The sequence below is a fragment of the Pseudochaenichthys georgianus genome, unplaced genomic scaffold (genome assembly GCF_902827115.2).
Source record: "Pseudochaenichthys georgianus unplaced genomic scaffold, fPseGeo1.2 scaffold_267_arrow_ctg1, whole genome shotgun sequence".
Lineage (NCBI taxonomy): Eukaryota > Metazoa > Chordata > Actinopteri > Perciformes > Channichthyidae > Pseudochaenichthys > Pseudochaenichthys georgianus.
In genome coordinates, this window is record NW_027262956.1 from 117,535 (window position 1) to 187,150 (window position 69,616).

Sequence of the window (69,616 nt, forward strand, 5' to 3'; positions counted from 1 at the left end):
CTTGTGACAAAGCAACGCCCCAAGGTATATAATTCTTATTGTTATAAATTTGGTTGTTTTAACATTAATTTAGGCAGTCTTTCTCAGGAGTCCAACTTACCAGACAGACACACACTCCTATTGTTCACTATGCAATCTATTGAAGATTTTGAATAAACAGGTACTTATTTTACCTTTCTATATTGGGCCCGAGTGTATGTCTGCCAGCATTGTTGAAGCTCCTTTGAAAACTGCAACTGCTCTCCCGGTGGCACGAGATCACGTCAGGGTCACCAATTGTTATGCTGTGTTCGTTATTCTCGCGTCCAGGTAAGAAGCTTAAAAAGGAGACTAAATGGAGTCTCTGAGAAGGTTCAAAATTGGTACTTTAATTAATAAAAAGCGCGGTAATGTTACAAACAGGATATTGTTCAGTTAGGAGAGAAAGTCTGCAGCTTCCTCTCCCCGGTGCTGGCCGTGCAGAAGAGAGCTTACAAGCATTCGTCCTTCCCGCTTGCTGGCTGTTCGCTCCTCCTCTCCAGGGGCTGTGGTGACGTAGGGGACTTCCCCCCTCGTTCTCTTGTGTCTGATATCGCGTTAAACAGAGGATTTCGACATTTTACATTCATTGCTTACTTCCACATGCCTTTTCTCCTCCTTATCTCTTTCATAACTTTATATGTAATACATGTTAACGGCGTCAATAGCCACTTTAATGATACTAATGGACGGTAGTCCCGGATGGCGTCATGAAGGATTTTCAGAATAAAAGCTTGGTATTGAGAACTTCCGGGTTTTTCCAGAATAAAATAGCATTTAAACTGACGGTATGTTTAAGGTACATTATGCCATAAAACATTGATTTTAATTTCTAACAGGACGTACGTTTTTAATAACATAATAAATATGTGATATATGTAATGCTAACTAGCTAGCTGGATATGCTACACTATTCTGTTAGTAGACTAGTGCAGTGTGTCTTGCTCCTACAGTTTGTTTTGCTGTTTATTAACCTAAGGGGGCACGATCAATTATTTACTTTAAGTACTTTAACTGCATTTCACTGATACACTTTACTAAAGTAAGGTTTTGAATGCAGGACTTTTACTTTACTTTTTGAAGAATATGTTCATAGTAAAGTTTTAGTACTTTTCCAGCTGTAAATAGTTATTTGAAATCAAAATAATATATACTGTTTATAACGGGTGACATTGTGATTAAATCCAGAAGAGGGCAGTAGTGCTACATTAAGGATTTAGGCTGCAACCCTCACCCAAGAGGCCTTAAAGCGTATATCTTCAATAAATATATAAAATATAAAAAATGACTGTCTAAACGATCTAATTAATAAACAAACGTTTTAATATAAATTCTTTACATTTAGATACAAATATTTTTTATTAGCAGATCGTCATCGCCTCAATCACACACACACACACACACACACACACACACACACACACACACACACACACACACACACACACACACACACACACACACACACACACACACACACACACACACACACACACACACACACACACACACACACACACACACACACACACACACACACACACACACACACACACACTGGGATTGGAACCAAGCAATAGCATTAATTGTATGTTCTACTAATACAATTCTTACTAAAAAGTATATATTCTGATATAACTCAGAATGTAGCCCTCTATAACAGATGTAATAACTTGTATTTAGTTATTTAATTACAGCACTACATGGAGCTAGTTACTCTACATGTTTCATATTGATTCAAATAAAGGACCAAACGTGTGCTCTTATATTAAATATTCATAAACATGCACATGTCTAATCTAGAATGAAACTTCAGGAGACGTAATGAAATGTCTATCCTATAGCATATTTTAAAAACATTTATTTACATGTTTTTGAAACATATCTTCAGGAGAAACAAAATCCCCTACTTTGCATATTTATTACTTTTTCACCAACAACTTCCCCATAATCAGAAAACCATCTGTTTTTGTTTTTAAGAAAACTAAATATCTGCTGAGAGGATTTCTAATTAGGGTCAACACCTGATTTGCATCTCTCTGATAGCTTTGAAAGATTTGAGGTATTCGACCTAACACGTATTTATAATGTAACGATACATTCCTCTAAACCCCAAGAGGCCGCATCGAGCTTTGCTCAGAGGTCAGACGATAATAGAAGGAGCTGCTGTCTTTCAGTAGACCACAACATATACTTGTTTTTATTGATTCACTTGATATATGGTTACAAATGATTACAAAGGATAACAATGATTACATGATGAAGAAACAGAATCTGAACCAAACTGCTGAAACTCAAGTCTCAAAATAAAACCATGAATGCTTAATATCTAAAAAGGTAAAAATGCAAAGTAACTGAATGCAAATCTTAAAAACAGGAGACGTTTCTTTCAACTCTGTCGTCACTGACACCTGTTTCATAAACAGCACATTCCAGGTGATCGCCATCATACATGGTTACAGAAACACCACGAACATCAGCAAGTTATGCACAAATGATTCAATGATGAAGAAAAAGATGAACTCGACTGACAATAATCAAGCCTCAAAATAAAGCAACTCATGATGAACATCTAAAACGTTATAAATGCAACTCGTAGAAAACTAGAAATGGAGTTTTTCCTTGTTTCTACTTTCCAGCAGAAAGCTGCGTCTCTTTTATATGCAGTACATGTGATGAGTGAGATCTGAAGAAACTGAGCTGCAGGTCAAACATCCTCATATGTGGAGAATACACAATAACATCAGAACAAGTGATTACACATCGTCTTTTACTCCAAACATAGTTTACACATCAGTAAAAAGCCTCAGGAGCTGCAAAGTCTTTCTGCAGAACTGTCAGCTAAAGATTCAAAGGCATATTTTCTTATTCCAAAGTATTCGCCTCAGTCAATTTACTTTACAGGAAAAGAACAAGTCATCAAATCATGCATTGGTTTATTTGCCGTGCTTTAGAGGAGAGAGCGCTGCTGTAGCTGACATTGACCAGCAGGGGGGGCTCTTTCCTCAATTTGAAACCAGAGCAACAATGGAGGGTCTGTGTTCGTCTGGAGCTCCACAAACTCTCTCCATTATATTCATGCTGGTAACGACGAGTATCCTCATCCAACATCTCTTCCAAACAATCCTTCAGTTAGTTTTCTTCCTCTTCTGCTCGGGAACCGGCTGGAGGAGCATGCACGGTCGCTACATGTTGGGCTGCATACGGAACTACACGGACATTGTGAGGAGGGACTTTGGGTCACAAAGGACAAAGGGAACCCACAAGGTGGAACATATGAATTGGCCACAACGTGAACAGTGAAGTAAGGATTGGTTATTGAACGGTAAACCACAAAGGGCGCAGTTTCCAGGAATTACAAAGATAAAAAGGTCAATCATATTATCAACATCACACTTGGTATAATGAAATACCTTTCATCAAACTGTAGAGCTTGTTTTCTACTCAGCTGTGTTCCCTCTGAGGAGATCCCAAGCTGCTTTACCGTAACTCAGCGCTGATTTGATTTTTGGATTTTCCTCCATTTTACTTTTCATCATTTTCAGTTTCATGGCCTTCTCTGTGTCTCCCTTCTCCTTCATCTTCTCGATCAGGAAGTCCAGGTGGACATGAGTGGAGAGTGAAACATCATTCAGGGCGATCTCCTCCAGTCTCACAACATGTTGGAAAGACTCTTCCAGCAACTGATCTTTGTCTTTCTGGAGCTCTTTCATTTTCTTCTGGAGAGTTTCCAAGAGACTCGCTGACTTCTCACTGTCTTGTTTACCCTTCTCATACATGTCTTTCATCTCTTGTTTGGTCTTCATAACTTTCCTTGTCTTGCTCTCATATCTCCAGTGTGTTTTCTGATGATTTGTATGCCTGCACTTATTCTCACATGCAAGGCATTGTTCTTCTTTCACATGTTGGGATACATGACACTTCCCAGTACACACCGTGCAGTAGAGCTCATTTCCTCTGTTTTGCATGACCTCACAGTGTTTTGGATACCAGGCCAGTGTGCATGGATGGTGACAGTTCTCCTTACAGAATTCACAGCAGACAGCTCCTCCATAGTTTAACCCTAACGCCCACCATCTACTCTCATTAACAGGTACTTTAATCTTGAAGGTTTCAACCACTTCTACCTTGAAGTCCTTGTTATTCTTCATGTCTTGTTCATGTTTCTTCAGAAGTCCCTGAGTCTGTTGGATCGCTCTCTGTTTCTTTTCAATGAACTCAATCCTCTCCTGCAGGTTTTCAATGCAGGCTTCCAGGCCGGTGCGTGTATTCAACACTTCAACAGTTTCTTTCAGATTCTGTGGATTGATTTTTTTCAGGAAATCTGCGAATTCACTGATTTCATCTTCTGTTGCTTCCCATGCATTCTTTAGAGCACGTTCATTTCCATGTCTTCCTTTTACTCTCTCTGTTTTCTGGATGTTATTAAACATGAAATGAACAGGCTGACCATTCTTGTCTTTTGCCCAACTGATTTTCGCCTCTTTCAGAGCTTGCAGAACATTGTCAGGCGTCAAAAAATCTGAGTGTGTGATAAGGGCAACGATGTTCTTCTCTATGTCTTTTCCAAACAGAGACATCACTGAATCAAAGACGTACGTCAGTCGGTCACTCAGTCGACATTCACTCGCTTTCAGCACCAGACACACTGCATCGATCTCATGAACTCCATCCCTTGAGCGGAACAAGTCCAACAATCTTTCTCTGACGAGGACATCTTTCTCAGTCCCTCTGGTGTCTCCAAACCCGGGAGTATCGATGATGGTCAGAGAGAAGGGCAGAGTTCTGTCTTCAACACCAAAGACCTCGTACACGATCACGTCTGACGTCTGACTTTCTGTTTGACTCTTCTTCTCTTCCCGTACGATCTGAACACAGACATTGTCCACATACTTCACTCCCATGGCGTGGTTAACCAGTGCGTTGATCAGAGACGATTTTCCTGTGCCTGTTTTACCAACAACCAAGATGGTTTTGTTCATCTTTGTTGGATCTTTTTTACCAACGGTTAGTCTGCTCATATTTCCAATTTCCTTTTTTTCTGGAATCAGCCGGTAGATAGAAGGAGATCCTGGAATGATCTCATGTTTGTATTTTGATGAGATGTACCTGTAGAAAAGTAAAGACATTAGCTCAAAAGCTAGTGCATATAAAATTCACCCTGTTGCTGCTTTGTACAACTGAATTTCCCCTCGGGGATTAATAAAGGTTCATCTTATCTTAAATAAAAAAACATCTTACAGTAAATAAGTTTAGTGTGTGTTGTTATGACCGGCTCGTAGGCCACAACGGAAAGATGACAAGACGTACACGAGTTTCCAAAAGCCACGGCACATTTATTGCGATTGTTCAGTATAATGTACAATATGGATGGACGAGGGGAGAGGATCGCCGTGTTACTCCTCCTGCGGCCGGCATGGAGAGAGTCAGGGCCCCGTGACTCCGGGCAGCTGGGCTTAACAGCACCTCGGCTCCGGCCAGGTGTCCGCGATCGCGCTGATTGGCCTCTTCAGCTCCACCCTACCGTAAGACCTGTAACACACCTTGCACACAGGCTCTGGGGCCGTCACAGCCCCCCCCCCATAAAATCAGCGTCCCCATCGGAACCCTGGTAGCTACACACAAACGGAAACACCCCACAAAGAACATGGCGCCCACAACAACGAAGAAAAACAAACCAGTCACTGACTAGTTCAGTTAACTATAACGCGTTACATTTGTCTTCCCTTTTTTTTTTTTTCCCCGCCATGCTCCGGAACCTGGAAGACACTCCGACCTGGTAAACCGGTTTGCCAGCAAAATACGAGACACTCTCCTGAAGTGAATACCCCTGAGCACGACCTCTCACCTCACCACCACGAAGAACACTCTCCCTTAGACCCTCCAGAGACGCATCAGGACGCTGTTCCTCCATCAGCTCAGCGTGAGAAACCGACCAGGGAATCTCGAGACACGTCACCCCATGCTGCGGTGACGCCTCATCGATTTCAGCTGTGCTCATGACCTCTGTCTGCCCACGTTTCATTCCCCGTGTCACAGCGCATGCCAACCGCTACTTCACCCTGGAACAGATCTCAACACAGCATCATTCTATGGAGACGCACCCGAAGAACATTTAATCCGATTCCAAGTGTCGGAATGAACAACCCCATGTATGTGTACTCTGAAAATGGTAAGGCAGATGCCAACATGGATGTTTAATAAGAACGAGGGACTACTGTGAACTCATCTAGAGACTCTGCTCAGTGCTCTGATGCTGCTGCTTTGCTTTATGAACGTGGACAACAGAGAAACATATTCTTCAGGACCAAAGTTGGAATTGATATAAAAAAGGAAAGTGAAACTTCTGCTCGTCCCCCTCTCCCTCCGGTCCACATTAATACCAATGATCCCAATACGTATGATTGTATGAACTAAATATCTTAAAATCAATACAAATGTATTTATTATAAACGTTAGTCCTTAACATCTATCACTGTGTATATCACCATTCAAACATCTTTTAGAAGCTGAACAAACCCCACACAGCTCAGTAAAGACTGTGAAATGTTGACTTTATTTGATAATTTCAGTGAAAACTAACGTTCATATTTCTCTTTTTGCTTATAATACTGATGAACATTCAGAACAAAGCACTTTGGCAACTTACCACCTACGTTTTAAAATGCTTAATAAGCACCGTAACTTTCATGATATCATTTCTCCGTCATAATAAGCTGTGTGCTTGAGTCTTCCTGTCTGTCGGCTCTGCTGCTCCGCGATGATGGTCTAACTTCGGCAGTTACATTACCGTAGTTACTGTGTTCGTTAACAGTAACTGTGCGGAGTCATTGTGGCACAGACTGGAACGCTGGTGAACAGCTGTTAGAACAGTTCAGGTGTTCAGAGCAGAGCTCCCTGTCGGAGCGGCAGAGCATGATGTGCACTGAAAAGTTTTTCTGTAGCAATATTATTTAAGGAATCGTTGAGCTAGCCTTCGTTTTCTAATAGTTTTTTTAATAGGCTATAAACAGAGGTGTTAGAAGTACTCAGATCTTGTACTTGAGTAAAAGTGGAAGTACTCAGATCTTGTACTTGAGTAAAAGTAGAAGTACTCAGATATTGTACTTGAGTAAAAGTAGAAGTACTCAGATCTTGTACTTCAGTAAAGTAGAAGTACTCAGATCATGTACTTGAGTAAAGTAGAAGTACTCAGATCATGTACTTGAGTAAAAGTAGAAGTACTCAGATCTTGTACTTGAGTAAAAGTAGAAGTACTCAGAGCTTGTACTTGAGTAAAAGTAGAAGTACTCAGAGCTTGTACTTGAGTACAAGTAGAAGTACTCAGAGCTTGTACTTGAGTAAAAGTAGAAGTACTCAGAGCTTGTACTTGAGTACAAGTAGAAGTACTCAGATATTGTACTTGAGTAAAAGTATTAGTACTCAGATCTTGTACTTGAGTAAAAGTAGAAGTACTCAGATCATGTACTTGAGTAAAAGTAGAAGTACTCAGATCATGTACTTGAGTAAAGTAGAAGTACCAGAGTGTAGGAATACTCTGTCACAGTAAAAGTCCTGCATTCAAAATGTTCCTCAAGTGAAAGTAGAAAGTATTCTCATCAAAATATAGTGAAAGACAGTGAAAGTATTCGTTGTGCAGATTGGTCCATTCCAGAATAATAGATATGATATGTTTTATAATGATTGATCATGAAAGTGTCCTCAAAGCTGGTAAAGGTGCAGCGAGTCTGAAGTACTTTGTAGACTGCAGGGTAGCTGGTGAAGGTGCAGCTAGTCTGAAGTACTTTGTAGACTGCAGGGTAGCTGGTGAAGGTGCAGCTAGTCTGAAGTACTTTGTAGACTGCAGGGTAGCTGGTGGAGGTGCAGCTAGTCTGAAGTACTTTGTAGACTGCAGGGTAGCTGGTGGATTTACTCCAGGTGGAACTAGAGTCTGATTCAACACTTGGTTATATTTACCATCATTCATCCAGATCTGGAAAGTAACTAAAGGGATTAAATACATGTTGTGGAGTAGAAGTACACCATGTACCTCTGAACTGTAGAGGAGTAGAAGTACGAAGTAGCATAACACAGAAATACAAGTAAAGTATCTCAACATTTTACATAAGTACAGTACTTTAATAACTTAGTTACTTCCCCATCTGAAATCAGATATGACTTCAAATCATGTGATCATTTCTTAGTATTTGATCCTTCAACTTGGCCTCAGGAAATTCAAGGACTTCAACGTTTTGGAGAAAGCAAATTGGAGGCTTAAACAGGGACAGAAAGGTGCATCTGCAGCATCATCTACCATGCAAGAAGTGTAAATAGAGGACGGTGAAGGAGACACTGAAGAGGACAGTGAGGAAGACTGTTGCATATCCACAGTATTTGACTCTATAGTTGTATAGTTCAATGTTCAATTGCTTTTGAATTGTACTTTCTTTATTGGATTGGCAGTCAGTTGTTGATTACATGCAGACGTTGATAAAGCTACAGGCTACTTCAATATATCACACTAATTCATAAAGCAAGTTAGACATTTTGATGTTCCGGACCTTTGCATGGGGACATTTTCTCTAACTGGACCTCATTGAATTTGAGTGGAATACCGCTGGTGTATGACATCAACGAGATGACTGGATGTGATACAACTTCCTGCATTTTTAGTGTTGGCAACAAGTCAGCATTCCAGAAACTCGCAAATGGTGAATCGACCATCCAGACCTGTGCAAATGTGTTTCTGCTCCAAAATCAAGCAAAAAATGCATAGAGGACTTGGGAGCAGAACGATGGCAATTAGGTTTGGTGGCAAGAATATAAATTGACTTGCCCTTTTGCTCTACAATCTTTTTGTAAAGAAAAATGGTTCTGCCAATTCATTTGTTACCCCAGAACATCTCCCTTCTACACAGTCATTGACTAAATATCATTGCCTGTCTGTTACCAGATCCTAGAGTGGATCGAAATTGGAGGTGCTCTGACCAATAAAACTGAAATGTCCAATTGTATTGTTAAATTACCGTCACCTTTGACATCAATATGCCCATTGCTTTATAAGTGTATGTATAATCACATAACTATAATATAAATATGCTAATTTGATTCTTAGATCACCAAAACAAGTGATTAGTCACCAACATTGCTTAAATGGGATGAACAATAATTAAGGGAGTAATAAGGAAGTGGCGAAGAAAAATATTGGATAACAAAAATATGTAATCTTATTATTGTAATTTGGACAATACCAATGGTAGGCCCCCAAAACATACCTTTAGACAACAACATTATTTAATTATGAAGGAGTAAGGGGATTTTAAGGGATTTTCAGACATCTTGGATGCCATCTTGAAAATTAGACCTTTGTAGTGGTCAGATTTTGGTAGACTGGTAGTATGTTATTAAGGACACCTGATACTACAATAAACCATTGAAATACCTTTTTGGGGTCAAACCATATTTGCAGCTGACTATAAAGTAATAATGTAGTAATGCAGACATATACTCATTTAGCAAGTAATAGTGTAGTAGTGTAAAAGGCTGACGTAATAAAGTCAATAATAAATAATATATATCATTGGTATTACTCACGTTTCCATGGTGACTGGTTTACAACAGCTTGAGGATGGAGCACACGTTGAATGTTCTTGATAAAAGAAATCAAGTTAAATTAAACGTCCACAGATTTCAAAACACACTATTGACACCAAGTGAAAGTTTAGAATTCTTTACCAAAAAACCTCGGTTTTCACAGTTAAATCTGCAGCAATTACAGCTGAACTCTGTGTGGGTGGAAAATAGACTCTCAAAAATAGTATCTTAACCTTTAAATATTTGTTTGTTCTATTCATCATTACATTCTGTAATGTTATTATTTTCTTCATATCTAGTGCATATTTACTGTGTATTTGTTGTCTGTCTGTCTGTCTGTCTGTGTGTGTGTGTGTGTGTGTCTGTCTGTCTGTCTGTCTGTCTGTCTGTCTGTCTGTCTGTCTGTCTGTCTGTCTGTGTGTCTGTCTGTCTGTCTGTGTGTCTGTCTGCGTGTCTGCCTGTCTGTCTGCCTGTCTGTCTGTCTGTGTGTCTGTCTGTCTGTCTGTCTGTCTGTCTGTCTGTCTGCCTGTCTGCCTGCCTGTCTGTCTGTCTGTCTGTCTGTCTGTGTGTCTGTCTGTCTGTCTGTGTGTCTGTCTGTCTGTCTGTCTGTCTGTCTGTCTGTCTGTCTGCCTGTCTGTCTGTCTGTCTGTCTGTCTGTCTGCCTGCCTGTCTGTCTGTCTGTCTGTCTGTCTGTGTGTCTGTCTGTCTGTCTGTCTGTGTGTCTGTCTGTCTGTCTGTGTGTCTGTCTGTCTGTCTGTCTGTCTGTCTGTCTGTCTGTCTGTCTGTCTGTCTGTCTGTCTGTGTGTCTGTCTGTGTGTCTGTCTGTCTGAAATACAAAACACAACAGCAATGCAACTGAACTACTGAAACTATGAAAGCTGAATAATAACACAGCTATCTTGTACTATTTACAGAATTTTGAATTCAAGTAATTATCAGAATTCTAGTCTTAATTTCGACCACATTCCTATTACAAAACGCTTTATGTCTGGTCCCTAACCCCAGGCCAATTTGTCCGGGTGATATTGTAGCGCAAATGTGTGAAATAAGAATGAAAACAAATAAACATGTTGTCAGCTGGTTGAACTGTCTTCAGGTGCATGGTGGTCCTGACATACGAACACTAGGAACTATACGATGTGCAGTAATGCTAGTATTGATGTTTTAACCCTAATCTAAATATTCTTAATCTTAGTTCTCATCACTTTAGGGCCTCCAAACTCCCAGGTCCTTTTGTAAATATTTCAACAACACTGATATCCTGACAACATCTGCCTTTGGCCCTTTGCCTTTTCAAGTTGAAAACATTTTTGTTTAAATAATTTCTGTGTAGGTCAGAATCTGAATATATTTCAAAGCAAGTGTTCTTACCTGTGTTGTTGGTCTCTGAAGATGAGGAGGCGGTGAGCGGGAGCGTATTTAAATACCAGCAGGGGGAGGTGCCATCTTTGGTCACATGATTTCCCAGAAACAGTCTCAGAGACAAACTGCTGAGTCACTCCATGAACTGCTTTGCATTGAATACATATTGTTGATTATTATTATTATTAATTGATTATTAATAATGGGATTATAGCAGAAACTCTGAATCCACCTAAGGGGATCAGGACTAAAGTAAAAATGTTTGCATTAGGGTAAATCATACTCGTATTCTATCAGGAGGCAGCGCTCTCAGCATTAGTGCACAGGGTATATTTATATTGGTAGTTTGTAGAACAGGCCCACCATGCAGCTGATAACACCTCATCCAGTTGGAAAGAGTCACTTCTCTTTTTTATTTCTATCTTGTTTCATATTTGTGTAAGTTCAGTATGAGTCTCAGCAGGGTAGGTCACATCATGAATAGATAGAATTCAATTGGAGGATGAAACCCTCTTTAATGGCCTCGCACACATGCACACAGTGACATTTGGTCTCTGCTTCCAAGCCGCACTAGGAGCAGTGGGCACGAAACAAACAACAAAACACATTCACATTGTGAACTGGTGTAACCTTCATCTGCTGCACCCTGCACGTCTAACTGGCTGAACGACATCCATCCATCCATCTTCTCCCGCGTATCCGTGGTCGGGTCGCGGGGGTAGCAGTTCCAGCAGAGAGCCCCAAACTTTCTTTTCAGGCGTTCTACATGAGATAGAAAACAGGATGAGCGACATGTTTCTTTCAAGAGATGTTCCACACCCTTACAGGAAGTCGTTTGGTATGCGTGTCCGAGGTGTTTACCCGCAGTTTCCGCATTTCAACCAAATGAAGCGTAACTGTAAAAACAGCTGGTGACGTGAGAACATTCACCAACAACATGAACCTGGACCTAAAAACAAAAACAAAATGTTTTATCTGCCTGCCTATCCATACATTATAACAGTATGCAGTATTTAATCCACTTGTAATGACCTTTTATGTCTTAAAGGTCCCCTATCATCCTCTTCTTCATCAATATATCACAGGTCTCAGATATATCCAGAGCCTGTCTCTGATTGGCTGAAACAGATCATTGCAGCATTACCCATAATCCCCTCTGTTTCAGCCCTGTTTCCAAAGTGCTGATTCTCTGTCTGTTACTTTAGATGAAAACAAGGAGCCCCTCCCCACGCCCCTCTGAGAGAGGTTTGGTTACAGAGAACTCAATGGAGCTCTAGAGGACATTCAGGTGATAGGGGGGGGGGGGGTACCTTGTTGCTGATTGGCTAACGGTTACACAAGACAACACATCGTGATGACATCATCAAGTGGCCAAAATCTGATCAGCTCATTTTCAGACAGGTTTTTATAGAAATGGATCAAAAGGAGAGAGAATCTTTGTTCCTGAGACTTTCAGAGTCTCTTTCCACAGAGGGGACACATGTTGATGTAGAAGAGACATGTAGAAGAGGGGACACATGTTGATGTAGAAGAGACATGAAGAAGAGGGGACACATGTTGATGTAGAAGAGACATGAAGAAGAGGGGACACATGTTGATGTAGAAGAGACATGGAGAAGAGGGGACACATGTTGATGTAGAAAACATGTGTCCCCTGACATGAAGAAGAGGGGACACATGTTGATGCAGAAGAGATATGAAAAAGAGGGGACACATGTTGATGTAGAAGAGACATGAAGAAGAGGGGACACATGTTGATGTAGAAGAGACATGAAGAAGAGGGGACACGTGTTGATGTAGAAGAGACATGGAGAAGAGGGGACACGTGTTGATGTAGAAGAGACATGAAGAAGAGGGGACACATGTTGATGTAGAAGAGACATGAAGAAGAGGGGACACATGTTGATGTAGAAGAGACATGGAGAAGAGGGGACACATGTTGATGTAGAAAACATATGTCCCCTGACATGAAGAAGAGGGGACACATGTTGATGCAGAAGAGATATGAAAAAGAGGGGACACATGTTGATGTAGAAGAGACATGAAGAAGAGGGGACACATGTTGATGTAGAAGAGACATGAAGAAGAGGGGACACGTGTTGATGTAGAAGAGACATGGAGAAGAGGGGACACGTGTTGATGTAGAAGAGACATGGAGAAGAGGGGACACGTGTTGATGTAGAAGAGACATGAAGAAGAGGGGACACATGGTGATGAAGAAGAGACATGGAGAAGAGGGGACACATGTTGATGTAGAAAAGACATGGAGAAGAGGGGACACGTGTTGATGTAGAAGAGACATGGAGAAGAGGGGACACATGTTGATGTAGAAGAGGCATGAAGAAGAGGGGACACATGGTGATGAAGAAGAGACATGGAGAAGAGGGGACACATGCTGATGTAGAAGAGACATGAAGAAGAGGGGACACGTGTTGATGTAGAAGAGACATGGAGAGGAGGGGACACATGTTGATGTAGAAGACACATGAAGAAGAGGGGACACATGGTGATGAAGAAGAGACATGGAGAAGAGGGGACACATGTTGATGTAGAAGAGACATGAAGAAGAGGGGACACGTGTTGATGTAGAAGAGACATGGAGAAGAGGGGACACGTGTTGATGAAGAAGAGACATGGAGAAGAGGGGACACATGTTGATGTAGAAGAGACATGAAGAAGAGGGGACACGTGTTGATGTAGAAGAGACATGGAGAAGAGGGGACACATGTTGATTTAGAAGACACATGAAGAAGAGGGGACACATGTTGATGTAGAAGAGACATGAAGAAGAGGGGACACATGTTGATGTAGAAGAGACATGAAGAATATGGGACACATGTTGATGTAGAGGAGACATGAGGAAGAGGGGACACGTGTTGATGTAGAAGAGACATGAAGAAGAGGGGACACATGTTGATGTAGAAGAGACATGAAGAAGAGGGGACACATGTTGATGTAGAAGAGACATGAAGAAGAGGGGACACATGTTGATGTAGAAGAGACATGGAGAAGAGGGGGACACGTGTTGATGTAGAAGAGACATGAAGAAGAGGGGACACATGTTGATGTAGAAGAGACATGAAGAAGAGGGGACACATGTTGATCTAGAAGAGACATGAAGAAGAGGGGACACATGCTGATGTAGAAGAGACATGAAGAAGAGGGGACACGTGTTGATGTAGAAGAGACATGGAGAAGAGGGGACACATGTTGATGTAGAAGAGACATGAAGAAGAGACATGAATAAGAGGGGACACATGTTCATGTAGAAGAGACATGAAGAAGAGGGGACACATGTTGATGTATAAGAGACATGAAGAAGAGGGGACACATGTTGATGTAGAAGAGACATGAAGAAGAGGGGACACATGTTGATGTAGAAGAGACATGAAGAAGAGGGGACACATGTTGATGTAGAGGAGACATGAAGAAGAGGGGGCACATGTTGATGTAGAAGAGACATTTAGAGGAGGGGACACATGTTGATGTAGACTAGACATGAGGAAGAGGGGACACATGTTGATGTAGAAGAGGGGACACATGTTGATGTAGAAGAGACATGAAGAAGAGGGGACACATGTTGATGTAGAAGAGACATTTAGAAGAGGGGACACATGTTGATGTAGAAGAGACATGAAGAAGAGGGGACACATGTTGATGTAGAAGAGACATGAAGAAGAGGGACACATGTGATGTAGAAGAGACATGAAGAAGAGGGGACACATGTTGATGTAGAAGAGACATGAAGAAGAGGGGACACATGTTGATGTAGAAGAGACATGGAGAAGAGGGGACACGTGTTGATGTAGAAGAGACATGGAGAAGAGGGGACACGTGTTGATGTAGAAGAGACATTGAGAAGAGGGGACACATGTTGATGTAGAAGACACATGAAGAAGAGGGGACACATGGTGATGAAGAAGATACATGGAGAAGAGGGGACACATGTTGATGTAGAAGAGACATGAAGAAGAGGGGACACGTGTTGATGTAGAAGAGACATGGAGAAGAGGGGACACGTGTTGATGTAGAAGAGACATGAAGAAGAGGGGACACATAGTGATGAAGAAGAGACATGGAGAAGAGGGGACACGTGTTGATGTAGAAGAGACATGAAGAAGAGGGGACACGTGTTGATGTAGAAGAGACATGGAGAAGAGGGGACACATGTTGATTTAGAAGACACATGAAGAAGAGGGGACACATGTTGATGTAGAAGAGACATGAAGAAGAGGGGACACATGTTGATGTAGAAGAGACATGAAGAAGATGGGACACATGTTGATGTAGAGGAGACATGAGGAAGAGGGGACACATGTTGATGTAGAAGAGACATGAAGAAGAGGGGACACATGTTGATGTAGAAGAGACATGAAGAAGAGGGGACACGTGTTGATGTAGAAGAGACACGAAGAAGAGGGGACACGTGTTGATGTAGAAGAGACATGAAGAAGAGGGGACACATGTTGATGTAGAAGAGACACGAAGAAGAGGGGACACATGTTGATGTAGAAGAGACACGAAGAAGAGGGGACACATGTTGAAGTAGAAGAGACACGAAGAAGAGGGGACACATGTTGATGTAGAAGAGACACGGAGAAGAGGGGACACATGTTGATGTAGAAGAGACATGAAGAAGAGGGGACACATGTTGATGTAGAAGAGACATGAAGAAGAGGGGACACATGTTGATGTAGAAGAGACATGAAGAAGAGGGGACACGTGTTGATGTAGAAGAGACATGAAGAAGAGGGGACACGTGTTGATGTAGAAGAGACATGAAGAAGAGGGGACACGTGTTGATGTAGAAGAGACATGAAGAAGAGGGGACACGTGTTGATGTAGAAGAGACATGGAGAAGAGGGGACACGTGTTGATGTAGAAGAGACATGAAGAAGAGGGGACACGTGTTGATGTAGAAGAGACATGAAGAAGAGGGGACACGTGTTGATGTAGAAGAGACATGAAGAAGAGGGGACACATGGTGATGAAGAAGAGACATGGAGAAGAGGGGACACGTGTTGATGTAGAAGATACATGGAGAAGAGGGGACACGTGTTGATGTAGAAGATACATGGAGAAGAGGGGACACGTGTTGATGTAGAAGAGACATGAAGAAGAGACATGAATAAGAGGGGACACATGTTCATGTAGAAGAGACATGAAGAAGAGGGGACACATGTTGATGTAGAATAGACATTTACAAGAGGGGACACATGTTGATGTAGAAGAGACATGAAGAAGAGGGGACACATGTTGATGTAGAAGAGACATGAAGAAGAGGGGACACATGTTGATGTAGAAGAGGGGACACATGTTGATGTAGAAGAGACATGAAGAAGAGGGGACACATGTTGATGTAGAAGAGACATGAAGAAGAGGGGACACATGTTGATGTAGACGAGACATGAGGAAGAGGGGACACATGTTGATGTAGAAGAGACATGAAGAAGAGGGGACACATGTTGATGTAGAAGAGACATTTAGAAGAGGGGACACATGTTGATGTAGAAGAGACATGAAGAAGAGGGGACACATGTTGATGTAGAAGAGGGGACACATGTTGATGTAGAAGAGACATGAAGAAGAGGGGACACATGTTGATGTAGAAGAGACATGAAGAAGAGGGGACACATGTTGATGTAGAGGAGACATGAAGAAGAGGGGACACATGTTGATGTAGAAGAGACATGAGGAAGAGGATTTTGCACAATAGGAGACCTTTAAGTATGTAGTTGCATCTGACTGCCAAACACCTAACCTCTGTTAAGTGCTTTGATCAATCTGTTTGTCATCAATTTAATTATCTATCTAAATAGTTATCACCGTAATATACTGTATTGCATTTCATCTTACTCAACAATATTGAATTGTACATTCTCTTCTTGTACATATCATATTAGTTTACATGTGTATGGACTTCTTGAACAATTGGTTATTTGTATTTCTGTATTTTATTATATATATTGCATTGTTGGAGGCCCCAGGTCAGAATCATTTGGTTGCCATTTCTACACTGTAGCTTTTGTGCATATGACAATAAAACCTTTGGATCTTGAATCTTGTTTCATTGTTGAAGGAGCCTCGGACTTAAGGAAGTGTCATCCAAATGGACGAGGTGCATTCAGCTGCAGGTGGGCCTGTTCTACAAACTACCACTGTAAATATAGCCTGTGCCAATAGGGGCGCTAGGGGCGCCGCCTCACCTCTGTCCAAATTCTAGATTGTAATAACAAATACTTGAATTTGATCAATGTTATACATGTATTCTTTAATGAACAAAGTTAATATTATATAGTTGGTGCCAGTAAAATATATGATCTACAACAAAATATCAATGAAATGGTGTCACGATGTCTAAAGTCACGTGTTTTCAGCCTGGGGCACAGGATACTTTGCCCATTGACCCTCGTTATAAGTTGTACATGTGCAGTCCTTACCTCTTCAATGCAAGAAATATGAGCAGCTCTATGAACATTTAATGCAGCCGTTGACGCCGCCAACCAATTAGAATGCCAATCAGAAAATGAGTTGAGTGAGAGAGAATTGGACGGAGACGGAAGCTGTGTCCTAATTCATCTAATGTGTATGTGAACAAAACTAGATAGCGAATATGAAGAAGGAACATTCAGTATCACTTAAAGAAACACCCTTTGAGAGCAGGACACAGGAGGGAAAGCTGAAAGTAAAAGAGCTTGGGAAAAATGTATGTAAAAAAATAGATGTCATCTGTAATATGACATCTATTTTTGTACTTTGTGTATAACTTTGCTTACATTTTTTGAATTGCCCCCTCTGGAGAAAGATGCACCCGCTGGATCACAGCACTCATATGTTATAAATGGATTTTCTAGTTTTTTTTAGAGAGTTGCTTTTGACCTTTTTAGATATTCATCACTGATTGCTTTTATTTGAAAATAAATAGTACTGGCAGTTTAGTTCAGTTGTTCTTCATCCTTTAATAACATTATCCTTTTGAATCATTTGTAAATGTAAATCATTTTACATTGATTACAATTAATTGTATTACTTGTAGGAGCCAATTAACTGCGGGTATAAAGGTTGGAACCTATGTTTGTTGGTGAGAGGTTCCGCCGTAAGGCCCATACAGTTGTTGACCACACACGGAGAACACACACACACGGGATTACAAGCAAAGCAAAGGTATTGTGTAAACGGTAATATCGTGTGGTGACTATGGAAAGAAGCAGGTAAAATGGAAACCAGTGAAATGGAAATAAATGGACTGTTTCAAACTGGAAACTTTGTTTCTGACCTTTTTTCGGCAGCAAACTTGTGTGCGTCAATTACACCCACCAAGCGGATCCTCAGAGGCTTAAAGCGTTGGCATTACTGTTCAGCCCGGGAGCCCCCGGCAACATCTTGCAAGAAACAGCGTCTGATGGGCGTCGCCTGGGGTAGGTTTCTTCTTTAGCCCCGGACAAATTCTCCCTCAATATTATAATACTATAGCGATCCTGCATAGGATGTTCAGGGTGTCACTCAGGCATCCCCCGTCTCTCTGCCAATCATGGAGCTGCACAGTGATGCTGGTTGAGGTGCGGGCCTGTGGTTGGGGGAGCGGACGGGGGAGGGCGGGGAGTTGTAACGTAGACACTGATATATATATATGTGAGGGGTAGGAGTTAAGTCAGTGTGGGAAGTGTGAGGTAGAACCCCCACAATGTACCTGTACCTGTGATCATCTGTAAAGAACATCTGTTATTAAAGCCTAATAGCGAGAAGCCTGTTTCCGACTCACCTTGTGAACGTTACAATACATTAACCGTACTTTACCTAGAGGACGGCAGGATTGTAATTTCCCGTGTTCGGTGAATGCAACAGAGGCAAGACACCACCAGACCAATCAGAGAGTTGCATGGAAATAAACTTGTTTTATTGGCTGACCTCTCCTCTGTGACAGTGTTTACACTTTAAACTGTCAGCCGCGGACGCCGTCAAAAGACAGCAATTCTCAAGTGGTGGCTCACACAACAACCCCAGAGCCACCACCGGAGCCAGGTGAACAAGGTATGTAAATGTCAGTAAACTTCCAAGCTATGCGAACATGTAAGCAAAGCATAAATTACAGCTACGTTGACGTTACTTTGAATCGCGGGGTAAGCTAAACCGTTAGCAAGTAGCTATAGCTAGCCAGATATATTAAACAAACACTTTGTCATACAATCTAAATGTAATGTTTTTTAGCGTTACCTGGTGATTTCAAAGAAAGCTCTCTGGGAAATGTTGACTTACTGTTCGACATGAAGCTAGAAGCTACCTTACAGTACACATAGGGTTGCCAACTTCCAGAAATGGAGAAACGTCAAAATGTTAAAAAATAAATATTTGAAAAATGGAATTAAGTAATGCAAAGTATACATGATGTGAACATGCACGGTACATCCCCAGATAGCAAAATATGATTGAATCAATGTTGAAATATGGTTAGGCAGAAATATTGAATCCATGTTGAAACCCGGACATTGAAATTAAACAGAAAGCGCAAATTGTTTTAATGTTGAATAAACGCTGGACTTTCAACCAGAACTGACATATAATCAATGTTGATTCAACCATCATCTAAATAGGATTATAAAACGGACAAGTCAAATCAAGCAATCTGATTGGTTCTTAGCCGTGATATACTGAGCGTATACCACGGGTAGAATTGTAAGTTACTTTTCACAACAAGTCAGTATCCCTCCGCGTGTGAGAAAAACAGTATACAGTTGGGCTGTTGCTTTTCAAACTGGAACAAGAAAGTAGCGGAGAAGTAACGGGGCAGAAACCCTCCTTTTTACGCAGCGGTCCATAGACATCAAACGGCAACACATATTCAGTGTGCAGTTCCTTTGGCATCAGGGCAGGGATATCTAGATACTTTCCAAGGTTTGACATAATGAGTGGTGCTACTTTTAAAGCAAGCAACGATGTTTTCAAATCTGTAATCAAAGAGGTCCGCAAAAACACTATCGACCAATCAGATTGCTTGATTTGACTTGTCAGTTTTATAAATATATTTACATTTCTTCCGTTACAAAACAAACTTACAAAGCATAAGATGGAAACATTTAAGATTAACTTCGACCTCCGGGGGGGGGTCTCACTATGGAGGAGTGGATTGAGGAGTGCCATATCTCCAGAAGAAAAAAGCATCTGAACGACGACATGCAGAGCTACGTGAAGCGCAGGTAGACCAACTGGAGAAGTACCACCATTCAAAAGCTTTCTGATGCGGGTCTTGAAAGCAGAGACATGATGACCGTTAGTGGCCACAGGTGCGAAAGCTCTCTCTAGAGCTACTGGAAGCCGAGTCTCGGGGACCAGAGAAAGTGGAGCAATATTCTTTCTCACCACGCCGAGCAACAGCCGAGAACAACCTCAACCTATAAGTGACCTCGTAAGCCATTCTACCGATGCTGGACAGGTTTTCAGTGGCTGCACAATAAACGGCAACAAACACATGAATGTAAATAAATAGCCAAATAATGGATCAACGCTCTCTGTCTAATATGTTCGCTAGCTGTTAGTGTTGTTGCAAAGCAACCACCTTGCATTATGTTTCGTGCAGAACGCAACGGAGGGACTATTTTATTTTGAACCTCATTATTTACTAATAAAAACTATTTAAATTAGAGTGTGTATTTTTCTTTCATATTGCCACACTTGGTAACCGTTTTATAAAAGCAATAGCTCACTTCAGGCCGTGATATATGCTCATTATATCACAGCTAAGGCGGTTGTCGACCCTCCGCTTCGCCCCCCTTAGCTGTGATATAATGAGCATATACCACGGCCTGTCGTGAGCTATTGCTTAAATCTACATGCACATTTTTGGTTGATTTGACATTGAATCAATGTTAGGAATCAACATTGATTCAACCATCATCCAAATGGGAATCTACATGTAAATTGTAGTTGATTTAAGCAATCATACACGAGAGGCCGTTCTCCAGTACAGGCGTACGGACCTCGGCGCAAGCGCCTCGATCCTGCCGCAGTACTGTCGTACCAATAATGACGTTCAAGAACGGCCTCAAGTGTACGATTGCGATTCTATTACACAAACTATCATTGTAATCAACAATATCGTAAAATAATTTCATAATGTGGGCTAATTTACTCACAAACCTACGCTTTCTGCTTGAGTTAATCTCCGTCAGAAAGTAGTTCCTAGAAAGTAGTTCCCATGGTAACAATAGCCGATCAATCGAACACTCCTGCTTCCCCGCTTACGGTTATTGATATAATTATAGTAAATAATATATTATTAACCAATTTATTGAAAACAATTTATTGAAAACAATTCTTGAATTAGGCTATTTAAATATCTGAGTAATCACTGAGTGGGATTAGCGGAATAAATCAAATCAGGCTGTCCATGGTGCTGAAACATTTTGGGTTCAGAATGAAGGCGGATGTTCATGCTGCCATTAAAAGTGCAATTCTTGAAACAGCTCTCCATGAACTCCATGCCAGACTTTTTTGCAGGTGGTGCCGTGATGTTCACGGGTAGGACTACGTTATAGGAAGAGCTTTCCTCCAGTGGCCGTTTCATGGCGTGTCCCGGACCGGCACAAAGCGCGTTGCTCCACATCTTTCTGTTGTCTAGAGATGGAGCCCAGTAGCTGCGAAGCGATGACTCGTTTTTATGTCCGCTAACGGACATGATTTCTCTGGCCGATTTCCAACGAGAGACGTATAACAGTGTAACGGCTGTGTGTCGCTAAACGTCGCTATGGAAACCCAACACACTCTCACTCCCTAAGCGTCCAATAGCGACGTTTGGTCAGTGTCCGTGGCGTCCAATTGTGACGCTCCTAGGCTCCTTCAGCGTCATAAAGGGACGCAAATAGCTTTAAACTGATTTCAATGTATTCCCATCTGCGTCGGGATTTGACGCTCATGGAAGCACGGCATTCGTTTATGCCGGCTGCCCTTAAAGGCAATGTGAGCGTCCATTCCCATTGGATAACGGAGAATTGTACACCCAGAAGTAAGTATTCCTCTTACTGTCAATTGATTTTACAGTGATATCTGCACTACTCATCGACTAAAAAACACCAGATTATCCTTGTTAATTACACAACATTGATTGGTTTAAATTGTGTGCAATGATTTTGTATTTTTCCCCTTCGATTCGGAGAAACAAATATTTTTTCTCAGTAAAGGATGGCAGAAGACACTACACTACCCAGAATCCCCAGCTATCGTTTGGACTACACCATGTGCTCTGTTTGACAAACCCCGTTTTTTTCACCATTCATTCCGATGGCTGGTGTCTATGTCACATGATCTTCAAATTTCTCCCTGCAGAAAAAGAAAACATGGCCGAAATTCGTTTTATTCTCGGTAGAAAATGCCTATTTTAAAGTTAGTTTGGCCATTAAAATGCGTTTTGATGTCATTTGATGCGAGAAATATGAGTTGTTATTTCAGATTATGTGTGCAGTGGATGCACATGATCTTTAGTGTGCTAGTTATTACGAAGATTACTTCAGGAAATCGCGACGTTTTCATTGTTACCAAGGTGGTTGCTAGGGACGCTGCTATCGATATTATTTCTGTTATGTTGTGTAACTGTTTAATGGTGTTATCTTTATTGCTACCCCCTTCCCCGTCAATGTATAGTGTTGGTCCACAGCCTAAACATATTAGTTTAACAAAATCCGCATCTAAAGATAGCCTACGTTATTTTCCCCCTGTACAATTCCAGTCTCACATCTCACAGCACATCGTCATTAACAAATACCGCAAACAGACCGAAAACATTTAAAAAAAATAATAATAATACTTTATTCTGAGTGTGCTTGCTTTTCTCTTTGAAAGTCATCACATAACGGCATTGTAATACACGGTTTGGCTGCATTACATATTACATATCTGCTGTGGTTCTGTATTTATAGAGCCCTGATGAGAAGACAAACATGAGGAACTGAAAACGTGACGTGGATCATAAATATATCAGCCATTAAACAACATCTTACATTTCTTTTCACACAATACGTCTCCTTGCAGTATCAACACTAATTCGGCTCACTTTTATATTTGATCCAATTGGTAGATAGGCTGTATTTACACCATAAAGGTGCACAGCTGATATAAAGGGACACCTGGTGGTTAAAGCATGTTATTGAATTTAATTATTTTTATTATTAGATATTAATAGGATCCCTATAAAGTATATTCATTACTCGTTATTCTCTACTAATTGTTAATTAAAGACTGTATATAATGACTATTTTGCACATCCCTTTCAAGATTTCATGATTTTCTAAGGTTTATTGACATATCATATAGGCCTACACAACTATGGTGTAGTTCTGCACTGAATGAAAAACTTGGGTTGCAGGTTCCTCAATAGTGCATTACAAGACATCTATCTATATTTGTGCATACCTCCAGCAATGTTGAAGCACTTATTTTAACTGATATTATACATAATGTATTATACTCTTATAAGATCTATGTAGATATTTCATCTCCGGCCTTGTCAGGTATTGAACAATCAATAAATAAAGAACACAGAATTGTTGAATATAAAACACAGAATTTGTATGATTATACTAAATGATTTTCAAATAAACACAACTGCATATTTAACTGTTACACATGCTGATGTAACGCAAATGTTCCAACTTGGGATCAATAAAGTATATCTTATCTTAAGCTGATCGATGGCTACTGCCATATTTGCAAAATGTGCCTCTGAACCTTGACAAGTGCATGTTTCAGGCTTATCAATTAATGTAATGTAATGTTATCACAGGGGTCACAAACATAAGACCAGCTGTTAAATAAAGCTCTTCTGACCTTAGCTGGCATGTGGGTATATATATTAATGCTGCCCATAATGGGCACAAGCAATTTTCACCCATTTATTAATTATATGTTTTAAATGTGAGTGTTTCCTGTCCCCTAAACCTCCAGGGATGTACACAGTTGAATACTGGCAACTTCTTATTATGGGAAATACGAAAACGTCAGTAGAGACGTGCCATAGAGAACATGTTGCGAAACACAATAGCCAGCATGTGTAGTTCTGGGGACGGGGTGGGGGAGGGGGGACGCGGTGGACCCGTTCAAATCCAGTTTTGGACAGTCTGCCGTGGTTCCATCCCATTTCAAGTGCTGTTCGAGAATCGGCTTAACCCTCGGAGCACACTCTCCAATCACAGAGCTTGAGGACTATCACGGGGTTTGTCAAACAGAGCACATGGTGTAGTCCAAACGATAGCTGGGGATTCTGGGTAGTGTAGTGTCTTCTGCCATCATTTACTCCTGGGAATGGACGCTCACATTACCTTTAAGGGGAGCCGACATAAACGAATGCCGTGCTTCCATGAGCGTCAAATCCCGACGCAGATGGGAATACATTGCAATCAGTTGAAAGCTATTTGCGTCCCTTTATGACGCTGAAGGAGCCTAGGAGCGTCACAATTGGACGCCACGGACACTGACCAAACGTCGCTATTGGACGCTTAGGGAGTGAGAGTATGTTGGGAAACCACACGATGTAGGCTCATGGAAGTAGTTTCGGTAGGCTAGTGTGTAGGCTAGTGAGTAGGCCACTGGATACTTTGTGATTAGGCACGTTCTATTTGATCGTTGTTTGATCGTGGAATCAAACACGCCTATTGACCAATCAGAGAGCTTGCTCAAACCTATGTGTTATAGAATATTGATTCAACCATCATCCAAATGGGAATTGTGGAAATTGATGTGAGATATTGTACCGAAGAAGTGTGTTACATTTGAAATGGCAGAAAGTCTTGTTGCAATTTCCAGATATTAAAAGAGGTCCCTTTGAGTTTCTCTGGTAATTATAAATAGTAGCAGTTAAGTGAATACTGTTCAAACAATACCTGTGTTTGTGTTTTATAGTGATTTCTCTGTTTTATCCTTTCATAAATGTGAGGACTAAAATGGCGATAGACAAAGGGCTGTTAAGAGTAAACTGGGTTTTATTGCTATGTGGGGGAGAGTATATTCTGTTTAAGATCTCTGGCAGGACATGTTTCAGGGAAGTCTACATATCTTTAATAGTATATGTGTGGGTTTATACATTCCTGTGTGTTAATAGTTGAAGGAACAAAAAGTACATTTTTCCTCTACCATATAGAGAGGTTTTTTATAGATTCCTGAAACAATGTTCCCTTTTTCTTAAAAGTAGATTAGCGCAATAGTCTTTTTGTTTGACTTTTTACCTGTTTATCAAAAGAGTGTTTTAAGCTATTTGTGAAGAAGAAAGATGCAGAATTAATGGTGATTTCTGTTTTGAGTGAAAAGATTATTGTTTTTCTGGGTTAAACCATCGATAGGCTTTGCAAATTGGGAGGGACATTTCCCCTGATTTTAATGAGGTGCATCCTGCAGGCCTTCCCAACACCTGTGGCTTTCAAAGCTGCCCGCGCTGATTCCCTGTGAGATAGCGTTTTGGTATCTCCCAAATGAAACTCCACCCCTTTGTTGGTTTTGGGACGTGCAACTTGTTGCTTCGTCCTCTCTTCACGCGCGGCCCGGACCGGGAGGTCGGGGCAGCCTGTGAACAAGGCCAGGAGTAGGCATACTCCTGACATTACTCCTTCAAAATGGCGACCCCGACAACGTCATGACGTGGAGACGTAAGGACGTGCCGACGTGGTGACGTCATGAGTGTTTTGTTTTGAGGAACATGGGCAGCCAGCGGAAGAAGGGAGATGCCTGGAATAATATTTGACAACTATGGATCCAACTGAAAGGTAAAACGGACGCCTGTTTCTATCGAAGGTCTGTAATTGGCTCAAGCTAAATTTTAGAGTTGTCAAAGATATTTCCAGGTGTCATTTACGGTAAAGAGTGCAATGTAGATATTTAAATAACATAGGTAGGTAACGAAGGACTACTTATATTGCATCGGTAGGTAACAAAGGACTACGGTTAAAATGATGCAATGCATATATTAGAATAGGTAGGTAACGATGGACTACTGATATTGATAAAGCAACGGTTAGGAACCTCGGGGATATGCTACACGTGAAGCGACGAGAAATGTAAGACGAAGGTGCAAGGCCCCGTTGGTTTTAGAGAAATCAAGTCGGCAATTTCAGTCGGGGAAGTCCAGTGGGTTTCATAAGAAATGATATCCACCCAGGACGAATCTGAATAATGCTTCTTCAGCTTCATAGGAAGCTGGAGTGTATTATATGTTATAAATCCAAGGGAGAGATACGCACATTTCAAAAAGCCATTTTGAAACGAACGGAATCTCGTTCTCTTGTTCTGTGGGGTTATTAATCTAAAAAAGCTCGATAGACTGTACGGGGAATAATTTTCTGTGAAAAATTACTAATAAGATAAGGGAGAAAAGTCAGATAAAGACATGCGAAGTCAGGCTGGAGGCAGGCTGGAGGCGTGGGTTCGAGAAAGCCCCCACTTCACAGCTTTCCTCTGAAAAAGGAGGGAATAACATTGAAGATTAATAGATCAATGTGTCGTAGATATTTAAATAAATAAGAAACATTGCATTGTGAATTTCGTGGTATTTGTCATTTACTGTGAAGTTTACTTATATTTCAGAGGCATTTATTGCATACAGTAACGTGGAGGGAAAGTAATAATAGCTTTTGCTGAGTATATGAAGCAGGTTAAAGTTTGATTCAAATTGAACATAATAGTGGATTATTCCACCTAGTGTTTTTGTAATATCATTAGTAGACATTAATTGTGTTTGTAAGTTTATGAAGAAAGAGTACAAAGTAAACGAGAGGTTGTTATAAGTTTGTCAGTCAGAATGAATCTGTTAAATGGTTACGCATGACAGAGGTGTTGAACAAACACACAGGTGATTGATGAGGGGAAACTTGAGCCGGCAGCTGCAGGGCACAGGGAGGAAAAGAGAAAGACAAGTAGATGTTTTGAAGAGTTCAGAGAGAGTAAAACTTGTTTCTAAATAATGTCATATTGTTTTGTGAGTAAACATGAAATAAAAATATGTTTACTAGATATAACAACAACATGCTTATCTAGGTTGACAGAAAACTGCTATTAACCAGTTTCAGCAGCTACTGTCATATCTGTGTTCTAAAGAGAACATATGTTGCATTTACAATTCATATTAAGGAAGTTCACAATTGATACCATTAAATACCGTTTTGGATTAATAGGGCGTGTTTGTCAAACACTCGTGCTCAGATGGAATAAAGTGTTGAGATGTTCTCAAGAGTGGGAGTTTTCACAACGCTTTTTAGTTTGTTTTGAGACAATTAAGTGATAAGGACAGAAAACTGTTCCGTGATGATTTCTTTAGGTTTGAGCTTTAGTAATAGAGATTACATTTTGTAAGGAAACCTTTCCGGCAATAATAAGTGTTCAAACATATATATTCATTAAATATGATCAGATTACTTGTTTTTCAATTATAGCGCTAAATACAGTTAGTTTTGTATTTTGTTACAGATCTAACCTGCTTGTAACACAACTTAGATAAACAATTTCAAAAAGAATAGAATAAGCAAGTGGTTAAAGGGGGTTTCCTGTCTGGCTCATTTGATTTAGAACTGAAGTAAGGAAGAATAGTGTTTTATGAGTCATTCCTCATGGTTTCTAAAGATTAATCATCAGTTTGTATGGACTTTGATGTAGAGATAGGATCATGGTGGAGAAGGAAGACCTTTTTTGGTTTCAAATTAAAGAAGATTTTAAAGATGAAGTAAGCAGGACTTCAACTAGACAAAAGAGATTTTACAATGTGGTTTTACTACTTTTAATGGAGTAAAGAATCTGGGTAGACTACTACCATTGATTTGTTTTAACATTCACATGTTTCAGCATTCCTGACCATATAGACACTCAGCCGTTTTATTTTGTAACCCTTTGGGAGAGAGATTTAAATTGAGTTTATCTCCAGTTGCTGATTTATTGTGATTACAGCGGCACTGGAAAGTTGTGCGCCACCTTTGGGTTGTACTCTGAATCAGTGTGTTGGTGAAGAGTTGCTCACTACAGAAACAGAAGAACTGTGCAAAGAACGCATCTGAGGAGGGTTTGACATTTTGCGTGTACCTCGTTGCCAAGGCAACAGTGGTGGGAAGAGGAACAGCAGTTTTTGGGGATTCCTGCTGTGCAGAGGACAACGTGTGTCTGCTGACTGTAGCACATTGATCCAGAGGTGCCTTCCCCCTCAGGACATCCCAGTGCAAGAGTTTCATTGATCCAATTGGCTACAGCTGCAGAGGACAACGCATTACTGACTGTTCACATTGTGACAAGATCTTGAGACAGGCTGGTCTCAGACGGTTCAGACTCTGAGGAAAATATGCGATGATTTGACAGCATAACTGTGCAAGAGTTTTCCAGAGGGTGGTGTACAACAATAACATTAGTGTTTGAGAGGGGAGGCTGATTGTTTAAACGATGGTCTGGAATACTGAAAAGATTAAAGTTTAATATTTTTGGTTAGCAAACATTATTAGGTCACACATAATAATCTAGACATATAAACTAACTATGAGTAAAGGGATTAATGGAGTTCATATCCTGGGGAGGGTTAGTTATGTTGCGAATACTTCGCAGGGTATTTGCTAATGTATTTTGAAGAACAAAAAAAACAAGGACACAAGTCCAATTTTGTTTTGTTTTTAGATTGAATTGTCCGTTACCAAAACTGTTCACCTTGTGTCTAGATTTGGACTTTGATGGTAAGGGAGTATTTAGGCTTATTTTTATACATCTGACATTTTAAAATATGTTGGCTAGTCACCAGATAGACATTGGTTAAGAACTTTTCTGAAGATTGAATATTTGTTCCATTTCTACATATTCCTATTTAAAAAGTAATTTTAGAGTAAAGAGGGCTGATGCTGAAATGGGAAATAATGTGGGGCCTTCAATCACCCATTGTAATGGTGCATACTATTGACGACCAATAGGGAGGAGGGGTCACTCGACCCACCCTGCAGTGGGTTTTTAAAAATCTTACTTGCAGCTTCACAGGAAGCGCACAACACCAGATTATGAGTTTAGAGGACTAGCGTCACCACCTCCTAATGGACATTCATTTAGTTAGTAATTAACTGACATTTAGAGATGTTAAAAAGTAAAAACATACCTACCATGAGGGATAATTCCTCAGTTCAGCTACAAACCATTGATGAAATTACTTCTGTTTTTAGGTCCTTGATAGAGGAAGGAGTGAATGTTACATGTTCGGACACCCAGGGTTCCACGCACGGTTAAAGACGTTAACATTGTTTTTTAGGTATACCGGAATTGAAGATACATGGGTATAGTGAGAGATGAAGAGCTACACAGGTCGTAGTAGAGGTTTGACTCAAGATAATAATTGTGTGCACAAGTTTCTGAATTACATCTATTAGACGTGTTGATATTGATTAGGTGTTAATGAACTGCAGTAGTAGTACAATAAGGAAGTGACATTTTTTGGCTAACACTTTTCAGGGAATTTGGGAAACCGCTGTTCCAATAAAAAGTTAGAGATATCTTGAACATTATAGTTGTAATTGTGAATTAATAAATGATGGCGCTCCATATATACAGATTTTTATAGACTGAGGATGCTGGCCTGTGCTGGAAGATCGGAGTCTCTGCAGAGCACGACACATGGCCAAAAAGACTGAGACCAACTGACCTTTGACCCTGACCGACAGGGTAACTTGGGAAGGCACTGTCAATGACTGACTCTGAGGTGTACCTGACCAAACCTGACTTTACAACCTGTGAGTGTGAGTGAGTGTATGTCTGCATCTGATCAGTGCAACTGCATGATTTAAAACAATGACTAATCAAGCATGTTTTTGGACTAACACATTATTTTTGTGTGATAATAATGTGTGAAATGAGAGGTTTCCTAACATTGCACAAAAGGGGAAACCGTTTCTAATCTACTTGATATTTCACTCCCACAGGAGGTGGCGGTTTGCAGAATGTGAAACTCAAACTATGACATTTGAAGATTCTGTTTCTTTTAGGACTGAAAGATGGAGAGACACACTTCATTTCACTGAAGTGTTTACTGTGGAAATGATGGATGTACATTTGGGAAAAATGTTTGGTATTGTCTTATAATCCATTATGACCTGAAGGTTTTCTTACCATACAGGATTTTATTTACACATGAGTTAATGTGTAAAAAAGGGGGAGTGTAAACTTCACAATGTACATTTTTCATTTAGGGACTGAAAGGAAGCGGCTGCTCCAACTCCATTGTTCAATCTGACCATTGAATGACAGTTTTAGAATTGACCTGCTCCATATTTGGGGATAACATACTGTTTGATGAATGTTGACATGTCTCTAATATTGATTGAGTTATAGCAGGTAACACAGATAAAGAATCAGTGGCCAAGGGGCTGCTGTGAGAGATGTAAGTCCAGAATGGAATACTGAAGAAGCTGACCTGTGAGTAATGTTTCAACAGACAACATCATGTAACTAGCCTGGTAAAGAAGTAAAAGCCATAGACTTTATTGTTTAGGTCATTATGGGGATATACATTTCATCTAAATTCATAATAGAAAGACATTTGATGACAGTTTGTTGGAATTCTGTATTCATTTTTTCAGCGGGATAATATCTAAGCACTGACGGGTAGAAGCAGTATCACCAGGAAGCCATTCACTTTGTTAGTATTGTGATTTTGGTTGTTTTTGAATCCATAACATTAGTCTTTACCCGAAACATTAGCAGTTCAAATCATATTTAGATTTTTAATGGGATCTCAGGGATTTCATTTAAAAATAAACACAGATGCTTGTCAGAAATTCAGAGCTATTGAAATATGTTATTTAGTTTACCTAAAGATGTTGGGGTTCTTATTTAGTTGGCACAGTCCAAGTATTAAGATTCTGAAGCTGCACAATTAATTTAGAAAACCTGTGCACAGACGTCTGTTGTTTTAAGACACCCCACCAACAGGCTCCAAGTGGCCACGCACTGGTGGGTCAAACAGCCGAGGGCCCCAGAGCCCGGAGCGTAGGCTTGAGGGATTTGTATCAGATTTCTCCACACAGGTTGTTGACACCAAAAGGGGGACCCGAGACGCAGGAGGCGGACTGTCAACCCCAGGCTCTCCGGCCCCGACCGAGTGACCCAGAGGACATCCCATGCCGTCCGCCTACAAGGAAAGGGGGACAACTGGTACCACTGGAGCCAGTGTGCGGTGGGGAAACCACCTGCTAGGACCAGGGGACGACATCAAGACGGATCTGAGTCTCGTCATGGAGGTCGACACGGATGCTGTCATCAGCGGACTGGAGGAGAAGGACCTCGAGGACATCCATGCAGCAGACGACTTGGAAGCAGCTGGCAGTGGGCTGGGGGACTTGTCGAGGCAGCAGAGGAGTCTACTTCTCTCTGATCAGTTCCACCCGTGAAGGGAAAGCCGCATCTCCCCCTCCCTATCAGCTGTCGTGTGGGCTATTCCTTTGGGGGGGGGGCGGGCAGGCGGGCTGATGATTCACCACCAGGAGACTGCTTCTTAGCACTCAGCTGCCCCCTCATGGTTCCTTCACTGCCATGGGAAGTGATGTTCTGTTCCTTCACAATTTCAAATACTTTGGATCTCAGTTTCTGATGATATTGGAGAGGAATGACAATAGTTATGTTTCAAGTGCCTTGTGTAAGTTGCACTCTTTTAGAAGAGTGCAAAAGGGGGATTGCAGCATCTGATATTTAAGAAGTGTGTTACATTTGAAATGGCAGAAAGTCTTGTTGCGATTTCTAGATATTAAAAGAGGTCCTTTGAGTTTCTCTGGTAATTATAAATAGTAGCAGTTAAGTGAATACTGTTCAAACAATACCTGTGTTTGTGTTTTATATTGATTTCTCTGTTTTATCCTTTCATAAATGTGAGGACTAAAATGGCTATAAACAAGAACTGTTTAGAGTAAACAGGGTTTATTACTCTGTGGGGGAGGTGGAGCAAGACCCCACTGTGGTATCTGGAATTTGGGGGGATGTGTGTATGTGTGGAGGCTGCAGAAATAGGAGACAGTGAATGTCAGAGGTGTTTGTTTGAGATGACCGGAGAAGATGACCAGTTAAACTCTACCCCTTCCTGTTTCTGTTGGGATGAAAGGCTATTCAGCCTTTTGCTCTCTCTCTCTCTTCTCGCGCCGCTCGGACCGGAAGGTCGTGCCGGCCTTTGAACAAGGGCCAGGAGTAGGCCTACTCCTGACATTATGCATATGATATGATATGGTTTTGTATGGTAATGTATTGATTGTATTGCATTGTTATATTACCATTAAATAGATTATTGTTAAACGGTTAATTGTATACCTCTCTGAAGAACCAGCACCTTACCGTGGTAGAGAGGTTTGTGTGCCCTGATGAACCTGGGGGCTGTGTTGTCTGGAACCTTGTGTTCCTGGTAGGGTCTCCCATGGCAAATTGGTCTCAGGCAAGGGGCCAGACTAAGATTGGTTCAAAAGACCTCATGAAAGGAAAAACAAGAAGTGAGGATACCCGGCCCGGAGGAAGCCCGGGGTCCCCTTCTGGAGCCAGGCCCAGAAGGAGGACTCGTCGGCGAGCGTCTGGTGGCCGGGCTTGCCACGGAGCCCGGCCGGGCCCAGCCCGAAAAGGCAACGTGGGCAACACCTCCGCTTCTCTGTCCCGCGGGCCCACCACCTACGGGAAACATCGATGGGGTCGGGTGCGCTGCCAGACGGGTGGCAGTGAAAGCGGAGGGTCTCGACGGACCAGACCCGGGCGGCAGAAGCTGGCTTTGGGGACGTGGAACGTCACCTCTCTGGGGGGGAAGGAGCCGGAGCTTGTGCGGGAGGTGGAGCGGTACCAGTTGGATCTGGTTGGGCTCACCTCTACGCACAGCGTCGGCTCTGGAACCTTACTTCTGGATAGGGGTTGGACTCTATTCTTCTCCGGAGTTGCTCAAGGTGTGAGGCGCCGGGCGGGTGTGGGGATACTCACAAGTCCCCGGTTAGGTGCTTCGTTGTTGGAGTTTACCCCAGTGGACGAGAGGGTCGCCTCCCTACGCCTGCGGGTTATGGGGGGGAAAACTCTGACTGTTGTGTGTGCTTATGCACCCAACAGCAGTTCAGAGTATTCGGCCTTCTTGGAGACCCTGGAAAGAGTCCTGTATGGGGCTCCTGAAGGGGACTCCTTAGTCTTGCTGGGAGACTTCAACGCACATGTGGGCAATGATGGAGACACTTGGAGGGGCGTGATTGGGAGGAACGGCCCCCCTGATCTGAACCGGAGTGGTGGTTTGTTACTGGACTTCTGTGCTAGTCATGGATTGGCCATAACAAACACCATGTTCGAACATAAGGATGCTCATAAGTGTACGTGGTACCAGAGCACCCTAGGCAGAAGGTCCATGATCGATTTCGTTATCGTATCATCGGACCTGAGGCCGTATGTTTTGGACACTCGGGTAAAGAGAGGGGCGGAGTTGTCAACTGATCACCATCTGGTGGTGAGTTGGGTCGAGTGGCGGGGGAAGCCTCTGGATAGACCTGGTAAGCCCAAACGTGTAGTTCGGGTGAACTGGGAACGTCTGGAGGAGGCCCAAGTTCAGGAGGCCTTCAACTCACACCTCCGGCGGAGCTTTTCGGGGCATTCCTGTGGAGGTTGGGGACATTGAACCAGAGTGGTCGGTGTTCAAAGCCTCTATTGCCGAAGCCACGGTGGGGAGCTGTGGTCTCAAGGTCTTAGGTGCCTCAAGGGGCGGTAACCCTCGAACCTCCTGGTGGACACCGGTGGTCAGGGAAGCCGTCCGACTGAAGAAGGAGGCCTTCAGGGATTTGTTATCCCGGGGGACTCCCGAAGCAGTTGCAAGGTACCGACAGGCCCGAAGGGCAGCAGCCTCATCCGTGGCCGAGGCAAAGCAGCGGGTGTGGGAGAAGTTCGGAGAAGACATGGAGAAGGACTTTCGGGCGGCACCAAAGTTGTTCTGGAAAACTGTCCGACACCTCAGGAGGGGGAAGCAGGGAACCATCCAAGCTGTGTACAGTAAGGATGGGACGTTGTTGACCTCAACTGATGGAGTGTTGGGACGTTGGAAGGAACACTTTGAGGAACTCCTGAACCCGACAACTCCGCCCTCTATGTTAGAGGCAGAGCTGGAGTATGACGGGGGATCAACGCCAATCTCCCGGGGGGAGGTCACTGAGGTCGTCAAACAACTCCACAGTGGCAAAGCCCCGGGGGTGGATGAGATCCGCCCGGAAATGCTGAAGGCTCTGAGTGTTGAGGGACTGTCATGGTTGACACGTCTCATCAACGTTGCGTGGAAGTCGGAAACGGTACCGAAGGAGTGGCAGACCGGGGTGGTGGTCCCCCTTTTCAAAAAGGGGGATCAGAGGGTGTGTGCCAATTACAGAGGCATCACACTACTCAGCCTCCCCGGGAAAGTTTACTCCAAGGTACTCGAAAGGAGGGTCAGGCCGATTGTCGAACCTCAGATTGAGGAGGAACAATGCGGATTCCGTCCTGGTCGTGGAACGACGGATCAGCTTTTTACTCTCGCAAGGATCCTGGAGGGGGCCTGGGAGTACGCTTATCCGGTCTACATGTGTTTTGTAGACTTGGAGAAGGCGTATGACCGGGTTCCCAGGGAGTTACTGTGGGAGGTGCTGCGGGAGTATGAGGTGAGGGGGTCTCTACTCAGGGCCATCCAATCTCTGTACTCCCAAAGCGAGAGCTGTGTCCGGGTCCTCGGCAGTAAGTCGGACCCATTTCCGGTGAGGGTTGGCCTCCGCCAGGGCTGCGCTTTGTCACCAATCCTGTTTGTAATATACATGGATCGGATTTCGAGGCGTAGTCGTGGGGGGGGGGGTCTGCAGTTCGGTGGACTAAGGATTGCACCACTGCTTTTTGCAGATGATGTGGTTCTGATGGCTTCATCGGACTGCGACCTTCAGCACTCACTGGATCGGTTCGCAACCGAGTGTGAAGCGGCTGGGATGAGGATCAGGACCTCCAAATCTGAGGCCATGGTTCTCAGCAGGAAACCGATGGACTGTCCACTCCAAGTAGGGAATGAGTCCTTACCCCAAGTGAAGGAGTTCAAGTATCTCGGGGTCTTGTTCTCGAGTGAGGGATCAATGGAGCGTGAGATGGGCCGGAGAATCGGAGCAGCGGGAGCGGTATTGCAGTCGCTTTACCGCACCGTTGTGACGAAAAGGGAGCTGAGCCGGAAGGCAAAGCTCTCTGTCTACCGGGCCATTTTCGTTCCTACCCTCACCTATGGTCATGAAGGATGGGTCATGACCGAAAGAACGAGATCGCGGATACAAGCGGCCGAGATGGGTTTCCTCCGCCGGGTGGCTGGTGTCTCCCTTAGAGATAAGGTGAGAAGTTCGGTCATCAGGGAGGGACTCGGAGTTGAGCCGCTCCTCCTTCGCGTCGAAAGAAGCCAGTTGAGGTGGTTCGGGCACCTAGTTAGGATGCCACCTGGGCGCCTCCCTAGGGAGGTGTTCCAGGCACGTCCAGCTGGGAAGAGACCAAGGGGTAGACCTAGGACCAGGTGGAGGGACTATATCTCTTCGCTGGCCTGGGAGCGCCTTGGGATCCCCCAGTCAGAGCTGGTTGATGTCGCCAGGGAAAAGAAAGTTTGGGGCTCTCTGCTGGAACTGCTACCCCCGCGACCCGACCACGGATAAGCGGGAGAAGATGGATGGATGGATGGATGGTTAATTGTATGCTCTGGAGTCCTTCCTGTATGATAACCAGCTTGTTAGCGACGCGCAGAGATTTGGAATGCGGACTAGTAATCCCTACAAATTTCTATCAATATCTCATAAGCTTACAGCACCGTCCAAGCTAGTTTAAAACTGAGTGTTGTTAAATCCATTTCCAGTCTGTCTCCATCTTCATTTCCCACATCAGTTAGAATATGTATTTTTTGGTTTAGCCACGACCTTATGTCTGAAACACGACTGCACTTCCCCACAGCCATATTAGGGTCTGTAATTCAGAGATGATAAGAGTCATGGAGCCAGTGGTGATTCTAGAGCTGTGGGGGCCGGAGGCAAACATTCACTGGGGGCCCCTCGAACCAGATTTTCACCCCCACGCACAGCCGACAGCACCCAGCAGAGCAATGGGACGAAGCTTAAGATAAGAAGCTGCATTTCACAGCGCGCTATGCATGGGGCAGCCATTGAGGGGGTTCCCCGACATGTCGTTGCAGTAAATGAAAGGGTGTTTCATGTTGTCGTTGCTGTGGACCTTCTTCATCTACCTTCTTTGGGGGCCCCCTTCTGCTTCGGGGCCCCAAGCATGCAGTTGCCTGCCTTGCCTGTTCGCTAGCGGCGCCCCTGCATGGAGCTAACCTTCTTGATGTTTTAATTTGTGCTTGTAAAAATTATAATAGCATTATAATCAATAAATAAAACATTAAAATAGTATAAAAAATGTTTTCTTACAAAATAAGAAACATTATAAAAATTAAATAATCCACCAAAATAATTACATATTAAGTTAAAAAATAATAAAATAGAAATTCATAGAAATTATAATGAACAAACTAAGAGTACACTTTTTTTTAAATTAGAATAAAACATTTTTTAATAAAAACAAACTTTAAAAACAATTATATAACGACATTTAAAATAAAAAACAATATTAATACAAAATAAATCAAATAAAAAAAGGCATACAAATAAATTATAATCATGACAAAAATGTAATTAAATAAAAGAACGACATTTAAAAATGTAATTAATAAATCATTAAAAAAAATACATAAAGAAACATGAAAATTAAATTAAAAAAGAAATAAAATAATTTAATAAAAGGCTATTCATGTTCTTAGGTCCTTTTTTTGGTATAATAACGTTATTATTACTATTACTAATGAATTTTTCAGTTATCATGTTTTGTGTGTGAGCAGGAGTCAAACACGTGATCTGTGTGAGAGCCAATCAAAAGCCAACAGGTCATGAATTCCGATTTATTTATTTTTTACCGGAAGAGAAGAAAATGGCTGCGGCTGCGAGGAACGGGAAGAGCGGACTTCTGGAAAAAGTGAGGATTTAAGAGTTATTGTTTTTATTCCTCTGGGTTTCATTCTGTCCCGGAGCTCAGGCTGCTGCTGCGGGGGGATCCGCTCAGCCTGAGCCGGGGGAGAGGCGATATCTGCGGCTAGAGATACGCTAACGTTTTAGCATGCTAAAGCTAAGCTAACGTTAGCATGCTAAAGTAAACATATGTTTTTATTAAGATTTCCTTTATTCATCCCACAGAGAGGTTATCTAGCAGTTTAGATAGAGAGGAAACATACACATAACATACTATTAGATAAAGAAAAGCATGCACATAGTATTTAAAATGAAACCATATCAAATACAAATGTACAGAAGAACACATTCAGATAATTCACAATCAGAATCTGTTTTTTTAAGTACACTTGCAAGACATTTGCTTTGATATAAATGATACAAACAGAGACACAGAAAGAAGAAACAACGTAGCAAAAAAATAACACACAAATAGGTATATTATAAAAGCTATTTTGAGATCATACCAAATGAAGACAATAAATACTCAAAATATAATTACGTGAGAAACTGAGTACAGTAAAAATATATATGAAAAATATTACATTCAAAGTTTAGAGAAATGTGCGACATGTTGTTTCCAAGATGAGACAGAACAAGACGGTTCAGAATAAAGACAGACCAGCAGCAGGAAAGGAAAGTGTGTGAAGAGTTTCCGTCTGACTGTTTAAACAGGTTGAAGAATATGAGAGAGAAATATAAAAAAGTCATACATTTAAAAGGCACCTATCATCCTCTTCTTCATGTCTCTTCTACATCAACATGTGTCCCCTCTTCTCCATGTCTCTTCTACATCAACATGTGTCCCCTCTTCTTCATGTCTCTTCTACATCAACATGTGTCCCCTCTTCTCCATGTCTCTTCTACATCAACATGTGTCCCCTCTTCTTCATGTCTCTTCTACATCAACATGTCCCCTCTTCTTCATGTCTCTTCTACATCAACATGTGTCCCCTCTTCTCCATGTCTTCTACATCAACATGTGTCCCCTCTTCTTCATGTCTCTTCTACATCAACATGTGTCCCCTCTTCTCCGTGTCTCTTCTACATCAACATGTGTCCCCTCTTCTTCATGTCACTTCTACATCAACACGTGTCCCCTCTTCTTCATGTCTCTTCCACATCAACATGTGTCCCCTCTTCTTCATGTCTCTTCTACATCAACATGTGTCCCCTCTTCTTCATGTCACTTCTACATCAACACGTGTCCCCTCTTCTTCATGTCTCTTCTACATCAACATGTGTCCCCTCTTCTTCATGTCACTTCTACATCAACATGTGTCCCCTCTTCTTCATGTCTCTTCTACATCAACATGTGTCCCCTCTTCTTCATATCTCTTCTACATCAACATGTGTCCCCTCTTCTTCATGTCTCTTCTACATCAACATGTGTCCCCTCTTCTCCATGTCTCTTCTACATCAACATGTGTCCCCTCTTCTCCATGTCACTTCTACATCAACATGTGTCCCCTCTTCTCCATGTCTCTTCTACATCAACATGTGTCCCCTCTTCTTCATGTCTCTTCTACATCAACATGTGTCCCCTCTTCTTCATGTCTCTTCTACATCAACATGTGTCCCCTCTTCTTCATGTCTCTTCTACATCAACATGTGTCCCCTCTCCTTCATGTCTCTTCTACATCAACATGTGTCCCCTCTTCTTCATGTCTCTTCTTCATCAACATGTGTCCCCTCTTCTCCATGTCTCTTCTACATCAACATGTGTCCCCTCTTCTCCATGTCACTTCTACATCAACATGTGTCCCCTCTTCTTCATGTCTCTTCTACATCAACATGTGTCCCCTCTTCTTCATGTCTCTTCTACATCAACATGTGTCCCCTCTTCTTCATGTCTCTTCTACATCAACATGTGTCCCCTCTCCTTCATGTCTCTTCTACATCAACATGTGTCCCCTCTCCTTCATGTCTCTTCTACATCAACATGTGTCCCCTCTTCTTCATGTCTCTTCTTCATCAACATGTGTCCCCTCTTCCTCATGTCTCTTCTACATCAACATGTGTCCCCTCTTCTTCAAGTCTCTTCTACATCAACATGTGTCCCCTCTTCTTCATGTCTCTTCTACATCAGCATGTGTCCCCTCTTGAAACAGAGGGGATTATGGGTAATGCTGCAATGATCTGTTTGGTGTTTCAGCCAATCAGAGACAGGCTCTGAATATATCTGACACCTGATATATATATTGAAGAAGAGGATGATAAGGGACCTTTAAAATAGATATTAAAAATGAAAAATGTCGGGTGAATAACAAAATCCATAAATATAGGAAAACATGTCCAGATTATTTATGAAAAATAGCAAAGAATTAAATGAAAATATGTCTAAAAATATATGAAACATTTAATAATTTTGGGGTAAAAAGGGAAAGTAAACTTGTGTTGGAGTCCACAGCCATTCAGCGTATTTATCTCTGACATATTTGCTTAAGAAGTGCTTTTTGAAGAACACTTTTTATAGTTGTGTCGTTGATCTCGTTCCATGCTGCAGACGCACCGCAGCTGCTACCGCTGTACCCTTTATAGGATCCCTATTCCCACCGAGTCGCTGCTTAAATGTGTGTTTACTTATTAACGCACTGATGTCTTCATGGAATACAAATATGATTAATTTTCACTTTTAAACCTCTTCAGTGGAGGATCGATGAGAAGCCGGTGAAGATCGACAAGTGGGACGGAGCGGCCATGAAAAACTCTCTGGACGACGCCGCCAAGAAGGTGAGCTCTTATTGTGAAAGGGTGTCAGAGTGAGTGTGTTGTGTTCAGGTGCTGTGTGTGAAGCAGCAACTCTAGTGCGTCAGGTGTTATTCATCAGGCTTCAGTCCACTTGCAGAGAGATTGAGTTTCATTAAAGCCATCATTTCGCCTCTCTGGATATAAATGTTTTTATTAGTGGTGCCCGATAATTATCGTCCCGATATTAGGAATTATGACGTCATCCCGATAAACCCGATACAATTATTAATAGCCCCGATAATATACAATTTATTTTTTGGGTAAAAGAAAGAAGTGCTGCAGTGTGGGTGGATTGGGATGAGGGGCGCTTGTTTTTCACTCGGCTCCTCCCGCACAGCCAGTACTGTGGTGTTAGTGGTTTAGGAAGAGGGGAGTTCTTCACAAAGCCAGCGCTCCCTAACTCACGCCTGGCTGAGACGTGAATGTCGTGCGGCCGTGAAGCCAGGACAGCAAACAAACATGTCGTCGGTAGTATGGGACTATTTCAAAGTTTCAGAGTGAGATAGTTCGCTTGCTATTTGTATTAACAGATGCAGAAGTTCCACGAGGAGGGAGAAGGCAACGAGCTATAATACTTCCAACCTGATCAGTCGCCTGAAACATCGCGGTGTGTTCAAAGCGTACGAAGACGCCTGCGCTGCTAAACTAGCTGCGAATCCAAAGCCAGCTGCAAAGGCACCGGGGCTTTCACCTATCGACGAGGCTTTTGAAAAAGGAGAAGTTTGCCAGAGACGACCCCAGGGCTAGTTTTGTTCATAGTAGTAATGCTCATGTCCTTTGCTCACTACTAGTCTGTTTTTTACCACCAGGTGTGCAAAAACTACAGGTACATTTAATATATGTATATTATATTACTTATCGGGTATCGGTCTTGAGAAGCAGGAAGTTATCGGTATCGGTTTCAAAAAACCAATATCGTGCATCCCTATTATGACTCATCCTGATTTGCTTTATGGATTAAGAGCTGAAGGATGCTCAGTTAAAAATGGGAGGCATACATTTGATATATTACTCGGTAATTTACACGATTAGCTGTTGTGTTCTGAGGCCTGTCCTACGAAGCCGGTTCAACCTAACCTGGATATGTTGGAGTTAGCCGGTTGGCCTAATCCAGAACATACGCGCTCTCGCTAAGCGGTCCTACAACGCGGGTTATCAAGTGGATCGCTCAGCCAGCCGTGTCCTATCTAGTTAGGCGTTCACATGAGAGGGGTGGTATCTGGAGCATTCGACCAATCACAGACATGGAGAAGCGCACTGACAGCGCAGCGTCATACTCCCTGAATGAAAAGTCAACTATAATATTAGACATATGAAGAAGTTAAAGTTTAAACATGACTTAAACACTTGATCAGGATCAAAGCTGCAAGGTGAACACAGCTGGAGCAGAACAAGTGTTGGAATGCGTCCATCAACAGGTTCATGATATCACGACTCAGAGTTTCCTCAACTTAACGTGTTGCTAAAATAACCCTTCTCATCCAGTCTGTGACGCTGTGAGTGCTGCACGGCCAGACACGCTCAGGGACTCGGATCAGGAGACATATGAAACATTATGAAGTGATATGCCGCGGACTGTACTTAATGTACTCTGATCCGGGTACTGATGCTGACTGGACTTAGTGTACTCTGATCCGGGTCCTGATGCTGACTGGACTTAGTGTACTCTGATCCGGGTTCTGATGCTGACTGGACTTAGTGTACTCTGATCCGGGTACTGATGCTGACAGGACTTAGTGTACTCTGATCCGGGTTCTGATGCTGACTGGACTTAGTGTGCTCTGATCCGGGTACTGATGCTGACTGGACTCAGTGTACTCTGATCCGGGTCCTGATGCTGACTGGACTCAGTGTACTCTGATCCGGGTTCTGATGCTGACTGGACTTAGTGTACTCTGATCCGGGTACTGATGCTGACTGGACTTAGTGTGCTCTGATCCGGGTACTGATGCTGACTGGACTCAGTGTACTCTGATCCGGGTCCTGATGCTGACTGGACTCAGTGTACTCTGATCCGGGTTCTGATGCTGACTGGACTTAGTGTACTCTGATCCGGGTACTGATGCTGACTGGACTCAGTGTACTCTGATCCGGGTACTGATGCTGACTGGACTCAGTGTACTCTGATCCGGGTACTGATGCTGACTGGACTCAGTGTACTCTGATCCGGGTTCTGATGCTGACTGGACTTAGTGTACTCTGATCCGGGTACTGATGCTGACTGGACTCAGTGTACTCTGATCCGGGTACTGATGCTGACTGGACTCAGTGTACTCTGATCCGGGTACTGATGCTGACTGGACTCAGTGTACTCTGATCCGGGTCCTGATGCTGACTGGACTCAGTGTACTCTGATCCGGGTCCTGATGCTGACTGGACTCAGTGTACTCTGATCCGGGTACTGATGCTGACTGGACTCAGTGTACTCTGATCCGGGTTCTGATGCTGACTGGACTCAGTGTACTCTGATCCGGGTCCTGATGCTGACTGGACTCAGTGTACTCTGATCCGGGTACTGATGCTGACTGGACTTAGTGTACTCTGATCCGGGTACTGATGCTGACTGGACTCAGTGTACTCTGATCCGGGTACTGATGCTGACTGGACTCAGTGTACTCTGATCCGGGTACTGATGCTGACTGGACTCAGTGTACTCTGATCCGGGTCCTGATGCTGACTGGACTCAGTGTACTCTGATCCGGGTCCTGATGCTGACTGGACTCAGTGTACTCTGATCCGGGTCCTGATGCTGACTGGACTCAGTGTACTCTGATCCGGGTCCTGATGCTGACTGGACTCAGTGTACTCTGATCCGGGTACTGATGCTGACTGGACTCAGTGTACTCTGATCCGGGTACTGATGCTGACTGGACTCAGTGTACTCTGATCCGGGTACTGATGCTGACTGGACTCAGTGTACTCTGATCCGGGTCCTGATGCTGACTGGACTCAGTGTACTCTGATCCGGGTCCTGATGCTGACTGGACTCAGTGTACTCTGATCCGGGTCCTGATGCTGACTGGACTCAGTGTACTCTGATCCGGGTCCTGATGCTGACTGGACTCAGTGTACTCTGATCCGGGTACTGATGCTGACTGGACTCAGTGTACTCTGATCCGGGTACTGATGCTGACTGTACTTAGTGTACTCTGATCCGGGTACTGATGCTGACTGAACTTAGTGTACTCTGATCCGGGTACTGATGCTGACTGGATTTAGTGTACTCTGATCCGGGTACTGATGCTGACTGGACTCAGTGTACTCTGATCCGGGTACTGATGCTGACTGGACTCAATGTACTCTGATCCGGGTACTGATGCTGACTGGACTCAGTGTACTCTGATCCGGGTTCTGATGCTGACTGGACTCAGTGTACTCTGATCCGGGTTCTGATGCTGACTGGACTCAGTGTACTCTGATCCGGGTTCTGATGCTGACTGGACTTAGTGTACTCTGATCCGGGTACTGATGCTGACTGGACTTAGTGTACTCTGATCCGGGTTCTGATGCTGACTGGACTTAGTGTACTCTGATCCGGGTACTGATGCTGACTGGACTCAGTGTACTCTGATCCGGGTTCTGATGCTGACTGGACTCAGTGTACTCTGATCCGGGTTCTGATGCTGACTGGACTTAGTGTACTCTGATCCGGGTACTGATGCTGACTGGACTTAGTGTACTCTGATCCGGGTTCTGATGCTGACTGGACTTAGTGTACTCTGATCCGGGTACTGATGCTGACTGGACTTAATGTACTCTGATCCGGGTACTGATGCTGACTGGACTTAGTGTACTCTGATCCGGGTACTGATGCTGACTGGACTTAGTGTACTCTGATCCGGGTACTGATGCTGACTGTACTTAATGTACTCTGATCCGGGTACTGATGCTGACTGTACTTAATGTACTCTGATCCGGGTACTGATGCTGACTGGACTTGGTGTACTCTGATCCGGGTACTGATGCTGACTGTACTTAATGTACTCTGATCCGGGTACTGATGCTGACTGTACTTAATGTACTCTGATCCGGGTACTGATGCTGACTGTACTTAATGTACTCTGATCCGGGTACTGATGCTGACTGTACTTAATGTACTCTGATCCGGGTACTGATGCTGACTGGACTTAGTGTACTCTGATCCGGGTACTGATGCTGACTGTACTTAATGTACTCTGATCCGGGTACTGATGCTGACTGTACTTAATGTACTCTGATCCGGGTACTGATGCTGACTGTACTTAATGTACTCTGATCCGGGTACTGATGCTGACTGTACTTAATGTACTCTGATCCGGGTACTGATGCTGACTGGACTTAGTGTACTCTGATCCGGGTACTGATGCTGACTGTACTTAATGTACTCTGATCCGGGTACTGATGCTGACTGTACTTAATGTACTCTGATCCGGGTACTGATGCTGACTGTACTTAATGTACTCTGATCCGGGTACTGATGCTGACTGGACTTAGTGTACTCTGATCCGGGTACTGATGCTGACTGTACTTAATGTACTCTGATCCGGGTACTGATGCTGACTGGACTTAGTGTACTCTGATCCGGGTACTGATGCTGACTGTACTTAATGTACTCTGATCCGGGTACTGATGCTGACTGGACTTAGTGTACTCTGATCCGGGTACTGATGCTGACTGGACTTAGTGTACTCTGATCCGGTTACTGATGCTGACTGGACTTAATGTACTCTGATCCGGGTACTGATGCTGACTGGACTTAGTGTACTCTGATCCGGGTACTGATGCTGACTGGACTTAGTGTACTCTGATCCGGTTACTGATGCTGACTGGACTTAGTGTACTCTGATCCGGGTACTGATGCTGACTGGACTTAGTGTACTCTGATCCGGGTACTGATGCTGACTGGACTCAGTGTACTCTGATCCGGGTACTGATGCTGACTGGACTTAGTGTACTCTGATCCGGGTACTGATGCTGACTGGACTTAGTGTACTCTGATCCGGTTACTGATGCTGACTGTACTTAGTGTACTCTGATCCGGGTACTGATGCTGACTGGACTTAGTGTACTCTGATCCGGGTACTGATGCTGACTGGACTTAGTGTACTCTGATCCGGTTACTGATGCTGACTGGACTTAGTGTACTCTGATCCGGTTACTGATGCTGACTGGACTTAGTGTACTCTGATCCGGGTACTGATGCTGACTGGACTTAGTGTACTCTGATCCGGTTACTGATGCTGACTGGACTTAGTGTACTCTGATCCGGGTACTGATGCTGACTGGACTTAGTGTACTCTGATCCGGGTACTGATGCTGACTGGACTTAGTGTACTCTGATCCGGTTACTGATGCTGACTGGACTTAGTGTACTCTGATCCGGTTACTGATGCTGACTGGACTTAGTGTACTCTGATCCGGGTACTGATGCTGACTGGACTTAGTGTACTCTGATCCGGTTACTGATGCTGACTGGACTTAGTGTACTCTGATCCGGGTACTGATGCTGACTGGACTTAGTGTACTCTGATCCGGGTACTGATGCTGACTGGACTTAGTGTGCTCTGATCCGGGTACTGATGCTGACTGGACTCAGTGTACTCTGACCCGGGTACTGATGCTGACTGGACTCAGTGTACTCTGATCCGGGTACTGATGCTGACTGGACTCAGTGTACTCTGACCCGGGTACTGATGCTGACTGGACTCAGTGTACTCTGATCCGGGTACTGATGCTGACTGGACTCAGTGTACTCTGATCCGGGTACTGATGCTGACTGGACTTAGTGTACTCTGATCCGGGTACTGATGCTGACTGGACTTAGTGTACTCTGATCCGGTTACTGATGCTGACTGTACTTAGTGTACTCTGATCCGGGTACTGATGCTGACTGGACTCAGTGTACTCTGATCCGGGTACTGATGCTGACTGGACTCAGTGTACTCTGATCCGGGTACTGATGCTGACTGTACTTAGTGTACTCTGATCCGGGTACTGATGCTGACTGGACTTAGTGTACTCTGATCCGGGTACTGATGCTGACTGGACTTAGTGTACTCTGATCCGGTTACTGATGCTGACTGGACTTAGTGTACTCTGATCCGGTTACTGATGCTGACTGGACTTAGTGTACTCTGATCCGGGTACTGATGCTGACTGGACTTAGTGTACTCTGATCCGGGTACTGATGCTGACTGGACTTAGTGTACTCTGATCCGGTTACTGATGCTGACTGGACTTAGTGTACTCTGATCCGGTTACTGATGCTGACTGGACTTAGTGTACTCTGATCCGGTTACTGATGCTGACTGGACTTAGTGTACTCTGATCCGGTTACTGATGCTGACTGGACTTAGTGTACTCTGATCCGGTTACTGATGCTGACTGGACTTAGTGTACTCTGATCCGGGTACTGATGCTGACTGGACTTAGTGTACTCTGATCCGGTTACTGATGCTGACTGGACTTAGTGTACTCTGATCCGGTTACTGATGCTGACTGGACTTAGTGTACTCTGATCCGGTTACTGATGCTGACTGGACTTAGTGTACTCTGATCCGGTTACTGATGCTGACTGGACTTAGTGTACTCTGATCCGGTTACTGATGCTGACTGGACTTAGTGTACTCTGATCCGGTTACTGATGCTGACTGGACTTAGTGTACTCTGATCCGGGTACTGATGCTGACTGGACTTAGTGTACTCTGATCCGGGTACTGATGCTGAGGCAGATATTTAAGAGCTTTCTTAACGCTAATGTTCTAACAGTCAGACTGCTCTGGAGATGGAGGTGATATTCTATTCATGTTCACGTTCACACAGTCGCTGATTTCTGCCGGCCGTCTTTCCTGCAGCGGCAGCTTTTCTGTGTTTCCTTTCTCCTGTGATATGACTTGATCGCTTTAAACTCCGCACACTGAGCTCTGATTGGTCAGCAGGCAGTGCTTTCACTGAGTTGAGCTCTTAGCCTGCAACCCAACCTGCTCCGGGGCAGGTTAGCCGCTAAGCATCAGTTACCATGGAGATCTAGCCACTAAAAAGAGAACCAGCGTCGTAGGACCGGAACCCCCGAGTTTGTCCTGAAGTTAGCCGCTCAGAGAACATCCGGCTTCGTAGGACAGGCCTCTGGTCTTGCTGTGTGTTGTGTTCAGGTGCTGCTGTGTGTTGTGTTCAGGTGCTGCTGTGTGTTAAAGCTGCTGTGTGTTGTGTTCAGGTGCTGCTGTGTGTTAAAGCTGCTGTGTGTTGTGTTCAGGTGCTGCTGTGTGTTAAAGCTGCTGTGTGTTGTGTTCAGGTGCTGCTGTGTGTTAAAGCTGCTGTGTGTTGTGTTCAGGTGCTGCTGTGTGTTAAAGCTGCTGTGTGTTGTGTTCAGGTGCTGCTGTGTGTTAAAGCTGCTGTGTGTTGTGTTCAGGTGCTGCTGTGTGTTAAAGCTGCTGTGTGTTGTGTTCAGGTGCTGCTGGAGAAGTTCTGTTACCTGGAGCACTTTGGTCTGGTGGACGGCCGGCTGCTCGTCTGCACCATCTCGTGTCTCTTCGCTGTCCTGGCGTTAGTGTGGGATTTCCTGCATCCTTTCCCCGAGTCCAGACCCGTCCTCGCCTGCTGCGTCATCTCATATCCTCTCAGGAGCTAAAATATATCATATTGTTGTTATTTCATTATTATGTTATTTATTCAATTAAATATATACTCTGTTTCAGTCAAAGTCCTGCATTCAAAATGTTCCTCAAGTGAAAGAAGAAAAGTATTCTCATCAAAATATAGTGAAAGTAGCGCCAGTAAAAGTAGAAGTACTCAGATCTTGTACTTGAGTAAAAGTAGAAGTACTCAGATCTTGTACTTGAGTAAAAGTAGAAGTACTCAGATCTTGTACTTGAGTAAAAGTAGAAGTACTCAGATCTTGTACTTGAGTAAAAGTAGAATTACTCAGATCTTGTACTGAGTAAAAGTAGAAGTACTCAGGTCTTGTACTTGAGTAAAAGTAGAAGTACTCAGATCTTGTACTTGAGTAAAAGTAGAAGTACTCAGATCTTGTACTTGAGTAAAAGTAGAAGTACTCAGATCTTGTACTTGAGTAAAGTAGAAGTACCAGAGTGTAGGAATACTCTGTTACAGTAAAAGTCCTGCATTCAAATGTTCCTCAAGTGAAAGAAGAAAAGTATTCTCATCAAAATATAGTGAAAGTAGCGCCAGTAAAAGTAGAAGTACTCAGATCTTGTACTTGAGTAAAAGTAGAAGTACTCAGATCTTGTACTTGAGTAAAAGTAGAAGTACTCAGATCTTGTACTTGAGTAAAAGTAGAAGTACTCAGATCTTGTACTTGAGTAAAAGTAGAAGTACTCAGATCTTGTACTTGAGTAAAAGTAGAAGTACTCAGATCTTGTACTTGAGTAAAAGTAGAATTACTCAGATCTTGTACTTGAGTAAAAGTAGAATTACTCAGATCTTGTACTTGAGTAAAAGTAGAATTACTCAGATCTTGTACTGAGTAAAAGTAGAAGTACTCAGGTCTTGTACTTGAGTAAAAGTAGAAGTACTCAGATCTTGTACTTGAGTAAAAGTAGAAGTACTCAGATCTTGTACTTGAGTAAAAGTAGAAGTACTCAGATCTTGTACTTGAGTAAAAGTAGAAGTACTCAGATCTTGTACTTGAGTAAAAGTAGAAGTACTCAGATCTTGTACTTGAGTAAAAGTAGAAGTACTCAGATCTTGTACTTGAGTAAAGTAGAAGTACCAGAGTGTAGGAATACTCTGTTACAGTAAAAGTCCTGCATTCAAAATGTTCCTCAAGTGAAAGAAGAAAAGTATTCTCATCAAAATATAGTGAAAGTAGCGCCAGTAAAAGTAGAAGTACTCAGATCTTGTACTTGAGTAAAAGTAGAAGTACTCAGATCTTGTACTTGAGTAAAAGTAGGAATTACTCAGATCTTGTACTTGAGTAAAAGTAGAAGTACTCAGATCTTGTACTTGAGTAAAAGTAGAAGTACTCAGATCTTGTACTTGAGTAAAAGTAGAAGTACTCAGATCTTGTACTTGAGTAAAAGTAGAAGTACTCAGATCTTGTACTTGAGTAAAAGTAGAAGTACTCAGATCTTGTACTTGAGTAAAGTAGAAGTACCAGAGTGTAGGAATACTCTGTTACAGTAAAAGTCCTGCATTCAAAATGTTCCTCAAGTGAAAGAAGAAAAGTATTCTCATCAAAATATAGTGAAAGTAGCGCCAGTAAAAGTAGAAGTACTCAGATCTTGTACTTGAGTAAAAGTAGAAGTACTCAGATCTTGTACTTGAGTAAAAGTAGAATTACTCAGATCTTGTACTTGAGTAAAAGTAGAAGTACTCAGATCTTGTACTTGAGTAAAAGTAGAAGTACTCAGATCTTGTACTTGAGTAAAAGTAGAAGTACTCAGATCTTGTACTTGAGTAAAAGTAGAAGTACTCAGATCTTGTACTTGAGTAAAAGTAGAATTACTCAGATCTTGTACTGAGTAAAAGTAGAAGTACTCAGGTCTTGTACTTGAGTAAAAGTAGAAGTACTCAGATCTTGTACTTGAGTAAAAGTAGAAGTACTCAGATCTTGTACTTGAGTAAAAGTAGAAGTACTCAGATCTTGTACTTGAGTAAAGTAGAAGTACCAGAGTGTAGGAATACTCTGTTACAGTAAAAGTCCTGCATTCAAAATGTTCCTCAAGTGAAAGAAGAAAAGTATTCTCATCAAAATATAGTGAAAGTAGCGCCAGTAAAAGTAGAAGTACTCAGATCTTGTACTTGAGTAAAAGTAGAAGTACTCAGGTCTTGTACTTGAGTAAAAGTAGAAGTACTCAGATCTTGTACTTGAGTAAAAGTAGAAGTACTCAGGTCTTGTACTTGAGTAAAAGTAGAATTACTCAGATCTTGTTCTTGAGTAAAAGTAGAAGTACTCAGGTCTTGTACTTGAGTAAAAGTAGAAGTACTCAGGTCTTGTACTTGAGTAAAAGTAGAAGTACTCAGGTCTTGTACTTGAGTAAAAGTAGAATTACTCAGATCTTGTACTGAGTAAAAGTAGAAGTACTCAGGTCTTGTACTTGAGTAAAAGTAGAATTACTCAGATCTTGTACTTGAGTAAAAGTAGAAGTACTCAGATCTTGTACTTGAGTAAAAGTAGAAGTACTCAGATCTTGTACTTGAGTAAAAGTAGAAGTACTCAGGTCTTGTACTTGAGTAAAAGTAGAAGTACTCAGGTCTTGTACTTGAGTAAAAGTAGAAGTACTCAGATCTTGTACTTGAGTAAAAGTAGAAGTACTCAGGTCTTGTACTTGAGTAAAAGTAGAATTACTCAGATCTTGTTCTTGAGTAAAAGTAGAAGTACTCAGGTCTTGTACTTGAGTAAAAGTAGAAGTACTCAGGTCTTGTACTTGAGTAAAAGTAGAAGTACTCAGGTCTTGTACTTGAGTAAAAGTAGAAGTACTCAGGTCTTGTACTTGAGTAAAGTAGAAGTACCAGAGTGTAGGAATACTCTGTTACAGTAAAAGTCCTGCATTCAAAATGTTCCTCAAGTGAAAGAAGAAAAGTATTCTCATCAAAATATAGTGAAAGTAGCGCCAGTAAAAGTAGAAGTACTCAGATCTTGTACTTGAGTAAAAGTACTCAGATCTTGTACTTGAGTAAAAGTACTCAGATCTTGTACTTGAGTAAAAGTAGAATTACTCAGATCTTGTACTGAGTAAAAGTAGAAGTACTCAGGTCTTGTACTTGAGTAAAAGTAGAAGTACTCAGATCTTGTACTTGAGTAAAAGTAGAATTACTCAGATCTTGTTCTTGAGTAAAAGTAGAAGTACTCAGATCTTGTACTTGAGTAAAAGTAGAAGTACTCAGGTCTTGTACTTGAGTAAAAGTAGAATTACTCAGATCTTGTACTTGAGTAAAAGTAGAAGTACTCAGATCTTGTACTTGAGTAAAAGTAGAAGTACTCAGATCTTGTACTTGAGTAAAAGTAGAAGTACTCAGGTCTTGTACTTGAGTAAAAGTAGAAGTACTCAGATCTTGTTCTTGAGTAAAAGTAGAAGTACTCAGATCTTGTACTTGAGTAAAAGTAGAAGTACTCAGGTCTTGTACTTGAGTAAAAGTAGAAGTACTCAGATCTTGTACTTGAGTAAAAGTAGAAGTACTCAGATCTTGTACTTGAGTAAAAGTAGAAGTACTCAGGTCTTGTACTTGAGTAAAAGTAGAAGTACTCAGATCTTGTTCTTGAGTAAAAGTAGAAGTACTCAGATCTTGTACTTGAGTAAAAGTAGAAGTACTCAGGTCTTGTACTTGAGTAAAAGTAGAAGTACTCAGATCTTGTACTTGAGTAAAAGTAGAAGTACTCAGATCTTGTACTTGAGTAAAAGTAGAAGTACTCAGGTCTTGTACTTGAGTAAAGTAGAAGTACCAGAGTGTAGGAATACTCTGTTACAGTAAAAGTCCTGCATTCAAAATGTTCCTCAAGTGAAAGAAGAAAAGTATTCTCATCTAAATGGAGAGTCCATAGAGAAGTGATGCATCCTGTGTAGGATGCAAACAGTGAAATGGGTGAGATAGGACTTGTGCCAGAGTTACATGATAATCAAACTGTACACTACAGAGCAGCGATGAAGTAACGACAGGAAACAGACGTGACATCATTCATGTACAAAGACGTAGTGGCAGGAACGTAATTACCCGTTACCATCGAACATTAATAGTAATGATATTGCGCGTGTTCTACAGAGCGTTTTGTGATGGTGGTATTTATATTGCACATAGTGGTGCTATGGATGTTGTAGTTCAGGTGTCTGTCAGCCTTATGGCCTGTTGTTGTTGTTGTTGTCCTTAACCCGGCCCACGTACTTCATCATGATGGCGGTGCTGACGCTGTACACGTCGTACCGGGAGAAGAACATCTTCCTGGTGGCTCAGCAGAAGGACCCGGCTGGCATGGACCCGGATCACAGCTGGACGCTCTGCTCCTCCCTCAAACGGTCAGCTCCCAGCATGCACTGCTCCGACCCCGTACTGGCTCGATACACATGCAGTTATTTTCACATTGATTCATTTACATGCATCTTCTTTAGTGCAGCACAATGTGTCTGTTAAAGGAAAGACCAACACCCCCCATTAGGTCACAGAACAAATACTAATGCATTTAATAATTGTATTTATTTATTATGATTTAATTTGTTTCTTATTATTTAGTACGGACTCACATTGAGATGTATTTATTTATGTGTTTTACTGTTTATATTTATTAGTATTTGTTATAATTTTGTGTTTATTTAATTATGTTTATTTGTATGTATGATCCCCAGTAGCTTTTTCTCTCGACAAAAGCTACTCTTCCTGGCGTCCGACACTTAAAACAATACAACAACATTCAAGACATCAGTCCTGACATCATTAACAACATTAACAATCTCATCCACTTTCAATATCAAACTCAGCCAAGGACCCCACCAGCACAAAGCATGACATTAGGGTTCACAGTAAGGGGCACAGGCGGCGCGTGAGGCTCAGGTGTGAGGAGGCTAAATAACTTCTTTTACCTGACGCTGCCCGCCCCGGCGTCTATAGAAAAGAGATCACTCAGTGACCAATCAGAGCTCAGTGTGCGGAGTTTACATCTCTCAAGTCATATTACAGGAGAAAGGAAATACAGTTTAAACTGCCGTATGCAGAGAAGACGCCGACGTGTCGCACTTATCATTCATATTACATCATCACTCAGATCATCGATCAGATAATATCATAATATATCATATCTCTCCTGATCTGAGTCAGCTGAGCCGTGTCTGGCCGTGCAGCACTCACAGCGTCACAGACTGGATGCAGAAGTATTATTTTAAGCAACACATTATGTTGACGAAACACTCGAGACAAATGTAATGAAAGTCAGATCCACTCGTGTCTTAGACGGGGCCGTGATATCAGAAAAGTATACGCTTTCAAACACTCGGTAGGCCTAGTTATTTTTTAACCAGTTGTTCTGTATTCTCCGTGCAGCAGCTCTGTGGCTCGTATCCTGGATCATATGTTGAAGTCATGGATGTTTAAAGCTCATATTTGTCTAATATTAGTTTACTTTTCATTTATGAAGTATGACGCTGCGCTGTCAGTACACTTGTCCCTGTTTGTGATTGGTCAAATGTAGCTAGCCCCGCCCCTTTCACGTGAACGCGCTCTCAGCTGGAGAGAGAAGCCCTGGCTTGATTTACCGAGTTGATAACCAGCGTCGTGGACCGCTTAGCGAGATCTCATTTGTTAGGGTTAGTTTAGATAACTCAAAGATACCCAGGGTCTGTGGAACTGGCTTCGTAGCACACAGGGCACAGGTGGCTGCATGGCAGCGCTAATGTCAAAGACACAGACATTATATTTTTATTTTACTAGGATGCAGTGACAACAATATTACACTTAGGCTTAGCCTTCCCTAGCCGACAGCACCCGCCGCCCCTGGGTACGTGGTCATTAGGCCCTTCAATCTCCTCTTGAAAGAGGCTCTGGACTCTGTCAGGTGGTTTGGCAATGAGTTCCTTCATAGCTCGATAGGTCACAGAAGGTTGGTCCTGGGTTTAGGTGCCCGTAGATGGCCTGATGCAGCGTGTCTAGTCTTATGGTCGCGCTCGTCTCTTGTGTAAACTTTGATCATAAAAACACTGCTTTTTTGCTAAATTGGAATTTTTTTAGAACAGTGATAACACGAGATTGCAGATGTTTCTCAACCGGAAGCCGTGATAGGTTTCTATGCTCAACTCCAATATGAGTGCGCTTCGAAGAGTGGAGAGCTACTCATTTATATATACATTTTATTATTTATTAAAAGCGCTATTTAAATTCAATTTATTATTATTTATTCTTGTTTTTTATTATTTATATATATAGTTGTATTATTATTTGGATTCAATTATATTTATTGGTATTTATTTAAGTTTTATTATTTCTATTTATTTGTATTATTAATATTTATTTGTATTATTAATATTTATTTAGTAATTATTTATATTTATCTGTATCTGTATTTATTAATATATATATTTGTTTGTGCCTCAGGTTTGACGACCAGTATTCGCTCAGAGTTTCTTTCACTGACGGGAAAACCAAGAAGACTCGCGACGCCGAGTTCACCGAGTCCGTGTCGGCGTTTTTCGACGAAGAAGGGACGCTCGACATGGACCCGTTCGAGAAAAGCGTTTCCAAGCTTCACGACGCTCTGGGCGCCGACAAGAAGAGCAAGTAATACTCCAGATAATACTCCAACAAGTACTCCGTGGTTTCTGAGGCTTCAGGAGATCTTCGGTGTTTCGTCCCGAGTTTAAACGTTTTTTTTCAAACAGGAAACACTCATTTTTCGGCTATTAAGACTAAATATTCGTGTTGCGTTCAAAGACGTCCTCTGCAGTTTGTGAGGGACATTTCTGTGACGCTTGATTGTCAATGATTTAACAAAACAAAGTGCAGTTTGCAGCCTGAGATCATCAGCAGCTGGTCGTCAGTATTTCGTCCCATAATAACATTTCAGCTCCACACTTCCTGTTTACAAGACCAAAAGAAAACAACAAAAGACCAGTCGGAGGAGAGTCTGAATAAGACAACAGGAAGTGGTGCGAATGTCGACCAAATTGAAATTTTGAATGTTTTTTTGTATTATTTCCTATTTCTCTGTGACGTCTGAAACAAGCGTGTGAACTCATTAAAGATGGAGAATGTTACCGGCACCCTGAATCATCCTTTTTTCATATTCATTGCATTATTATTTTTGTGATTTTTACCAGCAGTACCACCGTTCCTCCAGCTGAGGGCGCTGTTGCTCTGCGTTTCCCCTTCAGCTCTATAAGATAAAATAAGATGAAGCTTTATTGTCTCCCTTAGGAGAAATGTGTCTTGGGCATCGAAATAATTCACATAAAACCTTCAGGTCAATCAGTCATAGATACAGAACAGAGATCACATATCACATGGCAAAGAAACAAACAAGAAACATACAGGTACGTATTGTCATACTGATATTCTGTACACACTGAAGACCACTGAGACGAATGTAACATTTGTGATATTGGGCTCTATAAATAAACATTGATTGATTGAGGTACAGCACTTTCCCTATTGCAGAATCACTAAAAAGATATACACTTATAATATTCACAATTAATACAAATACACAACGATATATATTGTAATAAAGACATGTGTGTATATTTAATGCACATTTTGTATTTGTATTAATATATATATACATTGTATTTTTAATCTTTATTTTTTATATTTTATTCGTAAATAAATCAACTTTTATGAAACCATCTTTCCCCCCAGAATGAATAAAGTATATGGATTGGGATTAATTATAATAAATAATAATAATATATTTGATATTTTACTTTGTGGTCAAGTAGAATTATTTTTAAATGTTTAAAACTAGTAGAATTAAAAAAAAAAAACGAATGTGTATATATATATTAATATATACACCGGCTGTGAAAAAAGAATTTTCAAAACAGTAAAAAATATGTATTGAGTATAATACAAATCCCATAAAAGTCGAGTCAATACATTATATTAGATTGTTATTTTATTTGTATTCATCTATCTATTCAATATCACACATGAACAAATTAAAAAGGAAAGAAAACTACATTTCTGATACTATTTCAAATATTTTTTAAATTGCCTTCTTATTCCTAATGTCTTTTATAGTGCTAATATATTGTTTAAAGCCTTGATAGAAATGTACAATACCATTTCTTTTTATGGATATTACATTTTCCTAAAAATACAATGAACTGCACAAAAAAGACTAAATCTGCATCCATACCATCATCCCTGAAGTTCACGAGAATGTCTCTCTGTCCTGGAGTTGAACCTTTTGTCTTTCTTCTAATAAAATATTCTACAATACAAGCATTCATAAAATAAATGGCCACAAAATATACAGACATTTAAAAAATGAAGTGCTTTGAGAAACGTCATCTCATTAATATCCATGAATGTTATATTGTGCTGCATGTAAAGTTCTTAACAAATAATCTGAGGGGAATTTCTTGTTTATTTTTAACTTGCGAGTCATTTTGTAAATCAGAATTAGAATCAGAAAAAGGTTTATTACCAGGTGGGTTAACGTACACGAGGAATTTGACTTGATGTCGTGGTGCATACATAAAAGTAAAAAAAACACAGATAGAGAACTATTTTAAGAACACTATAGTAACATTAAGAAAAGTTTAAAAAAAATATATAGTACAATTAAAAATAAAACAAAGCAGTATTTACATTGAAATAGAATGGAATAAAATATGTGCACTTTGAGCTGCATGTGTATGAAAAGTGCTATATAAATAAAGCTTTATTATTGATAATATGTGGGCGGGACCTCTGTGGTCAGTGTACAGGGGGCGGGGCCAGTGTTCCTCCGCTTCTCCTCCCTCTCACTGAGGCTCAATATGTGAGCGGGACCTCTGCAGAAGAGGCGGGGTCAGTGTAAAGGGGGCGGGGCCAGTGTTCCCTCCTTCTCCTCCCTCTCACTGAGGCTCAATATGTGGGTGGGACCTCTGTAGAAGAGGCGGGGTCAGTGTAAAGGGGGCGGGGCCAGTGTTCCCTCCTTCTCCTCCCTCTCACTGAGGCTCTTTCTGGGACTGATGGCCTGTCTGATGGCCGCCTGGTGCGTCCACAACCCAACCGTCACCAACTGCATCATCATGGTGAGTACTATACTATATATACTACAGGGCTGGGAGAAGATAAGAGATCAGATTAAGTACTTTATTGATCCCAATTTGGGAAACGTTTGCGTTGCAGCAGCATAGAAACAAGGCAATGAGAGAAATTAAGACTAGAAATAAACTGTCCAAAATATTTCTGAAATAAAATAACATAGTAAAAGTAGAAGTACTCAGATCTTGTACTTGAGTAAAAGTAGAAGTACTCAGATATTGTACTTGAGTAAAAGTAGAAGTACTCAGGTCTTGTACTTGAGTAAAAGTAGAAGTACTCAGATCTTGTACTTGAGTAAAAGTAGAAGTACTCAGATATTGTACTTAGTTAAAGTAGAAGTACTCAGATCTTGAGTAAAAATAGAAGTACCAGAGTGTAGGAATACTCTGTTACAGTAAAAGTCCTGCATTCAAAATGTTCCTCAAGTGAAAGTAGAAAGTATTCTCATCAAAATATAGTGAAAGTAGTCGTGCAGATTGGTCCATTTCAGAATAATATATATATATATGTTTTATAATGATTGATCATGAAAGTGTTCTCAAAGCTGGTGAAGGTGCAGCTAGTCTGAAGTACTTTGGAGACTGCAGGGTAGCTGGTGAAGGTGCAGCTAGTCTGAAGTACTTTGTAGACTGCAGGGTAGCTGGTGGAGGTGCAGCTAGTCTGAAGTACTTTGTATACTGCAGGGTAGCTGGTGGATTCACTCCAGGTGGAACTAAAGTCTGATTCAACACTTGGTTAGATTTACCATCATTCATCCAGATCTGAGAAGTAACTAAAGGGATTAAATACATGTAGTGGAGGAAAAGTACACCATGTACCTCTGAACTGTAGTGGAGGAGAAGTACACAGTAGCATAACATGGAAATACTCGACACTGCGGACATAGTGGAGATATATAAGGAACTTTGTGGACGAATACTATGGGGATAAACTGGGGACATACTGTAAATATACTCAAGATATGCAGGGACAGACACTGGGGTTAACTATGGTGCATATTATATTTGAATATATCTATTTGTGTATTTATATAGCATTGTATTTACATGTAGTATTTGTGTGTGGTGTCCGACAGTGACCTCCTGAATTAAGTAGATTAGTTCCACATTTAGCAGCAGGATAGACAACAACAACAACAACAGCCAACTTCCTGTTTGTCCCGCAGACTTCAACACAGGAGGAGAAGAGACATACAAGTGCTGCATGATTTAATAATAATTAATATTCCAAAAAAAGTAATAGTAGGCTAACAATAATAAAAATAAATAATAGTAATATGAATGCCCCTCAGAACACCAACGGGCCCCCGGACCTCATGTTGGACCCCCGGGCGGTGTGCGTCTGTCTGGACGGGGAGGAGCAGAAGAAGAAGAAGCTGGGGAATCAGCAGATGGAGGCTCAGAGGTTCTCCTCGTTACCACGGAGACCAGCTGTCAACATCGAGTTCAGGGACGTCTCGTACTGCGTCAGAGAGGGACCCTGGTGGAGGAGGAAAGGTACTGCACTTTAATCACAATAATAATAATACATGTGATTTATACTATACAACCCGTACTACACAATACTACCAGTACTAAACAATACTACCAGTACTACACAATACTACCAGTACTACACAATACTACCAGTACTATACAATTCTACCAGTACAATACAATACAATACTACCAGTACTATACAATACTACCAGTACTACACAATACTACACAATACTATCAGTACTACACTATATTACCAGTACTACACAATATTACCAGTACTACACTATGTTACCAGTACTATACAATTCTACCAGTACTATACAATAATACCAGTACTATACAATACTACCAGTACTACACAATACTAGCAGTACTACCAGAGATGGCAAAATTAAAGACATCCTTTACTCGAGTAGAAGTACAGATACTCTGGTGAAAGTAGTGTAGGCCTACTGACTAAACTTCTTTACTCAAGTAAAAGTAAAGAGGCTTTGAAGTGTACTTCAGTAGAAAGTACCATAACTAGCAGCTGTTTTAAAGAGTACCTGACCTCCCTTTATATTAATAGAACAATAATGTCATTGTTAGCTAATGAATGTTTCCATGGTGACCAACGGCTACATGACAACGTTTCCATTGGTCCCTCTTCTTCAGAGAAGACCAGGAAGTGATGGATACACGGATCGTGTTCCAACCAATAGGCACGCAGTGACTCTAAAGAATAATGATCACGCACCAACACACATTCAGACTAAAGGAACCAGCTGTTTGGGAAATGAGAGAAGTAGAAAGTACAGGTATTTGAGTTCAATATGTAAGAAGTAGAAAGTACAGGTATTTGAGTTCAACATGTAAGAAGTAGAAAGTACAGGTATTTGGGTTCAACATGGAAGAAGTAGAAAGTACAGGTATTTGAGTTCAACATGTAAGAAGTAGAAAGTACAGGTATTTGAGTTCAACATGTAAGAAGTAGAAAGTACAGGTATTTGAGTTCAACATGAGAGAAGTAGAAAGTACAGGTATTTGTGTTCAACATGTGAGAAGTAGAATGTACAGGTATTTGTGTTCAACATGTAAGAAGTAGAATGTACAGGTATTTGTGTTCAACATGTAAGAAGTAGAAAGTACAGGTATTTGAGTTCAACATGTAAGAAGTAGAAAGTACAGGTATTTGAGTTCAACATGTAAGAAGTAGAAAGTACAGGTATTTGTGTTCAACATGTAAGAAGTAGAAAGTACAGGTATTTGAGTTCAACATGTAAGAAGTAGAAAGTACAGGTATTTGAGTTCAACATGTAGAAGTAGAAAGTACAGGTATTTGAGTTCAACATGTAAGAAGTAGAAAGTTCAGGTATTTGAGTTCAACATGTAGAAGTAGAAAGTACAGGTATTTGAGTTCAACATGTAAGAAGTAGAAAGTACAGATATTTTAGTTCAACATGTAAGAAGTAGAAAGTACAGGTATTTGAGTTCAACATGTAGAAGTAGAAAGTACAGGTATTTGAGTTCAACATGTAAGAAGTAGAAAGTTCAGGTATTTGAGTTCAACATGTAGAAGTAGAAAGTACAGGTATTTGAGTTCAACATGTAAGAAGTAGAAAGTACAGGTATTTGAGTTCAACATGTAAGAAGTAGAAAGTACAGGTATTTGTGTTCAACATGTAAGAAGTAGAAAGTACAGGTATTTGTGTTCAACATGTAAGAAGTAGAAAGTACAGGTATTTGTGTTCAACATGTGAGAAGTAGAAAGTACAGGTATTTGAGTTCAACATGTAAGAAGTAGAAAGTACAGGTATTTGAGTTCAACATGTAGAAGTAGAAAGTACAGGTATTTGAGTTCAACATGTAAGAAGTAGAAAGTACAGGTATTTGAGTTCAACATGTAGAAGTAGAAAGTACAGGTATTTGAGTTCAACATGTAAGAAGTAGAAAGTACAGGTATTTGAGTTCAACATGTAAGAAGTAGAAAGTACAGGTATTTGTGTTCAACATGTAAGAAGTAAAAGTAAAAAGTCGTCTGGAGTAAAGTACTGACACCAGAAACATATACTTAAGTACAGTAACTAAGTATTTGTACTCCACTACTTCCCACCTCTGAGTACTACCAGTACACATGTCATCAAATGTAATCAGTAATCTGAGTATCACAATATAAAGTAACCTGATTACGTTATTTTGGATTACCTCAATATGCAATGCAAATAAACACAAGAGGAAATAAATGACAATAAGATGTTTGTTTACTGACGTGTTTGTAACCTTAAAGAAGTAAAAAACAAACAAGATATTTAGGATCGAAAAGTTAGAAACAGTCATAGACTACAAATGCTTTTTGAGTTTACTAGAGTTATTAAAATCAGACTGTATTTGTGTTTAATAAATCAGGTAATTATCAACGATAGATGAAATTCATTCAGTACGTCTCCCTAGAATATATAAATCTTTATTTCTAAATGTCTCGTCACGACGTATTCCTGCAGTGATCTCATCGCCTATTTTTAATCATATCAAACGCAGAATAATACAAATACGAAATCTATATGGTTGTGTGTGCGCGTGTGTGTGCGCGCGCGTGTGTGTGTGTGTGAAGAAGGTCCATCTCTAGTTGCATGTAAACATCCAGTATGTGTGTGTGTTTGTGTGTGTGTGTGTGTGTGTGTGCGTGTGTGTGTGTGCGTGTGCGTGTGTGTGTGTGTGTGAAGAAGGTCCATCTCTAGTTGCATGTAAACATCCAGTATGTGTGTGTTTGTGTGTGTGTGTGTTCGTGTGTGTGTGTGTGCGTGTGTGTGTGTGTGTGTGTGTGTGTGTGTGTGTGTGTGTGTGTGTGTGTGTGTGTGTTGGATTACCTGTAATCTGTTAATCTCTGCAGGTCAGATTAGTAACACCTGCAGAGATCCTGCCATCTCAACTACATGTTAGCATTTTATAAGACGATATTTAGATACTTTAATATATAATATGATTACAAACGAGATTACAAACAACTTCTCCCTCCTCAAAATATTGCCTTAAAAATAATATATTTGTAAAAAATCCATAGACATACACAGAGGAACACATTTAATAATAATTTAGTTAAATAGAAAATGTAGAATTATGAAGAGAAATTAATGAATGAAATAATACATACATTTAAAACTGATTGAATTTATGTTATGGTTTAATTCTCGCTGCAGGACTGACAGATTCTTTAAAACATTTTAGAGATGAGGGATATATTCCAGGCTGTATTCAGGGCGGCAGCTGAATATACTATGAGTCTGAGTGAACGCGGGTCGTGAGGTTCAGGTGAACACGGGTCGTGAGGTTCAGGTGAAGGCGGGTCGTGAGGTTCAGGTGAAGGCGGGTCGTGAGGTTCAGGTGAAGGCGGGTCGTGAGGTTCAGGTGAACGCGGGTCGTGAGGTTCAGGTGAAGGCGGGTCGTGAGGTTCAGGTGAAGGCGGGTCGTGAGGTTCAGGTGAACGCGGGTCGTGAGGTTCAGGTGAAGGCGGGTCATGAGGTTCAGGTGAAGGCGGGTCGTGAGGTTCAGGTGAAGGCGGGTCGTGAGGTTCAGGTGAACGCGGGTCGTGAGGTTCAGGTGAAGGCGGGTCGTGAGGTTCAGGTGAAGGCGGGTCGTGAGGTTCAGGTGAACGCGGGTCGTGAGGTTCAGGTGAAGGCGGGTCGTGAGGTTCAGGTGAAGGCGGGTCGTGAGGTTCAGGTGAACGCGGGTCGTGGGTTCAGGTGAAGGCGGGTCGTGAGGTTCAGGTGAAGGCGGGTCGTGAGGTTCTGGTGAAGGCGGGTCGTGAGGTTCAGGTGAAGGCGGGTCGTGAGGTTCAGGTGAACGCGGGTCGTGGGTTCAGGTGAAGGCGGGTCGTGAGGTTCAGGTGAAGGCGGGTCGTGAGGTTCAGGTGAAGGCGGGTCGTGAGGTTCAGGTGAACGCGGGTCGTGGGTTCAGGTGAAGGCGGGTCGTGGGTTCAGGTGAAGGCGGGTCGTGAGGTTCAGGTGAAGGCGGGTCGTGAGGTTCAGGTGAAGGCGGGTCGTGAGGTTCAGGTGAACGCGGGTCGTGGGTTCAGGTGAAGGCGGGTCGTGAGGTTCAGGTGAAGGCGGGTCGTGAGGTTCAGGTGAACGCGGGTCGTGGGTTCAGGTGAAGGCGGGTCGTGGGTTCAGGTGAAGGCGGGTCGTGAGGTTCAGGTGAAGGCGGGTCGTGAGGTTCAGGTGAACGCGGGTCGTGGGTTCAGGTGAAGGCGGGTCGTGGGTTCAGGTGAAGGCGGGTCGTGAGGTTCAGGTGAAGGCGGGTCGTGAGGTTCAGGTGAAGGCGGGTCGTGAGGTTCAGGTGAACGCGGGTCGTGAGGTTCAGGTGGAGGCGGGTCGTGAGGTTCAGGTGGAGGCGGGTCGTGAGGTTCAGGTGGAGGCGGGTCGTGAGGTTCAGGTGAAGGCGGGTCGTGAGGTTCAGGTGGAGGCGGGTCGTGGGTTCAGGTGAAGGCGGGTCGTGAGGTGTTGTTCCTGCAGGACGATACCAGCTCCCTCTGTCTAATGACGGCTTCAGGTTTCTCTTTGTTCTGCAGTTTCACCCAGAGCAGGAGGAGGGCTACCGACAATGCATCAGGGGGAGGGTCCGCTCACCTGAGCAGGTGTGAGCGGACCCTCCTCCTGATGCATCGTGGGTAGAATTACCCTATTTTACATGGGACTCTGTCTGGACCCAAAACTCCTTACCTTATTTATAAAGGTTCCCTAAACGACTATAATAATGTACAAACTCCCAGAATCATTTGATTCTACACCGGAGACTGAAACCAGACTCCTTCAGAGTTATACTTTATTCTGGTCCTTAAACACATGAAGAAACACATCCAGCAGCTTGAGGAGGCATGCACAGCGTTTACTAAAGTCTCCTCAAGCTGCTGGATGTTCTCTAAACGCTGCCATGTCTCCTCAAGCTGCTGGATGTTCTCTAAACGCTGCCATGTTTCCTCAAGCTGCTGGATGTTCTCTAAACGCTGCCATGTCTCCTCAAGCTGCTGGATGTTCTCTAAACGCTGCCACGTCTCCTCAAGCTGCTGGATGTTCTCTAAACGCTGCCACGTCTCCTCAAGCTGCTGGATGTTCTCTAAACGCTGCCATGTCTCCTCAAGCTGCTGGATGTTCTCTAAACGCTGCCATGTCTCCTCAAGCTGCTGGATGTTCTCTAAACGCTGCCATGTCTCCTCAAGCTGCTGGATGTTCTCTAAACGCTGCCATGTCTCCTCAAGCTGCTGGATGTTCTCTAAACGCTGCATGTGTTGTCAAGTTGCTGAAGATGTTTCTTCATGAGGAACATTTGTGTTTTTATATCTGCATCCTTTCTGAAGCTGCAGCACGTTCCTCCTATAGGAAGAGTGTTTGCCCCGGTTGGCCACCGTAGGTGTTGGATAACTGAGGGAATCATATCATTTTAAACAGAAGTCGTAAATTATTCAATAAATTCCACAGATTTTAAACTGGACACTGTTTTCCTGCAGCGCTGTGTGTTCAGTGTGTTCAGTGTGTGTACAGTGTGTTCAGTGTGTGTACAGTGTGTGTACAGTGTGTGTACAGCAGTGGCGGACTGGCCATCGGGACGTTCAGGACGAGTCCCGATTGGCCGGTACTGAAGTTGGCCGGTCGGACGATGTGGGCCGGTCGGATAAGTCACTAGCACCCTCCCGTTGACAATTCACTAGTGGTACCGAAGTGGGCCGGTCGAGATTCCCGGGCTGATTCTTAGTCCCAGTCCGCCCCTGGTGTCAGTGTGTGTTCAGTGTGTGTACAGTGTGTGTACAGTGTGTGTACAGTGTGTGTTCAGTGTGTTCAGTGTGTGTACAGTGTGTGTACAGTGTGTTCAGTGTGTTCAGTGTGTGTTCAGTGTGTGTACAGTGTTACTGTGGGTCAGGTTTAATCTGGTAATCTAATTCAATCCGTGCAGCAGGTTACCGTCGGGCAGCAGGCTTCATCCTTGTTTCATGTTGTTGACATGTTAGAGTCAAAGGTTTCTACAGAGTGAATCTTTGAATCTCTTCATAAATCAGTGAATACTGACATAAAGAGTGTTTATGAATGAGAGCGTGAACAGCTTCAGAATATAGAGACATTACTGCTGAGAGAGGAGGAGAAATAAAAGCAGGTGAAGACGTTTGAGCATTTTAGAGAAACAGTTTAATATTTAGACCAAAAACGTTTCAAATATAATTTTCTTTTAATTACAATTTCAAAATGTAAAAGGAATAAGTCATTGAATTCCACGGGAATAATTTAGATAACATTTCTTAGAATAATATTTTAATAATTAATTAAAAAGGTAAAACAAATCATAGAAAACAACAACTAATAGATTGTTCCGAAATTCTTTTTTGTTACATTATTATTTTTAAAGTCTTAATAATGTCAGAAAAAAGTTTCAATACATTCAGGAAAACATCTGAGTGAAGTACAACTTACAAAAAACCTCTTTTGAAGAAATCAATTTGGAGGCAAAGACATTTTAGAGAGAAGAAGTTAAAACATTAAAAAGAGAAAATTGAGAATTTGGAGGAATGATTATGATTTAGCGGAAATTATTCAAGTGAACATTCCAGAGTACGTTTTCTAATATGTTGTGAAAAACAATCAGAACAACGTTTTTGTCGGTAAAGTTTTTAGAAAACAGCCTCTTGAGATCTGGATTGTAAAATGCCTTAATGTTGTTACTGCGTAACTAACAGACATCACTTCTGACTAGGGTTGTTATCTCAGAGGGTCTCAAACGTTTTGATCACAATTTACGTAAACACATATTTCCAAGGCTCTCTTTATAATTATTGGGATAAAACCGGTTTGAAATCATTCCAATGTAAACTATAGGACATAGACGTAACCCAGATATATCCTTTTAAACTGGAGAGATACAAAAATATGCATAAATAAAATAGTAAGATATGAATGAACAACAAAAATAAAATACGTTCCATGTATTTGTTATTGGCTCTGGGTTACTGGTTATGCTCACATACTTATTTAATTATTAAAATGTAAACCGATCTTCTTCATATGGGTGTTTAGAGTTGTACCCCCGAGATCTAGTCTCTAGTCATTCTGCTCAAAGTGCACCAGATTGAAGCATTTTACTTTAAAATGTTCAAACATTTCTTCCCGGTATGCCTGAGAAGGCAGATATGCTTTTTCTCAACAAGAACTGTTTTTAAAAATTGCACTGTTGTAGCTTCGGTGGTTCTCAGGTTACAGTTACATAGCAGTGAATATAAACAGACTGATTAATGTGAATATTACTTTAAACTAACCTGTGTAAAAGTTTCTCGAATAAATGTAATTTTTTTGGTGGAAGAAGCATGTATCATTTTTTTTACCCTGCCCCTCAAAGAATCGGAATCGAGAACCGTTAAGAACCGGAATCGAAACGTAGAATCGGAATCGGAATCGTGGAAATTCAAACAATACCCAACCCTACTTCTGACATTAACACAGTTATTCATACTCTCCTGTAACCTTCTATGTCTGTCAGGAAACGGGTTGTTGGTTTTGCTTTGCAGTTAAGGATCTGCTCCGCCATCGGGGTCAGATTCGTCCCACAGAGGGCGCATTGTTACCGCAGAAAGGAGCCGAAGACAGCTTAATGTTGCCTCGAAGCATGCATACAAAAGTATTAAAGATAACAAAATTATAATACAAAAAAAGTTTAAAAAAGAGGATTGAGCAGCCAGGTATATATTGCAGTTATTAACGGCATATATATATTTGACATATTGCACATAGTTGGTTGGTATTGAACAACAAGGAGTCATCACTGAGAAACATCAATAGACTTAGTGTGTACATTTTCATTTATTACAAGTTCTCTGAAATACCACTCCAGTAATCAGAGTTTTTCTAAATTGAAGCTGAAGGTGCGTTCAGGTGTCAGGTTCCTGAGAACGCGGCAGGTGATACCTGAGCATGGACACACACACACACACACACACACACACACACACACACACACACACACACACACACACACACACACACACACACACACACACACACACACACACACACACACACACACACACACACACACACACACACACACACACACACACACACACACACACACACACACACACACACACACACACACACACACACACACACACCTGCTCACTGGGTGTTTCTGTGCTTCAGGTTACAAGACACTGCTCAGAGGGATTTCTGGGAAGTTCACCAGCGGGGACCTGGTGGCCGTCATGGGGCCCTCAGGAGCCGGGAAGTCCACCCTGATGAACATCCTGGCCGGGTACAGGTGGGTACTCACTGCATACCCACTCTATATTCACTGCATACCCACTCTATACTCACTGCATACCCACTGCATACCCACTCTATACCCACTCTATACTCACTGCATACCCACTGCATACCCACTCTATACTCACTGCATACTCACTGCATACCCACTCCATACTCACTCTATACCCACTGCATACCCACTCTATACCCACTGCATACCCACTCTATACCCACTGCATACCCACTCTATACTCACTGCATACTCACTGCATACCCACTCTATACCCACTGCATACCTCCAGTAAGAGCAATTACTATTTCTATAGCACTTATAGGAATATCCTGTAACATTGCCTGAGTGTTAGAGCGCCCTCTGGTGGCCCAGGAGAATATCACCCAGCTTTGAGAACACTTCGCCGCCACCACCCGAAGTATATAAAAACATCAGAACATGCTATAAAACTCAAAGAAAGAAACGCTCACAATGTAATATAAATAATTATTTTTAATATGAACAATATTTCGTACACGATTAGAATAACATCTATCTTGAGGGCAGCGGCTGATAGACTAAAGGTATTTTAATTGGGCTGTTTATAGCCACATAATGTTAAGAGGTAAACAACACTCATCCTACTCACATCCTTTACTCAAGCAGAAGTACACACATCCTTTACTCAAGTAGAAGTACTCACATCCTTTACTCAAGTAGAAGTACTCACATCCTTTACTCAAGCAGAAGTACACACATCCTTTACTCAAGCAGAAGTACACACATCCTTTACTCGAGAAGAAGTACACACATCCTTTACTCAAGTAGAAGTACTCACATCCTTTACTCAAGCAGAAGTACACACATCCTTTACTCAAGCAGAAGTACACATCCTTTACTCAGGTAGAAGTACACAAATCCTTTACTCAAGTAGAAGTACACACATCCTTTACTCAAGTAGAAGTACACACATCCTTTACTCAAGTAGAAGTACACACATCCTTTACTCAAGCAGAAGTACACACATCCTTTACTCAAGCAGAAGTACACACATCCTTTCCTCAAGTAGAAGTACACACATCCTTTACTCAAGTATAAGTACTCACATCCTTTACTCAAGCAGAAGTACACACATCCTTTACTCAAGCAGAAGTAAACACATCCTTTACTCAAGCAGAAGTACACACATCCTTTACTCAAGCAGAAGTACTCACATCCTTTACTCAAGTAGAAGTAAACACATCCTTTACTCAAGTAGAAGTACTCACATCCTTTACTCAAGCAGAAGTACACACATCCTTTACTCAAGTAGAAGTACTCACATCCTTTACTCAAGTAGAAGTACTCACATCCTTTACTCAGGTAGAAGTACACACATCCTTTACTCAAGTAGAAGTACTCACATCCTTTACTCAAGTAGAAGTACTCACATCCTTTACTCAAGCAGAAGTACACACATCCTTTACTCAAGTAGAAGTACTCACATCCTTTACTAAAGCAGAAGTACACACATCCTTTACTCAAGCAGAAGTACTCACATTCTTTACTCAAGTAGAAGTACTCACACCCTTTACTCAAGCAGAAGTACACACATCCTTTACTCAAGTAGAAGTACTCACATCCTTTACTCAAGCAGAAGTACACACATCCTTTACTCAAGTAGAAGTACTCACATCCTTTACTCAAGCAGAAGTACACACATCCTTTACTCAAGTAGAAGTACTCACATCCTTTACTCAAGTAGAAGTACTTACATCCTTTACTCAAGTAGAAGTACTCACATCCTTTACTCAAGTAGAAGTACTTACATCCTTTACTCAAGTAGAAGTATTTACATCCTTTACTCAAGTAGAAGTACTCACATCCTTTACTCAAACAGAAGTACACACATCCTTTACTCAAGCAGAAGTACACACATCCTTTAATCAAGTAGAAGTACTCACATCCTTTACTCAAGCAGAAGTACACACATCCTTTACTCAAGTAGAAGTACTCACATCCTTTACTCAAGTAGAAGTACTTACATCCTTTACTCAAGTAGAAGTACTCACATCCTTTACTCAAGCAGAAGTACACACATCCTTTACTCAAGTAGAAGTACTCACATCCTTTACTCAAGTAGAAGTACAGATACTCGTGTTTAAAAATACTCTGGTGAAAGTAGAAGTACTGACTAAACTTCTTTACTCAATTCAAAGTAAAGAGGCTTTGAAGTGTACTTATACTTTTACTCAAGTACAATAACTGAGTACTTCTACTTGTACTCAAGTACAAGCTCTGAGTACTTCTACTTTTACTCAAGTACACAATCTGAGTACTTCTACTTTTACTCAAGTACAAGATCTGAGTACTTCTACTTTTACTCAAGAACAAGATCTGAGTACTTCTACTTTTACTCAAGTACAAGATCTGAGTACTTCTACTTTTACTCAAGAACAAGATCTGAGTACTTCTACTTTTACTCAAGTACAAGATCTGAGTACTTCTACTTTTACTCAAGTACACGATCTGAGTACTTCTACTTTTACTCAAGTACAAGATCTGAGTACTTCTACTTTTACTCAAGAACAAGATCTGAGTACTTCTACTTTTACTCAAGTACAAGATCTGAGTACTTCTACTTTTACTCAAGTACACGATCTGAGTACTTCTTCCCCCTCTGTGTGTGTGCACTGTGTGCACTGTGTGTACTGTGTGTAATGCGTGCACTGTGTGTACTGTGTGTAATGTGTGCACTGTGTGTACTGTGTGTAATGCGTGTACTGTGTGTACTGTGTGTAATGCGTGTACTGCGTGTATTGTGTGCACTGTGTGTACTGTGTGTACTGTGTGTAATGCGTGTACTGTGTGTACTGTGTGTAATGCGTGTACTGCGTGTAATGTGTGTACTGTGTGTAATGTGTGTACTGTGTGTAATGTGTGTACTGTGTGTAATGCGTGTACTGCGTGTACTGTGTGTAATGCGTGTACTGTGTGTACTGATGGCTGTGTGTACTGTGTGTACTGTGTGTACTGTGTGTACTGTGTGTACTGTGTGTAATGTGTGTACTGTGTGCACTGTGTGTACTGTGTGTAATGCATGTAATGTGTGTACTGGGTGTAATGCGTGTACTGCGTGTATTGTGTGCACTGTGTGTACTGTGTGTACTGTGTGTAATGCGTGTACTGTGTGTACTGTGTGTAATGCGTGTACTGCGTGTAATGTGTGTACTGTGTGTAATGTGTGTACTGTGTGTAATGTGTGTACTGTGTGTAATGCGTGTACTGCGTGTACTGTGTGTAATGCGTGTACTGTGTGTACTGCGTGTACTGTGTGTACTGTGTGTACTGTGTGTACTGTGTGTACTGTGTGTACTGTGTGCACTGTGTGTACTGTGTGTAATGCATGTAATGTGTGTACTGGGTGTAATGCGTGTACTGTGTGTACTGTGTGTACTGTGTGTACTGTGTGTACTGTGTGTAATGAGCTGTACTGTGTGTACTGTGTGT

General features: G+C 41.9%; 2 protein-coding genes across 2 annotated transcripts; one reads left to right on the plus strand and one right to left on the minus strand.

Annotated features, from left to right (window-relative positions):
• Positions 1–2,185: 2,185 nt before the first annotated feature.
• Positions 2,186–11,654, minus strand: LOC117442085 (uncharacterized). Its single transcript, XM_034078085.2, has 3 exons — positions 11,584–11,654; positions 9,592–9,646; positions 2,186–5,127 (listed from the first exon to the last, which is right to left on the minus strand). Exons 1-3 carry the CDS (start codon positions 11,636–11,638, stop codon positions 3,459–3,461), a joined length of 1,779 nt encoding a protein of 592 aa, XP_033933976.1. The 5' UTR covers positions 11,639–11,654; the 3' UTR covers positions 2,186–3,458.
• A 25,208-nt stretch (positions 11,655–36,862) lies between these two features.
• spcs2 (signal peptidase complex subunit 2) lies at positions 36,863–54,406 on the plus strand. The gene is made up of 5 exons (XM_071202346.1): positions 36,863–36,945; positions 39,627–39,710; positions 47,155–47,314; positions 51,541–51,676; positions 53,742–54,406. Exons 1-5 carry the CDS (start codon positions 36,901–36,903, stop codon positions 53,926–53,928), a joined length of 612 nt encoding a protein of 203 aa, XP_071058447.1. The 5' UTR covers positions 36,863–36,900; the 3' UTR covers positions 53,929–54,406.
• The last annotated feature ends 15,210 nt before the right edge of the window (positions 54,407–69,616 follow it).

Bases quoted from the DNA above. Each gene is read 5' to 3' on its own strand.
- spcs2 (XM_071202346.1), top strand. From the start codon at position 36,901: ATGGCTGCGGCTGCGAGGAACGGGAAGAGCGGACTTCTGGAAAAA. The intron at 36,946-39,626 runs GTGAGGATTTAA...AAACCTCTTCAG, and splicing joins AGAGCGGACTTCTGGAAAAA to TGGAGGATCGATGAGAAGCC. The intron at 47,315-51,540 runs CATATCCTCTCA...TAACCCGGCCCA, and splicing joins CCTCGCCTGCTGCGTCATCT to CGTACTTCATCATGATGGCG.
- LOC117442085 (XM_034078085.2), bottom strand. From the start codon at position 11,638: ATGGATGGATGGATGTCGTTCAGCCAGTTAGACGTGCAGGGTGCAGCA. The intron at 9,647-11,583 runs GTTACACCAGTT...TCTTTTATCAAG, and splicing joins GCAGGGTGCAGCAGATGAAG to AACATTCAACGTGTGCTCCA. The intron at 5,128-9,591 runs GTGAGTAATACC...ACTTTTCTACAG, and splicing joins AAACCAGTCACCATGGAAAC to GTACATCTCATCAAAATACA.